The 72,089-nt window shown below is 35.3% G+C and overlaps 1 protein-coding gene across 1 annotated transcript; it reads right to left on the bottom strand.

Annotated features, from left to right (window-relative positions):
- Nucleotides 1–38,965: 38,965 nt before the first annotated feature.
- Nucleotides 38,966–39,568, bottom strand: LOC139842072 (uncharacterized). The gene is made up of 2 exons (XM_071832249.1): nucleotides 39,347–39,568; nucleotides 38,966–39,244 (listed from the first exon to the last, which is right to left on the bottom strand). The coding sequence occupies exons 1-2, from the start codon at nucleotides 39,566–39,568 to the stop codon at nucleotides 38,966–38,968; spliced, it is 501 nt and encodes a 166-aa protein (XP_071688350.1).
- Nucleotides 39,569–72,089: the final 32,521 nt, after the last annotated feature.

Raw genomic sequence — 72,089 nt, 5'->3', positions numbered from 1 at the left:
GTCGAAAGAACGACGTCTTGATGACCATTTTGAAAAACATACTTCCACTTTGAGTTTAACCATGATTTTTGGATATAGTTTCATGTTGATAAGAAAAATCATTTTTCCAGAAGAACAACTTTTAAATCAAAGTTTATAATAGTTTTTAATTATCAAACCCAAAACAGCCCGCGGTGTTACTACGACGGCGTATGTCCGGTTTTACGGTGTTTTTTGTGTTTCCAGGTTTTAAATCATTAAGTTAGCATATTATATAGATATAGAACATGTGTTTAGTTGATTTTAAAAGTCAAGTTAGAAGGATTAACTTTTGTTTGCTAATAAGTTTAGAATTAACTAAACTATGTTCTAGTGATTTCAAGTTTAAACCTTCGAATAAGGTAGTTTTATATATATGAATCGAATAATGTTATGAACATCATTACTATCTCAGGTTTTGTGGATAAACCTATTGAAAATGAGAAAAATAAATCTAGCTTCAAAGGATCCTTGGATGGCTTGAAAGTTCTTGAAGCAGAATCATGACACGAAAATAAAGTTCAAGTAAGATTTCCACTCGAAATAAGATTGTTATAGTTATAGAAATTGAATCAAAGTTTGAATATGAGTATTACCTTGTATTAGAAAGATATCTTACTGTAAATAAGAAAGATTTCTTGAGGTTGGATGATCATTTTACAAGATTGGAAGTAAGCTAGCAAACTTGGAAGTATTCTTGATTTTATGAAACTAGAACTTATAGAATTTATGAAGAACACTTATAACTTGAAGATAGAACTTGAGAGAGATCAATTAGATGAAGAAAATTTAAGAATTAAAGTGTTTGTAGGTGTTTTTAGTCGTTGGTATATGGATTAGATATAAAGGATGTGTAATTTTGTTTACATGTAAATAAGTCATGAATGATTACTAATATATTTGTAATTTTATGAGATATTTCATGCTAGTTGCCAAATGATGGTTCCCACATGTGTTAGGTGACTCACATGGGCTACTAAGAGCTGATCATTGGAGTGTATATACCAATAGTACATACATCTAAAAGCTGTGTATTGTACGAGTACGAATACGGGTGCATACGAGTAGAATTGTTGATGAAACTGAACGAGGATGTAATTGTAAGAATTTTTGTTAAGTAGAAGTATTTTGATAAGTGTCTTGAAGTCTTTCAAAAGTGTATGAATACATATTAAAACACTACATGTATATACATTTTACCTGAGTCGTTAAGTCATCGTTAGTCGTTACATGTAAATGTTGTTTTGAAACCTTTAGGTTAACGATCTTGTTAAATGTTGTTAACCCATTGTTTATTATATCTAAAGAGATGTTAAATTATTACATTATCATGATATTATGATATATTAATATATCTTAGTATGATATATATACAGTTAAATGTTGTTACAACGATAATCGTTACATATATGTCTCGTTTCGAAATCATTAAGTTAGTAGTCTTGTTTTTACATATGTAGTTCATTGTTAATACACTTAATGACATGTTTACTTATCATTTATCATGATTAAACATAGTGTATCAATATCTTAATATGATTCATATGTATTTAGTAAGACGTTGTTATAACGATAATCGTTATATATATCGTTTCGAGTTTCTTAATTCAATAAACTCAATTTTATGTATATAACTCATTGTTAAAATACCTAATGAGATACTTAATTATCATAATATCATGTTAACTATATATATAATCATATATATGTCATCATATAGTTTTTACAAGTTTTAACGTTCGTGAATCACCGGTCAACGTGGGTGGTCAATTGTCTATATGAAACCTATTTAAATTAATCAAGTCTTAACAAGTTTGATTGCTTAACATGTTGGAAACACTTAATCATGTAAATAACAATATCATTTAATATATATAAACATGGAAAAGTTCGGGTCACTACAGTACCTACCCGTTAAATAAATTTCGTCCCGAAATTTTAAGCAGTTGGAGGTGTTGACGTATCTTCTGGAAATAAGTGCGGGTATTTCTTCTTCATCTGATCTTCTCATTCCCAAGTGAACTCAGGTCCTCTACGAGCATTCCATCAAACTTTAACAATTGATATCTTGTTTTGCTTAAGTCTTTTAACCTCACGATCCATTATTTCGATGGGTTCTTCGACGAATTGAAGTTTTTAGTTGATTTGTATTTTGTCTAATGGAATAGTGAGATCTTTTTTAGCAAAACATTTCTTCAAATTTGAGACGTGGAAAGTGTTATGTATAGCCGCGAGTTGTTGTGGTAATTCAAGTCGGTAAGCTACTGGTCCGACACGATCAATAATCTTGAATGGTCCTATATACCTTGGATTTAATTTCCCTCGTTTACCAAATTGAACAACGCCTTTCCAAGGTGCAACCTTAAGCATGACCATCTCTCCAATTTCAAATTCTATATCTTTTCTTTTAATGTCGGCGTAGCTCTTTTGTCGACTTTGGACGATTTTCAACCGTTGATGAATTTGGATGATCTTCTCGGTAGTTTCTTGTATTATCTCCGGACCCGTAATCTCCCTATCCCCCACTTTACTCCAACAAATCGGAGACCTGCACTTTCTACCATAAAGTGCTTCAAACGACGCCATCTCAATGCTTTAATGGTAACTGTTGTTGTAGGAAAATTCTACTAACGGTAGATGTCGATCCCTACTGTTTCCAAAATCAATAACACATACTCGTAGCATGTCTTCAAGCGTTTGTATCATCCTTTCCCTCTGCCCATCAGTTTGTAGATGATAGGCAGTATTCATGTCTAGACGAGTTCCTAATGCTTGCTGTAATGTCTGCCAGAATCTTGAAATAAATTCGCCATCCCTATTAGAGATAATAGAGATTCGTATTCCATGTACGGAGACGACTTCCTTCAAATACAGTCGTGCTAACTTCTCCATCTTGTCATCTTCTCTTATTGGCAGGAAGTGTGCTGATTTGGTGAGACGATCAACTATTACTCAAATAGTATCAAAACCACTTGCAGTCCTTGGCAATTTAGTGATGAAATCCATGGTAATGTTTTTCCATTTCCATTCCGGAATTTCGGGTTGTTGAAGTAGACCTGATGGTTTCTGATGCTCAGCTTTGACCTTAGAACACGTCAAACATTCTCCTACGTATTTAGCAACATCGGCTTTCATACCCGGCCACCAAAAATGTTTCTTGAAATCCTTGTACATCTTCCCCGTTCCAAGATATATTGAGTTTCTGGTTTTATGAGCTTCTCTAAGTACCATTTCTCTCATATCTCCAAATTTTGGTACCCAAATCCTTTCAGCCCTATACCGGGTTCCGTCTTCCCGAATATTAAGATGCTTCTCTGATCCTTTGGGTATTTCATCCTTTAAATTTTCCTCTTTTAAAACTCCTTGTTGCGCCTCCTTTATTTGAGTAGTAATGTTAGTGTGAATCATTATATTCATAGCTTTTACTCGAATGGGTTCTCTGTCCTTTCTGCTCAAGGTTTCGGCTACCACATTTGCTGTAACGACCCTGGATTTTTCCAACGTTTAATTATTTATATTTATTATTAATACTTGTGATTTAATAAATGTATTTTTATGCATTTACTTGTTACCGTACATGACTTTACATGGCCCGAATCGTCTTTGTGACACACGTACATTACATGAATAATATTTTCAAATATTATTTACATTCATGATTAATTTTTATTAATCATTTTTAATTAACCAAGGTTACTAGTTAATTACTTGGGCTTATTTATTTAATTTATTACATACTTGGTCTCTTATTAATGGACTTATGATTAGTGGACTTGGAAGCCCACCCTACATCCTTAATGGACTAGTTAGCTCATATTTATGCAAGTATTACATTAGGTTACAACTAGATAAATTAGCTTAGCAAAGAATCTAGTTACTTGCATATTTCCCACACCATTTTGCTTTATTTCCATTCCAAGCTATCACCACCTCCCCATGTTTGAAAGTTGCTTTGATCCCTTCCTCTTTTGCACCCTCTTGGCCGTGGACTTTAGATGGAGTGGGAGGATGGTTTTGTTTCAAATTTTGAGTTACTTATTCACTCATACTTCCTCACTTTTACACACACAAACTTACTTGCATTTTCTCTCAACTTTTTTCTCTCTTTTTCTTTCAACTTGTAAGTAACATGAACTACTTTTCTTCTTCTTTTTCCTTCCTAAAAACCGCCACCTAAACCATCATCATCATCATCTTTTGTTTGATTTATCACTTGTTCTTTGTTGTTGTTTAATTACTTGTCTTTGTTAGTTGTTTATTTACTAGTTATAAGAATCAAACTTTCTAGTTTAATTCTTCATATCATCTTGTTATTTCAAGAACAAACAAGGACCTATACTTTCTAGTTTATGGTTCTACAAATAATGTTTAAAGATTTAGAGTTCATGAGTTGTAAAATCATTACTTGTATTCATGTTTGTAAACTTAAGGTTTACTTTCTTAAAGATCAAAGCCTTGGCTTGAATCTTTAAAGTATGAACAACCATAAACTTGTTACTTGTAGATTTAACTTATTTCTTCATTTTATGTACTTTAAAGTTGAAATGTTGTAATTTGGTCAAGTATTACTAGTTAATCTTAATCTCATATTTCTTGAAACTAAAAGTTAACTTTATAAGTTCAAGAACATGGAAGTATAACTTTCTAGTTATAACTTCATATACTTGTGTTAGATCTAAGTTTCTATAGCTTATGGTCTTCTAATTTTGTTGCAAACAAGAGCTTACAAGCTTACATACACTTTACTAGTTGAAATTCTAAGTTTCATAACTTATGGTTTCATTAAAGTAAAGATTCAAGTGTTATGACTTAGGATTTAACTTAGTAACTTTAGATCCAGACTTTTGGGTCTTGGATCTTCAAGATCTAACTAAGAACTATGTTCTACAACTTAAAGATCTTGATTATTTAGTTTACTTTCAAGTTTGTAGTTTAATATTACTTTTAGAGTTCATGTATGTGTCGGATCTAAGATCTTGATGTAACTTTGGTTCATCAAACTACTTGCAACACTTAATTGAGTTGTGCTACTTATATTAGACTTACACTTGTGTTATGATGGTTAAAACTTGGTAAAGATGATGTAAACACATCAACGAGTTGTACACTTGAAGCTATATGCATCAAGGATGAGAACCATGATGAACATCAAGCACCAAGAACCCACCGGAACACACTGTTTACTATTTTCTGGAACTAATCAGAATACCTGGGCTACTGTAAAGTTGATTTTCAGTTATCTTTGTTCGAGTAGATAATTTTTCGTTCAAGACTCGTCTTAATCCGAGTTACGGTTTAGGATCTATGGCCCTCCGAACGTCACTATATCCTTTTAACGTTGTGTTGAAAATTCTGACCTACTCGTACTTAAACCGTCGCCACGGTCAAACAAAGACGATTTTGATTCTAGAATTTTTACAGCAACTAAAGGACTCGTATACGGAGCCATGGCCACTGGTCTCACCTCATTTTAGTAGGTATAGAGGCCAGGGTGACTGACCGAAGTCAGCCTTTGTTTTAAACTCTTTTCTAGAATGAAACTTACTTTATACTTTTTGTTTGATGATGAATGATGATGATACTTAAGACCAAATTTACATACATTTAAACCTATTGGGACGATTTACTGATTTAGTAACTTTTGACTTAGGTTGAGGACTTTTCGGACCTACATACTTGCTTACCTTCCCGAACCAACTTTACTACTACTTTACCACTGTGAGTTAATGCATCCCTTTTTACTTTTACTATTTTGGAAACTGAGAATACATGCGCATTTTACGTTTTACATACTAGGCACGAGTACTTAAACTTTATATATGTGTGGGTTATACAACGGCATAAACTTTCCCCTTAGCTCGGTAACGTTTAGTCATTGGTCTTTGAACCGTTGAACGCGAATCTTAGATATGGATCCATAGGGTTTGACATCCCCACTCGGGCTAGTAGCGCTAGCATTTAACGGGTGTTTAATACTTCGTAAACATAGGCACTCGCCAAGTGTACTTTTAGGGGGTGATAAACGTTAAGTTAGTTACCAAGTGCCCACGGTTAAACATATACTTTTCATACTATTTTGAAACGCTGTTGAAGCACTGAAATCTCGTGGCCTACCTTACATACTGTTATACTTAAACTATAGCTCACCAACCTTTGTGTTGACATTTTTAAGCATGTTTTTCTCAGGTACTTAAGGTTTCTTGCTTCCGCTATTGTACTAGTCATGCCTTGTAGTCACCCGCTGCGCTTGTTAGAGTTGTCACCGCATGAAACGTTTTATTTGCGTTCAAACTATGTTACCTTTTGAAAAAATGATTTCTAACGACCATTGGGTCACGTACTATTACTAATTGCTTCTATTCATTGAAGCATACTTTTGTTGTAAGATTTTCGATGTTGGTTAAGACATCACCTTTATTCATGAATGCAAACTTCTTTTGAAATCGCATATAGTATATGACCTTGTAATGATCCTGTTGTTGATGATTCGTACACGATGGTTTTGTATGGGGCATCACATTTGCCTTCCCCGAGTGATAACGAATCTCAAAGTCGTAATCATTCAACAATTCAATCCATCTGCGCTGCCTCATGTTCAGTTGTTTCTGATTAAATATGTGTTGAAGACTTTTGTGGTCGGTATATATAATACTTTTGACCCCATATAAGTAGTGCCTCCAAGTCTTTAATGTAAAAATAACCGCGCCTAATTCCAAATCATGCGTCGTATAATTCTGCTCGTGAATCTTCAATTGTCTAGACGCATAAGCAATTACTTTCGTTCGTTGCATTAATACACAACCGAGACCTTGCTTTGAGGTGTCACAATATATCACAAAATCATCATTCCCTTCAGGTAATGACAATATAGGTGCTGTAGTTAACTTTTTCTTCAACAATTGAAACGCTTTTTCTTGTTCATCCTTCCATTCAAATTTCCTCCCTTTATGCGTTAATGCAGTCAAGGGTTTTGCTATTTTGGAAAAATCTTGGATGAATCTCCTGTAAAAACCAGCTAGCCCTAAAAATTGGCGAATGTGTTTCGGAGTTTTCGGAGTTTCCCACTTTTCAACGGTTCCAATCTTTGCTGGATCCACCTGAATACCTTCTTTGTTCACTATATGACCGAGGAATTGAACTTCTTCCAACCAAAATGCACACTTTGAAAACTTAGCGTACAGTTTTTCTTTTCTCAGCAACTCTAGCACTTTTCTCAAATGTTCTTTGTGCTCTTGATCATTCTTCGAGTAAATAAGTATGTCATCGATGAAAAAAATGATAAACTTGTCAAGATATGGCCCACACACTCGGTTCATGAGGTCCATGGACACAGCTGGTGCGTTAGTCAATCCAAACGGCATAACCATAAACTCGTAATGACCGTAACGCGTCCTAAAAGCAGTCTTCGGAATGTCATCCTCTTTCACCCGCATTTGGTGATATCCAGAACGTAAATCAATCTTCGAATAAACTGACGAGCCTTGTAGTTGATCAAATAAGTCGTCGATTCTCGGTAATGGGTAACGGTTCTTGATGGTAAGTTTGTTCAACTCTCGGTAGTCGATACACAACCTGAATGTACCATCTTTCTACTTGAAAAACAGAACAGGAGCTCCCCATGGTGATGTACTTAGTCGAATGAAACCACGCTCTAAAAGTTCCTGTAACTGACTTTGTAATTCTTTCATTTCGCTGGGTGCGAGTCTGTATGGAGCACGAGCTATTGGTGCAGCTCCTAGTATAAGGTCTATTTGAAATTCAACGAATCGATGTGGGGGTAATCCCGGTAATTCTTTCGGAAATACATCGGAAAATTCTTTTACGACGGGAACATCACTGATGTTCTTTTCTTCAGGTTTAACTTCCTCGATGTGTGCTAGAATGACGTAACAACCTTTTCTTATTAGTTTGTGTGCCTTCAAACTACTAATAATATTTAACTTCGCGTTGTTCTTTTCTCCGTACACCATTAAAGGTTTTCCTTTTTCACGCATAATGCGAATCGCATTTTTGTAACAAACGACCTCTGCTCTTAACTTCTTCAACCAGTCCATGCCAATTATTACATCAAAACTCCCTAACTCGACTGGTATTAAATCAATCTTAAACGTTTCATCACCCAGTTTAATTTCTCTATTCCGACATATATTATCTGCTGAAATTAATTTACCATTTGCTAATTCGAGTAAAAATTTATTATCCAAAGGCGTCAATGGGCAACTTAATTTAGCACAAAATTCTCTACTCATATAGCTTCTATCCACACCCGAATCAAATAAAACATAAGCAGATTTATCGTTAATAAGAAACGTACCCGTAACAAGCTCCGGGTCTTCTTGTGCTTCTGCCGCATTAATATTGAAAACTCTTCCACGGCCCTGCCCATTAGTAATCCCCTGATTCGGGCAATATCTAATAATGTGGCCTGGTTTTCCACATTTATAACAAACAGTGTTGGTATTACTTGCTCCGACACTATTCATTCCGGCATTACTTATTCTGACACTATTTGTTCCTTTAGTTCTGTTAAACTTTGGTCCGTAGACCTCACACTTTGTTGCGCTATGACCATTTCTTTTACACCTATTTTAAAATGTCGTGCAAAACCCCTGATGATTTTCTTCACACCTATGACATGGCTGTTTTTGGTTTTTGTTGCCGTTGTTATTGAGGTTGTTGTTGGGATTGTCATTATTGTTGAAACGGTTGTTGTAGTTGTTGTTGTTGTTGGGATATTTGTTGTAGTTATTGTTAGGATTGTAGTTATTGTTGCGATTGTTGTTGCGGTTGTTGGGATAGTTGTTGCGATTGTGGTTGTAATTGTTATTGTTGTTGTACTGGTGACTCTTGTCACCGCTTTCCTCCCACTTCCTCTTGAGTTGTTTTGTGTTGGCTTCTTCGGGCGCCTGCTCTTTAATTCTTCCCTCAATCTAATTTGTGAGTTTATGAGCCATTCGACTTGCCTTTTGTATGGAAGCGGGCTCGTGTGAACTCACATCTTCTTGAATCCTTACTGGTAACCCTTTTACAAACGCGTCGATCTTCTCTTCTTCATCTTCGAACGCTCCCGGACATAATAGGCACAACTCTGTGAATCGTCGTTCATACGTGGTAATGTCGAAAGCTCTACCTTGTGCTTATTGACTTCGTTTCTAGGACGGTACTGCTCGTTCATCAATTGCTTGAATGCCGACCACGGTAGTGCGTAAGCAGCATTTTGTCCTACCTGTTCAAGATAGGTGTTCCACCACGTTAACGCAGTACCTGTGAAGGTATGCGTAGCGTACTTAACTTTGTCTTCTTCAGTACACTTACTTATGCCAAACACCGATTCGACTTTCTCGGTCCACCGTTTCAATCCAATTGGTCCTTCGGTTCCATCAAATTCCAAAGGTTTGCAGGCAGTGAATTCTTTGTAGGAGCATCCTACACGATTTCTTGCGCCGTTAGCTGCATTGCTAGATTCAGAGTTATTTTTGGTATGTAGCGTAGCCTGTACTGCGGCTATGTTTGCAGCAAGAAAGGTACGAAATTCCTCTTCGCTCATATTCATGGTGTGTCGAGTAGTCGGTACCATTTCCTTCAAAATAGCCAACTGAATCGAGTTAATCATACAGAATATTAAGAGTAGTCAATAGTATTTCGTAGCATAATATGAACTCATTTATAAAAGCTTTTTCTTCATATTAGCGTTTTATAAGTTTAAATTCGGGTACTACATACCCGTTAAGTTCATACTTAGTAGTTAATATACAATTCAACTACTACAATTCCATATGAAAAACTGATTATAATAATATATCACATATAAATATTCTTCAAACTTACAACATCACTATATTACATATAACATGAAATATAGTACACTTTAATACAGGACAATTTTAAAGATAAATCTAGTTAATACGCAAGTTGTTCAGCAAAAGAAATAAAGACACGTAATTCATAAGTCCAGAAACAAGTCATGCATTCTGGTTTTACTAAGACGACTTCCCATCCTTGGTCTTGTGGAAAATAACCGTTATGACCATTGGCTAGGCAGCATGTTGTAATGTCGTCAAAAGGACGAGGGTTTCGTAATGTCCAAAGCCCCGTAATAATCTAAAAACCTTGTTTCTCACCCCAACTACTGAATCCGTCACTTGTGGGAAGGTTTTATTTAAAAGCTGCAATCCGATGTTCTTTTTCTCACTTTGGTAAGAAACAAACATCACTAACCCGTAAGCATAACATGCTTCTTTATGTTGCATATTAGAAGCTCTTTCTAATTCACGAAATCCTATGTTGGGATATGTTGAGTCAAAATAGATTCTTAACCCGTAGCGTAAAATTGCATTTGGGTTCCCCGCATTTAACGCTTTAAAGAAAACACGGTGTAACTTACGGTCTCCCCAATGTGATATACCCCACCTATCAAAGGAAAGCCTTTTATAAACTAAGGCATTTTTAGAAAGTCTTTCAAATGTTTGACAAGTTAATTTTGCCATAATTAATTGTGCTGATGAATTCTGATCGACTCTAGACAAGATTTCCTCAATCATATCCTCTGGTAGATCTTCTAAAATATTCGGTTATCTACCCTTAACATACATTTTGTTTTTATACTGTAAAATAGACAAGGATTAGATTCGTAAAAGATAATTAACAAACAATACAAGCAATTTTAACATAGAACATAAAAGTACAAGCACACTACAATACATATAATACACAACATGATTACAACCCTCTAATCTGAATCACTGGTTTCTTCTTCTTCGGACTTGGTTCGTTTTCCTAATTTTCTAGGAATATATGGTGTTCCTCTAATACGAGTCGTCATTTTCCACAATGGTTTAGAAAAACCTGGTGGTTTAGAGGTTCCCGGGTCATTGTTACATTTTAGGAAATACGGATGTTGCCGATACATATAAAGTTCATCGGGGTTGGAATCGGGTTTCTCTATTTTTATACCTTTTCCCTTATTATTTTCTTTCACTTTATTAAATTAAGTCGAGGTAATTTCTATTACATCATCAGAATCCTCATCGGGATCCGATTCATTGGAAAATTGATAATCTTCCCAATATTTTGCTTCCTCGGCGGAAACACCATTGACCATTATTAACTTTGGTCCGTTGGTTGAGGATTTTCTTTTATTTAATCGATTTACTATAGGTATCAATATTTCTTCCTCCGAAACCTCTTCTTCTTCCGGTTCCTCCTCTTCCGGTTCCTATTCTTCCAGTTCCTCCTCTTCCGGTTCCTCCTCTTCCGGTTCCTCTTCTTCCGGTTTCTCTTCGGGAATTTGTTAATCTTCCCAAAATATATTCGACTCTTCATTATTATTACGTGAATAGATGGGATTTGTACTAGTGGTAGACATCTATCACACAATATCAAACATATTAAGAGGTTAATATATCACATAATATTTACATGTTAATAATATATAGTTTCCAACAAAAGTGTTAAGCAATCATTTTTAAAGAAAACACGGTCGAAGTCCAGACTCACTAATGTATCCTAACAAACTTGATAAGACACACTAATGTAAATTTCTGGATCTCTAAGACCAATGCTCGGATACCAACTGAAATGTCCCGTTCATATTGATTATAAACGTTCCATATTAATTGATTTCGTTGCGAGGTTTTGACCTCTATATGAGAAGTTTTTCAAAGACTGCATTCATTTTTAAAACAACCATAACCTTTATTTTATCTATAAAGGTTTAAAAAGCATTACGTAGTTTATCAAATAATGATAATCTAAAATATACCGTTTACACACGACAATTACATAATGGTTTACAATAAGAATATATTACATCAAAAATAAGTTTCTTGAATGCAGTTTTTACATAATATCATACAAGCATGGACTCCAAATCTTGTTCTTATTTTAGTATGCAACAGTGGAAGCTCTTAATAATCACCTGAGAATAAACATGCTTAAAACGTCAACAAAAATGTTGGTGAGTTATAGGTTTAACCTATATATTATCAAATCATAATAATAGACCACAAGATTTCATATTTCAATATACATCCCATACATAGAGATAAAAATCATTCATATGGTGAACACCTGGTAACCGACATTCACAAGAAGCATATAAGAATATCTCCTATCATTCCGGAAAATCCTTCGGACATGATAAAAACGAATTCGAAGTACTAAAGCATCCGGTACTTTGGATGGGGTTCGTTAGGCCCAATAGATCTATCTTTAGGATTCGCATCAATTAGTAGATCGGTTTACTAATTCTTAGGCTACCAAGCAAAAGGGGCATATTCGGCTTCGATCATTCACCCATATAATGTAGTTTCATTTACTTGTGTCTATTTCATAAAACATTTATAAAACTGCATGTATTCTCATCCCAAAATATTAGATTTAAAAAAGTGAGACTATAACTCACTTTCACAAATTTTTACTTCGTCGGGAGTAAGACTTGGCCACTGGTCGATTCACGAACCTATAACAAATATATACATATATATATCAAAGTATGTTCAAAATATATTTACAACATTTTTAATACATTTTGATGTTTTAAGTTTATTAAGTCAGCTGTCCTCGTTAGTAACCTACAACTAGTTGTCCATAGTTAGATGTACAGAAATAAATTGATATATATTATCTTGAATCAATCCACGACTCAGTGTATACACGTCTCAGGCTAGATCACAAATCAAAGTATATATATTTTTGAAATCAACCTCAACCCTGTATAGCTAACTCAAACATTACTGCATATAGAGTGTTTATGGTTGTTCCAAATAATATATATACATGGGTCGATATGATATGTCAAAACATTTGCATACGTGTCTATGGTATCCCAAGATTACATAATATATTATAATACATGTATAATACAATATAAGTTAGCTAGGATATGATTTGTATAGAATTTTTACAATATTTCCCGTAGCTACAACAATCAAAAAATATCCAATCTTGTTTTACCCATAACTTCTTCGTTTTAAATCCGTTTTGAGTGAATCAAATTGCTATGTTTTCATATTGAACTCTATTTTAAGAATCTAAACAGAAAAAGTATAGGTTTATAGTCAGAAATATAAGTTACAAGTCATTTTTTTAAGAGGTAGTCATTTCAGTCGAAAGAACGACGTCTTGATGACCATTTTGAAAAACATACTTCCACTTTGAGTTTAACCATGATTTTTGGATATAGTTTCAGGTTCATAAGAAAAATCATTTTCTCAGAAGAACAACTTTTAAATCAAAGTTTATCATAGTTTTTAATTATCAAACCCAAAATAGCCCGCGGTGTTACTACGACGGCGTATGTCCGGTTTTACGGTGTTTTTCGTGTTTCCAGGTTTTAAATCATTAAGTTAGCATATCATATAGATATAGAACATGTGTTAGTTGATTTTAAAAGTCAAGTTAGAATGATTAACTTTTGTTTGCGAACAAGTTTAGAATTAACTAAACTATGTTCTAGTGATTTCAAGTTTAAACCTTCGAATAAGGTAGTTTTATATATATGAATCGAATGATATTATGAACATTATTACTACCTCAAGTTTTGTGGATAAACCTACTAGAAATGATAAAAATAGATCTAGCTTCAAACGATCCTTGGATGGCTTGAAAATTCTTGAAGCAGAATCATGACACGAAAACAAGTTCAAGTAAGATTTCCACTCGAAATAAGATTGTTATAGTTATAGAAATTGAATCAAAGTTTGAATATGAGTATTACCTTGTATTAAAAAGATATATTACTGTAAATAAGAAAGATTTCTTGAGGTTGGATGATCACTTTACAAGATTGAAAGTAAGCTAGCAAACTTGGAAGTATTCTTGATTTTATGAAACTAGAACTTATAGAATTTATGAAGAACACTTAGAACTTGAAGATAGAACTTGAGAGAGATCAATTAGATGAATAAAATTGAAGAATGAAAGTGTTTTTAGGTGTTTTTGGTCGTTGGTATATGGATTAGATATAAAGGATGTGTAATTTTGTTTATATGTAAATAAGTCATGAATGATTACTAATATTTTTGTAATTTTATGAGATATTTCATGCTAGTTGCTAAATGATGGTTCCCACATGTGTTAGGTGACTCACATGGGCTAATAAGATCTGATCATTGGAGTGTATACACCAATAGTACATACATCTAAAAGCTGTGTATTGTACGAGTACGAATACGGGTGCATACGAGTAGAATTGTTGATGAAACTGAACGAGGATGTAATTGTAAGCATTTTTGTTAAGTAGAAGTATTTTGATAAGTGTCTTGAAGTCTTTAAAAAGTGTATGAATACATATTAAAACACTACATGTATATACATTTTAACTGAGTCGTTAAGTCATCGTTAGTCGTTACATGTAAATGTTGTTTTGAAACCTTTAGGTTAACGATCTTGTTAAATGTTGTTAACCCATTGTTTATTATATCTAAATAGATGTTAAATTATTACATTATCATTATATTATGATATATTAATATATCTTAGTATGATATATATACAGTTAAATGTTGTTACAACGATAATCGTTACATATATGTCTCGTTTCGAAATCGTTAAGTTAGTAGTCTTGTTTTTACATATGTAGTTCATTGTTAATACACTTAATGACATGTTTAATTATCATTTATCATGATTAAACATAGTGTATCAATATCTTAATATGATTCATATGTATTTAGTAAGACGTTATAACGATAATCATTATATATATCGTTTCGAGTTTCTTAATTCAATAAACTCAATTTTATGTATATAACTCATTGTTAAAATACCTAATGAGATACTTACTTATCATAATATCATGTTAACTATATATATAATCATATATATGTCATCATATAGTTTTTACAAGTTTTAACGTTCGTGAATCACCGGTCAACTTGGGTGGTCAATTGTCTATATGAAACCTATTTAAATTAATCAAGTCTTAACAAGTTTGATTGCTTAACATGTTGGAAACACTTAATCATGTAAATAACAATTTCATTTAATATATATAAACATGGAAAAGTTCGGGTCACTACAGATGGTGGGTAGATTCGGGTGCAACTTGCCATGCTCGCAAGGATCGTGAATGGTTCAAAACTTTTGTACCGGATAAGGATGTTTTGCACATGGGCAACGAATCTATTACTAGTGTTGTTGGTTATTGAAATGTTGTATTGGAGTTTAGCTCCGGAAAATCTATTGCTCTTTATAATGTATTGTATGTACCTAACTTGCGTAAGAATCTTATATCTAGTCCCATGTTGAATAAATGTGGGTATAAACAAGTGTTTGAAAGTGACAAATATATATTGTCTAAGTGTGGTGTGTTTGTTGATTTTGGGTATTATAACAATGGAATGTTCATGCTTAATCTCAAAAATGTTCCTAGGGCCATTAATTCTACTTGCATGATTAGTTCTGGTACTTGTGATTCTGGTTTATGGCATGCTCGTTTAGGTCATGTACATTACAAACGAATGTATGAAATGTCTAAGGATGACTTAATACCAAGTTTTGATAAACATTTATATAAATGTAAAACTTGTATACTAACAAAGATCACTAGACAACCTTTTAGAGAAATAAACCGGAAGTCATCATTATTAGAACTAATTCATAGTGATCTATGTGATCTTTATGCTACTCCTTCAATGGGTAACAAAAAGTACATGATTACTTTTATAGATGATTCGTCTAGGTATTGCTATGTGTATCTTTTGCATTCTAAAGATGAAGCTTTAGACAAATTTAAAATCTATAAAACTGAAGTAGAATTGCAACTTGATTGTTCAATTAAAACATTGCGTACCGATCGAGGTGACGAGTACTATGACCCGGAATATTTTCAATCGATAGGAGTTATTCACCAAACCACGGCTCCCTATACGTCACAACAAAATGGTATAGCCGAAAGGAAGAATAGGACACTTAAAGAGATGGTTAACTCTATGTTGTCTTATTCCGGTTTGAGTGAGGGATTCTGGGGAGAAGCCATGTTAACGACTTGTTACATCTTGAATAGGGTTCCCAATAAGAATGGGAAGAAGACTCCATATGAACTTTGGTTTAACAAACGTCCAAACTTGCATTACTTGCGATTTTGGGGATGTAGGGCGGTCGTGAGACTTCCGGAACCCAAAAGGAAAACGTTGGGTGAAAAGGGTATTGATTGCATTTTTATTGGATATGCCGAGCATTCCAAGGCGTATAGATTCTTTGTCAATGAGCCAAATGATGCCATTTCGGTTAATACCGTGATTGAATCTAGAGATGCAATATTTGATGAATCTAGGTTCTCATCAATACCTAAACCAAAGGATATGGCACCTATTGCAAGTACCTCCCAAGGTGCTCAATTGGAAGAAATTCCAAATGAGACTCATGAGCCGCGAAGAGGGAGTAGGAAAAGAACTCCTAAATCATATGGTGAGGATTTTCAACTATTCTTAGTTGAAGGAACTAGAGATAGTGTCATATCTCAACTTCATTATTGCTATAATATTGAAGAGGATCCGAGGACATATGATGAGGCTATGAGGTCTCGTGACGTTGCCTTTTGGAAAGAAGCAATTCGCGACGAGATAGACTCTATCATGGAAAACAATACATGGGTTCTAGTTGATTTTCCTCCCGGTTGTAAACCTTTGGGCAACAAGTGGATTTTCAAAAGAAAGATGAAAGTTGATGGATCGGTTGACAAGTTTAAAGCACGTTTGGTCATACAAGGCTTTAGGCAAAAGGAGGGTATTGATTACTTTGATACTTATGCTCCGGTTGCGCGTATCACCACCATTAGATTGTTGATTTCGCTTGCGTCGATTCACAATCTTGTTATTCACCAAATGGATGTAAAAACCGCTTTTCTTAACGGTGATTTGGAGGAGGAGGTGTACATGAAACAACCGGAAGGATTTGTCATGCCGGGACAAGAGACAAAGGTGTGCAAGTTGATTAAGTCTTTGTATGGACTTAAACAAGCACCAAAGCAATGGCATCAAAAGTTTGATGATGTCATTTTGTCTCATGGCTTTATGATCAACCAATCGGATAAGTGTGTGTATAGCAAATTTGATCACAAGGGGAATGGTGTGATTATTTGCTTGTATGTGGATGACATGTTGATATTTGGTACTAACCAAGATCAAGTCGATAAAACCAAACAATTTTTATCATCTAAGTTTTCGATGAAGGATATGGGGGTTGCGAATGTGATTCTTGGGATAAGGATCATCCGTGGTGACAATGGTATCACGATAACTCAATCTCATTATATTGAGAAGATCCTCAAGAAGTTCAATCTTGAGGATACCTCCCCGGTAAGTACTCCCATTGATCCTACTCTTAAGCTCTTACCCAATACGGGTTCGGCTGTGTATCAACTTAAATACTCGAGAGCTATAGGGTGTCTAATGTATGGAATGACTTGCACTAGACCAGATATTGCCTATGCGGTGGGTAAATTGAGTAGATTTACTAGTAACCCGGGTTCTCACCATTGGCAAGCTATGAATAGAGTATTTAAGTATTTGAAGCGAACCAAGGACTTTGGAATAACATATACAGGCTTTCCTTCTATTCTAGAAGGTTATTCGGATGCAAGTTGGATAACCAATATGGAAGATCATTCTTCTACTACTGGTTGGATATTCCTACTTGGTGGAGGGGCAATTTCATGGGCTTCCAAGAAGCAAACATGTATTACAAATTCGACAATGGAGTCGGAATTTGTTGCATTGGTTGTGGCGGGTAATGAAGCCGAGTGGTTAAGAAATTTGGTATATAAAATTCCTTTGTGGCCAAAGCCCATTCCTCCTATTGGTATGCATTGTGATAGTGCTTCAACGGTGGCTAAGGCTTATAGTCACATGTATAATGGTAAGTCTAGACACTTGGGTGTTAGACATTCCATGGTACGTGAATTAATCACAAATGGAGTGATCTCCATTGATTTTGTTAGATCGGAACAAAATCTAGCGGATCACTTGACCAAGGGACTAGCCTGAGACTCGGTGCACAAGTCAGCTATTGGTGTGGGATTGAAGTCCATCTAAATCTTTCAAAGTGGGATACCCAATTCCCTTCTAGTACAACACTAGGAGCTGAATTCAATGAGGAAAGCCTATTTTGAGAAGATTGGAACACGTGTTTTCATATAACCCCAAAGGTATGTGTTCGGACCTACAAGATAAAGTAAGGTTGAAGTTAATAACTTCTTAATAGTTCTCTTGAAAAATTGTATTGTAGGAGCAAGATTGAAGAGAGCTACCTAAGTGGACATGAAGTTGAGCCGCTTCAAGAAAGCTTTGGACTTAGTTTTCTATATGTTCATGATTGGATTGGGATACATGGCTCCTAATAGTGTCAAGTTTGTATTGTTAGAGATTATGGAACTAGTGTGTATATTATCGATAGGTTTTCAAATGAATTGATGGGTTCAAACTATTAGAGCACCCTGATTTTCGAATTCTTGCACGTGTAATATACTATGTGTAAATTCAATCCATGTGACATTTACATTTATGCATTAGTTTCTAATTGTTGGTATTTTAATAATCAAGGATCATACTAAAATGGGGGGGGGGGGGATTTGTTGGTGATTTTAGCATGATCCAACATACATTTTAGGGATTGAATTACTATGTTGAAAGTGTTTTTCGAACCATTGATACGTTACACGAATTCAGAGAGTGTGGAGTACACGTTCGTAAAACGTGAGGTGGTTTGAGGTTTACTTTGGTCTTGGTGATAATGTATGGAACTTGAGGAATGCGAATTAGACTGGAAGAATGTAAAAACGAGACTTGGAAAGGCCATACGTGTGAAAAACACAAAATGGAATTTTATGGTGCTGGACAAGCTTAGCCCGCGGCGCGGCCCTGCCACCCGAGGCGCGGCTTAAAGCACGAATTTCAGATCGAGGCTTTTTGAACTTTTCAAGTATTTTCCTTTGTTCACCCGCGGCGCGGCTCTTGGGCCCGCGGCGCGGCTCTTGGGCCCGCGGCGCGGCTTAACACTGGGCACGCTGAAAAGGTGCCTTTTCAACCCAAAAGACACATTCGAATCCCAAACGTTTTGGGGTTGTTCCAGGGCATTTTTAACTGCGTTTTTCATGTTTTTAGACCATTTTAAGTCTAAATACATGAATGTAAATTTTCAAGTCACTAATGGGTATGAATCAAAGGTTGTGATTTTTCAAGAAACCTTTTTGACCCATTATAAATACATCCTTTGTGTATTTGTAAAAGGTTCCAGATTTTTAATCTTTTACACACACTTTCAACTTAAACAATTAGAAGATAAATCTCTGTAATTATTTTGATTGTTTTCTTTTAGCCAAGACAACAATCTAGTCTTTGTCTTATCCCAATCGAAACTTCGTGTAACCCGTGGCTAATTGGGTCGAAATATTCGATTAGGAAAGTGTACACACGATTCAAAGATCAATCCGGAGTCGGTTCCGCTTCAGGTACGAAGATTACTTACAATCCAAGTTTATAACATATTGAAGAGAAAGTGATCACGGTCACATAATCAAGTGACGAGTTGAATGAAAGGTTGGATCAATTATAAGGAGGAGACAGGCTCACTTCTTTTGAATTAGATGATTAAAAAAAAGCAAGAGTAAAATGCGACGTGAAAGGAGATAAAAATCAAATATTTTTCATAGCGTGTTGAAGCATAAACGCTCTCAACAAGCCATCCAAAGAATCATGGTTGAAGGATCTTGGATTTCTGACCCAAATGGTGATCAAAAATAAGTTTTATAAAACAAAATTTGTTCATGTCCATTTAAAAATTTATACTGCTTCTTTATTGACCACATGTTTTTTCTCTTTTAGAATTCCAAAGGATCTATGGAGGCTTTCTCGGGTTTATATGGATTATGATTTGCCTGTTTTTTCATCATGACCGAATGTTTGTAGTTAAATGATGGATGGAATTCGTCTCGGGTTTATAGGTTTCAAAATGTAGTAGTTCATAGCAAGACTTCTTTGAAAAAATGTACTTTATTTGATTTAATTAAAAATGTATACTCTTCATGGTTTAAACATAAAAGAAACATAGTTTACAATTGGAATATATTGCGTTTAAGGCCTTTATAACCCTTTTCTAGTGTCTTGCTAGCGAGTATTTTTTTTTTAACAAAATTTTCTTCGTTAAAAAAAAAATATGTATTTTTTCACTTTGATTAGATCAATAAATCATAGGAGGAGAGAAAAGTAGTACTCCGTAAATGCCATATATCAATCATCTATATGATTAGGAGGAAATGTAGTATGATTAGTTGAGAAGGACAAATAAAACGTGTATATATATATATATAGAGCGAATCCAGTGAGAATTTTTTTAGTGTGGACTTCTAGGAACTGTAAAAACACTCTAAATACACTGAAATTCGAGTAAAAAATGTGCACGGGCGAGCAAAAAAAAGGAAATTCGAGCAAAAATCAAAAACATGGACGAACAAAAAAATTCATAGTCTAGCAAAAAAAAATATATATTTTTGTTCGAATTTCAAAATGTAGAACACATTTTTGTTCAGCATTTTTGTTCGACTACCCGTGTGTTCTACATTTTTTTGTTCGACTATAAAAAACGTAGAACACAATATTGTTCGCCCTCCTTTTTTTGTTCGAATATCACTTTTTTTGTTCGCCCTTGTCCATTTTTTGCTCGAATTGCTCATTTTTTGTTCGCCCGTGTCCCATTTTTGCTCGAATTTCCTTTTTTTTACTCGAATTTCCCTTTTTTGCTCGAATTTCAGTGTATTTTTGTGTTCTCAGGGTTCTCACAAAAAAAAAATTCTCATTTGATCCATCTACTATATATATATATATATGTGTGTGTGTGTGTGTGTGTATATATATATATATATATATATATATATATATATATATATATATATATATATAGTCATATAAAGCTCTAAAATGATGATGTCATCATTAAGCTACTTACCCTTTTAATTTTCATAATGATGATGTCATAATTCTATATTTATTTAATTAAAAAAATGAAAAATCTTTTATAAAAGAAATACTAATCTTTTCTAAATTGTAAAATTTTCTACAGAACACCCAAATTTTAAAGCATATTATATAACTTTTTATATAATAATTGTATTTTAATTTTCTAAAAAAATTTAAAAGGCATTTATTATTACTAATAATTATTATTATTATTAAAAATATAAATACTCAACTTTGAGCGAACTTTATTATTATTATTTACTTTTAATATAATAATTTTAATTATAATTATTATAATATTAATATTCAAATATGAATTTTTTTTACGAAATTAATTATATTACATATGTATGAGAAAATACATGTCACCATATATTTGTAAAAACAACGACAAGTGTTTTAGTCAAATGAGTCATTAAAATAAATGACTTTAGCATTTACATTCACTTATTATCTAAAACATGTTATTAAATTGTTTTATTTAAACAAACCCGTAATTTCACGGGTCATTTCACTAGTGTGTGTGTGTGTGTGTGTATATATATATATAGGATCAAGGGGGAAGTAATCAATCTCGGGAAGCGGAAGGAAGCAAATTTTTTTTTTTGTTTTTTGAAAAAACTTTGTTCACGAACATTATAGATTGGATGAAAATATGAACATTTAATAAAGACACCTTGTGATAAATGTTTTTATTTTGGCGAAAAAACGCTCGAAGAATTAATATATAATAATTATCGTGTTTTTCAAGCGTATTTTGAGGTTTTAGATATTAGGGGTTAGAAAATTTAGGGTTTAGGGTTTAGATTTAGGATTTAGATTGAGTTTTTAACACGAACGGTTTAGATTTTAGGGTTTAGGGTTTAGGGCTTAGAGTTTTGGGTTTTGGGTTTAGGGACTAAACTCAAAACACTAAATCCTAAACCCTAAACTCTAAATCGGGCTAAATTTTGACAAAAAGTACTTCACAAAACATGAAGAAAAAAAAACATTAACATTTCTTCACGATCAATATTATCTTGAATGTTATTTTTATCGATCGTTTTCCCACCTAAATAATAACATTCATCACGAAGTGTCTTTTTTAAATGTTCATATTTTCATGTGATCTTGATGCATGAAAAAAGAATTCCAAAAAAACGAAATTTTTTTTTTGCCTCTCCCCGTTTTCACCCGATTGGTTACTTCCCCATTGATCCTGTATATATATATATATATATATATATATATATATATATATATATATATATATATATATATATATATATATATATATATATATATATATATATATATATATATTAGAAACCCTATAATTTTAATAATCTTGATATTAATAATTTGTTCGGTCCAAACTTGGGACCAGTACAAAGTTGGACCTCAATCGATAAAATCATTAAATAATAAATTTTTTGAAATTTCAATGCAAATATATTGGTTCGAGCGAAACTATAAATTAATAATTACTAATTTTTTACTAAAAAAACTTCAATATACATTGAACTTGACAAGTTCATTAATGTGTGAATTTACATACATGAGAATTTTGAAGGTCCTTATTTATGTTTTATTCAAACAGGTAAAGTGAACGGACGTGGTAATTTCGAATGTCGATTTATTAATTTGAGATTTGTTCACAAATATAAACCAGATTTTTTAAATTAATAAATTATTAATTTATCGATATAATAATATCTCGCTAAATTCTTAAAATATCCTAGTCCCAACATTAATAATTTATAAATAAACAAATTTCTAAACATAAAAATAATTTAAAATAAAAAAGAAAAATTTTAAACATCTTTGATGATGTCATTATTTTATATTAATTTAATTAAAAAAATAATACAAAATCTTTTATAAAAGAAAATACTAATCTCTCCTAAATTCTACAATCTTCTACAGAACACCAAAAGAACACATATTATTACTAATAATTATTATTAAAAATATAAACACTCAAGTTTGAGCAAACTTTATAAATATCATTATTATTCATTTTTATTATAGTAATTATGATTATTATATGATTAATATTTAAATATGGATTCTCTTTACGAGATTAATTACGTTACATATGTATGCGACGACAAGTTTCTTAGTCGAACGGGTCATTAAAATAAATAACTTTAGCATTTACATTCACTTAATACTTAATAAACCCGTGATTCCACGGATCGTTTCACTAGTATATATAGTATGTGTTCTTAACGCATTGTTGAATATTTTTAGCATTTACAAACCCGTGATTCCATGGATCGTTTCACTAGTATATATAGTATTATATTGCTATCAAGTTCAGGTAAAAGGAGTGAGATGATGTTTTTCGGGTTCGAATTATTTAGTAATGATGAATATTTTTATTTAAAGTATGTGTTCTAAACAGATATATTTTATCAAAGTATGTGTTCTTAACGTATTGTTGATGATTGTACTGTCAACATCGTCGCGAATTGGGTTTCCTCTTAACATATGTGTGAGTGATAAATAAGAGTATTCAATGTCGATATCTTTGTTAAAAAAAAGCATGAATAACTTTTTATCTAATCATTTTAAAATGTGTAGTTAGTAATATTAAAAATTTAATGGTAAAAGTATTAGAATGTCAGTCATAATTTTACTTCTCCTAGATACAAATAATATTCTTTATATTATTCGTGTAAAATGTCAACAGGCATTAACATTAACAATTTGGCTGTACATGTACGTATTATTATGATGCTTTTCTTAGCGTCTAAGCTTTTACTAAGCAATGCAACCGCTGTAAACCCGAGTATTGGTTCATCAAATAACAATAATCGAATTAAATTAAAATTATTCTATTTATTAAATTTATTCAAAACAAATATTTAAAAAATAAAAATTTGCATAAGTACTAAATAGGATGACATAAGCCTATTTCTTTCGATAGTTTACTTATAAGGTTTTAAGACACTCAATAGTCATATACTTTCATTTTTATTTCAAGTGTAGACCATATACTTACAAAAATACTATTGTAGACTATGTACTTTGAAAAAGTGTGTTAATGTAAATCAACTTAACTTGTTAACCTGATAAATAAGGTATTTGTTATACATGCTAACGTTGTTAATTTTTTCCGTTAAAACAGTCATGTGCAAAGCATGTGAGGGCATTTTTGTGTCATCTTCTTCCTCATCTTCATTTCATCTTTATCTTCTCCATTACAAACGCATAAGTATTCTTCATCTTCTCAATAAATGTTTGAATAGACAATTGGCCCAGGATTAGAAGAGCCTTCAATCACCATAGAAGAAGGTTAACTAGCGTTGACCTGATGAACCTTCATATTCAAAGAACGAGTATGTTCATTAGAAACATAAATTGATGCATAGTGGAGCTTCACGTCATCATTACGAACTTTTTGAGGCTCAACAACACGATTAACATGAACAATTCTATTAGAAGACGATTGAACCGTAATATCTTCATTCACAACATCCTTTCTAGGCAGAACAATCGATTTTTCAGAATCAGATATAGATCTGATTAACGGATTTGCTGATCTCAAAAATTCAGAATCAGATACATCCCTATTAGCCAATCGAGCATTAAACTCACTGCAATCAGTCACGAAAACTGATTTAACACTATTATCAGTGTTGCTATCACTAGAAAACGAAGTAACAGAATTAGCAGAACAACGAACATTTTTAGAGGATTTTTCATTTTTTTTTTTTCATTTTTTTTCCATTTTTTTAGGTTAAGTTGTTTAGACTTAACGAACCTTTTTAACATTTGTTAGCTTCAGGGACTGTAAGTGTAATGTTTTAAATTTAAAAAAAATGACATATAATCAGTTTAACCGATCTAGCAGGTAACCAGACAACTTTTGTTTGCATTAGCACACTTTTTCAAAGTACATAGCCTACACTAGTATTTTACTGAGTATATAGCCTGCATTGGAAAAAAATGAAAGTATATAACTATTGAATAGCTTAAACCCTACTTAAAATTATAATTAGGATATGATGAGTTTTCTTACCGAACCTTTTCTGATCCCGCTGGAGGGGGAGAACCCATATTATACCAACATTTGTTTTGGTTTTTCGGTCATTCAGAGATGTATGTTCTCATTCTGCCTGGATCGGGTATCATGAGTCATATTGTTTCTACTTTTATGGAAAAAACTGGTCTTAGGCTCTGGAGCCCATTACCACTACCTCAAACTAGAGAAATGTTGCATTAACGATACAAAAAGTTTGTTTTCAAGACAAAACATAAATTTATGGTTAACTTGCCTCTAAATGACTCTCAGTGATAGGACGTACAATTGTAGAGACAACAAGTAGGTTTTCCTATAAGCAGCCACCCAAAGCTTTCAATTCAATACGCAAGTTAACCATTCTAAATGATTAACATCTATTTAAGAAATGTTTAACAATAGCTCTTAGAGTTATGTTTAAAATTTTAAGACATGCATTATTTACTTATACGTTATCAATACTATTCTAAATAATTATATTACTAACCTTCATATATGATCAAGCCAAAATTGACTTGAGTGCAGAGCATATTGGGAAATAACTAACCTTCGAAAGATGTTCTTCCGTTAATCGTGATGGGAATGAAGGTTGGTGTGGTGGTTGACTTTTGCTGAGCCTCTAAGGTGAGCTAAGAAGAGTGATTACGGTGGTAAATGTGCGATTAGCCCCCAAGAGACTGATTATGGCCAGTATTTATAGGCGTAAGATGACGGTTATTGAAGATAACCACCATCAATCTACTAATCCATGACTACCAATCCTGGAATCCTCTAATCATGCCAACTACCTACTCCACGTTCTTCTAAATTCTCGGACAAGCGAATTGCTGAATAGACCAAGTCTCCAGCGTTATGACCGGTACGCTACGGGTGGCGTAGCATAGTATCAACTTGGTTTAAAGTTGACTCTTACAGTACTGTTAGCCGAGCTAATAGCTAAAGCAGCTTTCAGGCTAGGAGATGCGCCATGCGTCGCACGTGACGGTTATGGCGGGACGTACGTCATTAAGTCCCCCCAGTTTGGTTGGAATCAAATTACCTTTAATTGTAACCAAACTAAAATGAATAAAATATCGTAAATAATCATCATTACTGACACGCCGTAAACGTCAAATCATGATTCCCCACACGTCACTTCAAGGGATGATGTCAGCAATCGTCATTTTTACAGCTGTAAAAAACGAAACGCCGCGAATCCAACGGCTACGGTTCGACTTCCCAAGGACACGTGTTCGATTAGGATCAAAGCCCAGTGTTCTGGCCCACAGTAAGTTTTTCCTATAAATATAGCGTTTTTACCTCTTCATTTTTCACACCTTCTCCCCGCCTCCTAATTATTAAATAATTTCTTTTCTACTCTCTTACTACGCGTGTCGCTTATTTTAGAAGGTAATTTCTCGTAAAAATGTCTAAGGTAAATGTAGCTATCGAAAATACGACCGTTACGACAGAACAGATGGAAAAGTTTATAGATGAATATCCGGTACTCAGAGACGTACCAACGATGGTTGCGATTCCCGGGCAATGCGCCGATGAGCCGCCGCAATATCGATTTACTTTATATTGGAAGGCGGTTGCCCTAGGCAACCTACGTTTCCCGTTAACCCTTTTCGTAGTTTCTATATTGGAACATTATCATGTTGGTGTGTCACAATTACATCCACACGCATGTCAGCGTGTTATAATTTTTGAAATGTTCTTCAAAGGACAGGATAGACCGGCGAGTTTGAACGTGTTTTGAGCGACGTTCAAGCTTACGGCGTCAGGGAAGGGTTGGTACACTTTTGAGAAAAAGTGTAATTTTACTTCCAAAAAGTCTCCGTCCCTCCATGATTGGAGGGGCATGTTTTTCTATGTTCATACCGACCTGCTGGGTGAAGGGTGTGCCCACCTCGCGCAATGGCATTATGTACATCCATCCAAAGTCTTGAAGACCCATACCTTGACCAAGGGGAGCAAGAATTGTTTTACTTGGGCAAAGACCCCACGCTTGAAATGTGTTCTTATGGAGACGTCATGTTGAAACTCTGTAAAGTTCAGCATCATTGGCCATCGAATGATAGGGTGCCATTGATTTTATGTGACAGAAGGGGTAGGCTCTTCGTGCCGTAGCGTCTTTGATTTTGTAAGTTCTTTTCTTCAACTTTCTAACATTGAACAATTGTTTGCAGAGATGGAATTTAACAGGGTTCTCTGCCGCCCCACTCTTGAGGGACTATCATACAAGAGATTCCCCAAGGCAAATCTTCCTGACGGTCATCCTTTGAAGGATGGAGAGGCAGCCGTCGGCTCCTCTACCAATGTTGCCAGTGACGCAGCAATAACTCAACAGACAAACTTATCAACTCCTTTTACCAATCCGGACCCCATTTCCATTGCTGCTCCCGAGGCTCCACCGGAGCAGCAGCAGCGAAAATGCCACCGCTCTCCCCCCAAAGAGACCGTCCCGGCTGGCGGTCGCAATAAGAATAAAACGGCCCGTGAAGTTGCCGAGGGCAACTTAAAAGTTTTTGAAGAGTTGCCCAGTAAAGGTGGGTATTTCGAAAATCCTGATAACAACCCTGCTACGTCACCAGAATCTCAATGGGAGAAACTAATCAAGTTTGTTATTTCTCCAAGGTTACGCTTGGGTTCCCCGTTATCCAGCTTCAAGATTCCTCTGACGTCCATGAAAAGACGTCGGAAAAAGATAAACAAGCGCTTTTTGGTTCCGGCGGCGCGTCCGGTTAACATTCTACTTCCTCATAAAAATGCCTGATAGCGCTGCCCGTCGTGCTAGGGTTCAGCATATTTACGAGGGGTTGGCGTTGACCCGCAACGAGATACAGCGGACCATTGATTTGGACCAACGCGCCCATCGCGCGGAAAGCACCGGTAAAGAGCTGACCGTTGAGATTGTGAAAGTGAGGGAGGAGCTGGAGCACGTCAGACTAACTGTTGCTGAGGCTGAGGGTCAAAAGCAGTGGGCCATTAGAGAGGCACAAAAGGCTATCAAGGAAATGGCCGTGCGTGTCAAGAAAGAACAAGCTACCCTTAGAGATCTGGAAGTAGTGCAGAAAGAGCTTGCGGAGGAAAAAGCCAGTAAAGAGCTTATCATCGCGTAGAACCAAGAGCTGTCCGCTGCCAACATGAAGGCAATAGACGATTTTCAAGAGCTTTGCTCCCTCATCCCCACCATTTTTTCAAAGGCTTTGAAAGCGTCGGAAGTCAAGCAACCGTTCCAGAACTTAATTGACGCCACGAAAAAGGTGGAGCGTTTGTGCTTATGGAGAATGTTGAAGTGCCTGAACCGATTCCAGTGGCGCTTCAGGATATGGTGGATGAGTACGCCTACGATCTTCATAATGCAATGGTTAATGCTTGTGCAATGATTAAAGTGCCCTTTGTTGAGCAGATTGGGTCAACGCCGGACCTTAATTTGCAGAAGGTGAAGAAGAAGATCCTTTAGCTTGTTGTAGGGACTTGTATTTTTATTTGAATAGTTAGCGACATTGTAATTTCTTTTGGTATGTAATAGACGTTGTAATTAATAAAATTTCATTTCTTTACATTATACATGCCTTATTTTATTACAAGCTTTTTGTGTGTTCATAACTTGTTCAAAGGTATCAACATGCATATGTGGATGTACGCCCCGTTATCATGGTAGCATAACGTTTCTCAAGGTAACACTTGATGATTGTCATGACATTACATTCATCTACTTCATGCTGGGATTATTGCGACGGATACAAAATCCGGAGGCATCCCGTTCCGATGCCAAGACGTACCTCCAATACTCCTAGCGTCGCCAATGCAATTCAAAGATTAGATGATATCTTTGTTCATGGAATAAGTAACATGTGAATGGACTTACATTTATAACGCCGAAGCGTAGCCCTAATAGTTACACAAAACATTAAATATTAAAATGGGAAAATGCGTTGAATTGAAAATTAAACCAAGAAGTTTAATGCGCGACGCGCTTACATTTGTGGTGATCAATCACAAACTTACGTGAAATGAAAGTTTCCTAATAACAGGGAATGGAAAATTCTGAAATATTTAGACATAAAACTTCTTCAGATTGGTTGCGTGCCAAGTACGTGGCAAAAACTTGCGATCATGCGTCTTCAAGTTGTACGCTCCGTTGCCAAGAGCTTCTACAACCACATACGGACCTTCCCAATTAGGTCTCAATTTTCCAGTATCCTCAACCCGGCTGACATTGTTATTATGCCACACATAATCTCCGGGACGAAAAGCACGTTCCCTTACACGTTGGTTATAGTACTTGACGATGTTAGACGCTTCCCTGATAGCGGTGATTTCACGCCTCTCTTCCAACAGGTCCAAATTTTCCTTCAAGCTAATAACATTGGAGTCATCATTGAATTCTATAACGCGTTGGGTTGGAACGGCGATGTAAGACTCGAATAATTATTGTACAGTGGTGTAAATAGGGTACTTGAAGTGTGGGAAATATTGTGCAGTTAAACAGAGGTCAGAGCCTGTCCAGACCAGGGTGCGCTCAGCGCACACTTAAGGGTGCGCGTGGCGCACTACTACTGTAGCCGAATTCTGTTTCTTTTAATTGATATTTTGGAAGGGCTTTTTGGTAAATTCACTTAGGGCCGAGTTAAGGGCCACAAGATCAGTGGATGGAGTGTCATAACTCCACTTTCAACCACCTTCATCTTTCTACTTCAAGTTTAGAGAGAGAAACCCATTTGAGAGAGAGAAAGCTCAAATCAAGGAGGAAGAACTTGATTTCGGGCCAAACCTCGTGTGTTAAAGTTGTTCATTTAATCGCTAGCTACATTGTGATTGTGGTGGTAAGCTCTAACTTTGATTTCCTTATTTTAATTTGTTTAAGGGTTATGGTTTGGGTTAGTGATGAACATAAAACCCATATTTGGTGATTTTGGGTGTTCTTGGGTAAGATTGGGTTATGAGGACCCAAGGATGACTAACCTAGAGTTTTGGAAATGTTAAATGGACTTATGAGTCATGATTGGTTAGTTAATTACTAGCACACCTAGTTATTAAGCAAATGGGTGTTATTGGGGTTAGTGGATGACCCGAAATGGGTGTGTGACTTTAAAATGGTTAAATGGGTAATAATTGACCTAGTTGGGAAAGAGGGGTATGAAATACCCTAATTGTGTATTTAGTTAGTGTTGTTGGACCTTAGTCTCTAGCTTTTAGTGATATGTGATGGTCTTGACCTTAAATGGACGGTTTTGGTGAAAATGGGTATTTAGTGCATTAAGTCATTAAATGCACATGAGTAAGTTGTTGGCGTTTAGTCCAACTAGTTTGTGTGTTGACCGAGTACTTATTGTATTAGGTACTTTGCCTTGAAGCTCGCAGAAGTATAGAACCGTCACCGAATTGTTAAGGTGAGTGGAATAATTATGCGTGTACGTATATAATGTATTTATTTGTGTAGCGTGGAATGTGGAATTATTATGGTGTTCAAGACACCACATTCTATGTAACGAGTGGAATTGTCACGGTGTTCAAGACACCACTCATTTGATTTGATTGACATGTGGAATAGTCGCGGTGTTTAAGACAACACATTGTCATGGGAGTGGAATTGTCGCGGTGTTCAAGACACCACTCATTTGGTTGATTGGCATGTGGAATTGTCGGGGTGTTCAAGACACCACATTGTCATGGGGGTGAAATTGTCACGGTGTTCAAGACATCACCCGAGGGATTAGTGATTACGCGTCGTATGTACACTAATGGATGTTAGGAACTCCGATGGTCTCTAACGAGTACCGTTCCCTTGTACGATTGGTTAACCATGGTTGTGTGAATTTTGTACTAGCATATTTAATTATGAACTATATGCTTTGGTGTCGCTAGCTTATTATGAATTGCGGATATTGGTTTATGCATAATGTTTGCATAGTTGTCGAATTGCTAGCTTGTATGCGGTATTGTGTAAGTGATTGCAAGTAAGTAGGTTATATATGTATATGTATAATTATTGCATTCACTAAGCTTTAGCTTACCCTCTCGTTATTTACCTTTTTATAGGCTCTGGCGCGGACAAGGGTAAGGGCGTTCGTTTGGATTAGTGATCTCGCTTTGTTTTGATAGAGGACGCTTTTGGCATATAGCTTTTGGAGTTTGACCGAGATTTGGGTAGTTTAACCTCCAAACACCATGCTCAAAGTGTCGTTTGGAATTTAAACTAGTGTGGTCGAAACTCATATTTTGTACGAAACTCGTATTACGGCATATGTGGGCCCAGTTTCGTAAAACTTATTTTATTATTGAATCGTGTGAGTTTTAACTATTATAACATGTTGTGAAAAGCGTTTCGTCTAAATATGTCGGGAAGTGGGAGATCTTTAATTGAAATTTGACAAAACTGGACAGAAGCTGATGAGGCTCGTGCGCGCCGCGCACCTGTGCTGATATAAAAAAAATAATTCGCGTATTCGGTTGGATATTGGGTTGGGTTGTTACAAGTGGTATCAGAGCATGGTCTAAGGGATTTAGGCAACTTGATATAGGTGCCTAGACTTAGACTTGTATTGTGTATACGCTTTATGCGGGACTTGTAGGAGACTGGTAGGACCGGGAATTTGTTTGTGCCTAGGTTTAGGTGAACTAACTATATGCTAATTGTTTTGTGTTGTGTTTGCAATCATCAAGCGAGATAGACGTTGTACTAGCAAGTTAATGCGACGTGCTCGCGTAACAATGATTAGCTACCATTGTTACGGGTTCAAATCGTATCAAACAAGTGATGTACGACGATTGTTGAGCAAGATGGGGCAGTGAGGTGTATATTTATATTTATGTCTTGTCCTCTTGTTTCATTGTTAAATCTATTTCCATTTTATAGTATGAAGACAAGAAACGGACCCGAAAACCATGACGGAGGTACGAGTAAGGATGCCGAGTTCACGGCCAAGGTTGAGTCCATCTTTAAACGCCAAAAACCGGAGTTTCTCGAAGACATCAAGAAGATGTTTCTAGATTCAATTGATGAGCAAGTAGTCAATATGGTTAAGGAACAAGTTAAGCTTGCTCTACAAGAAGACAATGTGGGAAGGCGGGACTTCTTTTATAAGAATTTCAAGGATTCTCAACCTTCCACTTTTGATGGCGAAAGGGATCCGCTAAAAAGCAATCATTGGATCTCCGATATGGAGGGACTTTTTGAACTTGTGAATGCCCTCTCGAAAAGAAGACGAGGTTTGGTTGTAGCATGTTACGGGGTGATGCCAAGTTGTGGTGGGACGCAAAAATCCAACTTTATGGTGAAGAACAATGCATGGATTTCACTTGGGATGAGTTCAAGGCGGTGTTTTTCAATGAGTACCGAACTTCGGCCGATCTTACTAGACTTAAGGACGAGTTGCGTGCCTTGAGGCAAGGGTCAATGGATTTGAACACTCTCAAATCCGTTTTCTTGTCAAAGACCCAATTTTTCCCTGACTATGTCGGGAATGATAAAATGTTGAAGGAAGACTTCTATCGAATCTTGAACGACAAATATCAAGATAAGATTAGTGTAATCATGGTGAAAAGCTTTGTGAGTTGTTTGATATGGCCAAAGGTTTTGAGTCGCTCGCTTTGAGAAAGAGTGGCTTCACTTTTGGCAAAAGGAAGTTCGAAGCTACTAGTCATTCGAACAAGAAGAGTAAAGGTGCGACCGAGAGTGTCAGTAGTGTGAAGAAAGATGCTTCCGGAGCTTTTCCTTATTCTTGTCACAATTGTGGACGAAGGGGGCATATGGCCCGTGATTGTACCAAACCATCTACTACAACCAAACTCACTTGTTATAAATGTGTTAAAGAAGGACACCAAAGGCCGGAGTGTCCCGAGTTGCGGGATGATCATGTTAAGAAGTTGGAGAAGGCGGCGGGTACGGCTTGGGGACGAAATTACTTAATGACCCATGATGAGGCTAAGCAATCAAACGAAGTTGTCTCAAGTACTTTCATGGTTAACTCTAATCCGGCAAGGATCCTATTTGATAGCGGTGCTAATTTATCATTTGTTTCTCCATGTTTTGTGTCTAAGCTTGATAAACCGCTAGCTAAGTTAAGTCATCCGGTAGAATTCGAAATAACGGATGGTAAGACGGTGCTAGGGGTTGATGTGTGTAATGATTGTGATATTGTGTTTGGTTCTGAAACGTTTAAAATTGATCTTATCCCAATGACCTTGGGTGAATTTGATATTGTCGTTGGTATCGATTGGCTCGATCGTTATAGAGCCGATATTGCATGCCATGAAAAATCTATTCGTGTGAAGACTCCAAGTGGGGGAGAGTTAATTATTCATGACGAGAGACGGAGAAGACTTGTTCCATTATGCACTTATGCACGGGCACGTTATTTTCTTGTTAGTGGTGGCATTGCTTTCCTTGCCCATGTAGTTGATACTCGCGAAGAGCCACCATCCATTCGTGAAATTCCAGTGGTTAGTGAATTTGAAGACATTTTTCCGGATGAATTGCCGGGTGTTCTGGCGAAAAGAGAAGTGGAATTTCGCATTGAGTTGGTTCCGGGGGCTACTCCCATTGCTAAAACTCCTTATCGTTTAGCACCAACGGAAATGCAAGAGTTTTTAAATCAAACCCAAGAATTACTTGAAAAGGGTTTTATTCAACCGAGTGCTTCTCCATGGGGTGCTCCGGTTTTATTCGTGAAGAAGAAGGATGGTAGTATGCGGATGTGCATTGATTATTGTGAGTTGAACAAGGTGAAAATCAAGAATCGTTATCCATTGCCTCAGATTGACGATTTGTTTGATCAACTCGAAGGCGCGACTTACTTTTCTAAAATCGACTTACGGTCCGGCTATCACCAAATGCGGGTCCGTGAGGAAGATATTGAGAAAACGGCCTTTCAAACGCGTTATGGGCATTTTGAGTTTGTAGTTATGCCTTTTGGTCTTACGAATGCACCGGCGGCATTCATGGATCTTATGAACCGAGTGTGCCAACCTATGTTGGACAAGTCGGTGATTGTGTTTATTGACGACATACTCGTTTATTCGAAGAGTATGAAGGAACATGAACATCATTTGCGTGGTGTGTTGAAGACGTTGCGGAGGGAGAAGTTGTATGCAAAATTCTCCAAATGTGAATTTTGGCTAAGGGAAGTTCAATTCCTTGGCCATATTGTGAACAAAGATGGTATTCAAGTAGATCCGGGGAAGATTGAGACGGTAAAGAGTTGGAGACGACCGACTACGCCTACGGAAATCCGAAGCTTTATCGGATTGTCCGGTTATTATCGTCGGTTTATCCAAGACTTTTCTAAAATCGCTTTTCCATTGACAAAGTTAACGAGAAAGAACGCGAGATTTAGTTGGAAAAACGAGCAAGAAATTACTTTCCAATTGTTAAAAGAGAAGTTATGTCAAGCTCCGGTTTTAGTGTTGCCGGAAGGTGTAGAAAACATGACGGTTTATTGTGATGCTTCTTTAAATGGGATCGGTTGTGTTCTAATGCAACGAGGTAAAGTCATCGCGTATGCCTCTCGACAATTAAAGGAACATGAAACGAGATATCCGACTCATGATCTTGAGTTGGCGGCGATTGTTCATGCGTTGAAAATTTGGTGCCATTACTTGTATGGTGTCAAGTGTATGATTTATTCGGATCACAAGAGCTTAAAACATCTTTTTGATCAACGAGATTTGAATTATCATCAACGTAGATGGATGGATGTGGTGAAAGACTATGATTGTGAAATACTTTATCATCCGGGTAAGGCGAATGTGGTCGCGGATGCGTTAAGTCAGAAGAGTCAACATCCGGCAATACGAGTAGGGTCGTTAAGCATGATTATTACTAACGATTTTCTTGAAAAGCTCGGTGAGATTCAAATTGAAGCTTTTGTTAACAATAAGCATGAGGAACAAATCGTAGGGCAAACAGAGTCTATTACTTTAGGTCCGCATGATTTGTTGTCCTTTCAAGGACGAGTGTGGGTGCCTAGAATGAGAGATTTCCAATGAGTGCTACTTGATGAAGCACATAAGTTAAAGTATTCCATTCATCCGGGCGCGACGAAAATGTATCTTGATTTGAAGAAAGAGTATTGGTGGTCGGGCATGAAACGTGATGTCGTAAAGTATGTTGAATAATGTGTCACGTGTTTGCAAGTTAAGGCCGAGCACCAAAAGCCGTATGGTAAGTTACAACCGTTGGAAGTCCCGAAATGGAAATGGGAGCACATTACCATGGATTTCATCACAAAGTTACCAAAGACGGTGAGAACCCAATTTGATACGATTTGGGTGATAGTGGATCGATTGACAAAAAGTGCCTTGTTTCTTCCCATTCGGGAAACGATATTGTCGAAGACCTTGGCTAAATTATTTATCAAGGAGGTGATATCGAGGCATGGGGTTCCTATATCTATTATTTTGGATCGAGACACTCGTTTCACATCTCGGTTTTGGAATAAGTTTCATGAAGATATAGGTACACAATTGAGAATGAGCACGGCGTACCATCTTCAAATGGACGGTCAAACCGAACATACGAATCAAACATTAGAGGATATTTTACGGGCGTGTATTATTGATTTCGGTGGTAGTTGGGATGAGCATTTGCCCTTGGTGGAATTCTCGTACAATAATAGTTATCATATAGTATCGGGATGCCACCTTATGAGATGCTTTATGGGCGGAGGTGTCGAACTCCGATTTGTTGTGGTGAAGTGGGCCAAAGAGAAATCGGGAGTACCGATTTGGTTTTAGAGACAAATAGCAAGATTGAGATGATTCGGACTCATTTGAAAGCGGCTCAAGATAGACAAAAGTCGTATGCCGACAAACGTAAGTGATTGATTGAGTTCCAAGAAGGTAACATGGTGATGCTTAAGGTTTTTCCATGGAGGGGTATTATTCTGTTTCGAAAACGGGGAAAGTTAGCTCCTCTGTTTATTGGGCCTTTAAGATTTTAGCTCGTGTTGGTGAAGTTGTGTATCGCTTGGAATTACCCGAAGAGCTTGCGGGGATCCATAATACATTTCATGTTTCCCATCTCTGTAAGTGTCTTGCGGATGATTCTTCATGGATGCCATTAGACAAAATTGAACTAAACAACAAGTTAGAGTATGTTGAGTAGCTGATTGCGATACTCGACGAAAAGGTGAAAATGTTGAGGAATAAAGAAGTGAGAACTTATAAAGTTCAAGGGTGTCATAGTAAAGGTTCTGAGTTTACTTGGGAGCCCGAAGAGTTTGTGTTGGTTTATCTTCCCTCTTGTCATGCGGCTTGGATCACGAGGACGCCCTCCGATTCAAGTAGGGGAGAGTTGTAAGACCCGAATAATTATTGCACATTGGTGTAAATAGGGTACTTGAAGTGTGAAAAATATTGTGCAGTTAAACAGAGGTCAGAGCCTGTCCAGACCAGGGTGCGCTCAGCGCACAGTTAAGGGTGCGCGTGGCGCACTACTACTGTAGCCGGATTCTGTTTCTTTTAATTGATATTTTGGAAGGGCTTTTTGGTAAATTCACTTAGGGCCGAGTTAAGGGCCACAAGATCCGTTGATGGAGTGTCATAACTCCACTTTCAACCACCTTCATCTTTCTACTTCAAGTTTAGAGAGAGAAACCCATTTGAGAGAGAGAAAGCTCAAATCAAGGAGGAAGAAGTCAATTTCGGGCCAAACCGCGTGTTTTAAAGTTGTTCATCTAATCACTAACTACATTGTGATTGTGGTGGTAAGCTCTAACTTTGATTTCCTTATTTTAATTTGTTTAAGGGCTAGGGTTTGGGTTAGTGATGAACATAAAACCCATATTTGGTGATTTTGGGTGTTCTTGGGTAAGATTGGGTCATGAGGACCCAAGGATGACTAACCTAGGGTTTTGGAAATGTTAAATGGACTTATGAGTCATAATTGGTTATTTAATTACTAGCACACCTAGTTATTAAGCAAATGGGTGTTAATGGAGTTAGTGGATGACTCGAAATGGGTGTGTGACTTTAAAATGGTTAAATGGGTAATAATTGACCTAGTTGGGAAAGAGGGGTATGAAATACCCTAATTGTGTATTTAGTTAGTGTTGTTGGACCTTAGTCACTAGCTTTTAGTGATATGTGATGGTCTTGACCTTAAATGGACGGTTTTGGTGAAAATGGGGTATTTAGTGCATTAAGTCATTAAATGCACATGAGTAAGTTGTTGGCGTTTAGTCCAACTAGTTTGTGTGTTGATCGAGTACTTATTGTATTAGGTACTTTGCCTTGAAGCTCGCAGAAGTATAGAACCGTCACCGAATTGTTAAGGTGAGTGGAATAATTATGCGTGTACGTATATAATGTATTTATTTGTGTAGCGTGGAATGTGGAATTATCGCGGTGTTCAAGACACCACATTCTATGTAACGAGTGGAATTGTCGCGGTGTTCAAGACACCACTCATTTGATTTGATTGACATGTGGAATAGTCGCGGTGTTTAAGACAACACATTGTCATGAGAGTGGAATTGTCACGGTGTTCAAGATACCACTCATTTGGTCGATTGGCATGTGGAATTATCGGGGTGTTCAAGACACCACATTGTCATGGGGGTGAAATTGTCGCGGTGTTCAAGACATCACCCGAGGGATTAGTGATTACGCGTCGTATGTACACTAATGGATGTTATGAACTCCGATGGTCTCTAGCGAGTACCGTTCCCTTGTACGATTGGTTAACCATGGTTGTGTGAATTTTGTATTAGCATATTTAATTGTAAACTATATGCTTTTGGTGTCGCTAGCTTATTATGAATTGCGGATATTGGTTTATGCATAATGTTTGCATAGTTGTCGAATTGTTAGCTTGTATGCGGTATTGTGTAAGTGATTGCAAGTAAGTAGGTTATATATGTATATGTATAATTATTGCATTCACTAAGCTTTAGCTTACCCTCTCGTTCTTTACCTTTTTATAGGCTCTGGCGTGGACAAGGGTAAGGGCGTTCGTTTGGATTAGTGATCTCACTTTGTTTTGATAGAGGACGCTTTTGGCATATAGCTTTTGGAGTTTGACCGAGATTTGGGTAGTTTAACCCCCAAACACCATGCTCATAGTGTCGTTTGAAATTTAAACTAGTGTGGTCGAAACTCATATTTTGTACGAAACTCGTATTACGGCATATGTGGGCCCGGTTTCGTAAAACTTATTTTATTATTGAATCGTGTGAGTTTTAACTATTATAACATGTTGTGAAAAGCGTTTCGTCTAAATATGTCGGGAAGTGGGAGATCTTTAATTGAAATTTGACAAAACCGGACAGAAGCTGATGAGGCTCGTGCGCGCCGCGCACCCTAGGGTGCTGCGCGCCGCACACCTGTGCTGATTTAAAAAAGAAAAATATTTCGCGTATTCGGTTGGATATTGGGTTGGGTTGTTACAGGCGATTTCTGCTGGTAATCCTGCTTCAGAACCATAAACAAGGCTGAAAGGCGTTTCTCTGTTACTGCCTTTGGGTGTGGTTCGGAATGCCCACAAGACTTGTGGAAGCTCATCAGCCCAACCTTTCCTATCCGTGTCCAACCTTGCCCTAATCCCCACAACAATTTCTCTGTTGGTAACTTCAAATTGCCCATTTGCTTGTGGGTGGGTAACGGAACTAAAAGTCTGTTTGATTTTCAAATCGTTGCACCATGAGCGAAACGGGTCATGAGCAAACTGTTTTCCGTTGTCACTTACAATTTCGTGTGATACCCCGAAACGGCACACTATCTCCTCCCAAACAAAGTTCACAAGTTGCTTTTCGGTTATGCTTTTCAAAGGTTTGGCTTCAACCCACTTGGTAAAGAAGTCAATTGCCATGACCAAGTGTTTTCCGTATGGGAAAGGTCCTACCAAATCAATTGCCCATTTGTAGAAGGGCCAAGCTGACGTGACGGGGATTAGCTCATGTGACGGCATATGAATCTGTGGAGCATGACGTTGGCAAGAAGCGCAAGCTTTAATGATTTCTTTTGTATTGCGGTACATCGATGGCCAAAAATACCCCAATCACATTTTCTTCCCTTCAACGGTCCTAAACCCTGCGTGCATGCCACAAGTCCCCTCATGTACTTCCCTTACAATTATTTTCGCCTCATTCGGACTGACGCATTTTAGTAGCTGTGCGGTAAAGGATTTCTTGACCAGAATACCATCCCTTAGTGTGTACGAGGGTGCTTTCATACGAATCTTTCTTGCCGCTGCCCCATTAATTGGCAGCATCCCGTGCTTGAGATACGTAGTGATTGGACTCATCCATGTCTCAACCTCCTCATTGGGGGCCACTTCCTGTAAGACGTTACATTACAAGGGAATTAGTACATGCCAGTGTACGTTGTGTTTTAAATTGATTATGCGTATAGATTATTTGTTATCGAAGCGTGTCGATACCTGTACCACGTCAGTGGATTTTTGACTTAGGACCTCCACCCAAACGTCCTTGGTGAAGTGACTGAATACGCTCGTTGCGAGTTTGCTGAGTGCGTCGACCTTTTTATTCATGGACCGAGGTACTTGCGTGATTGAGAAAAGTTCAAATTTGTTGGCCATCTCTTCTGCCAATTTCAGATATTTTTGCATGGCCGGATCCCTAGCTTCAAACATCCCGTTCATTTGATTTGATACGAGCTAAGAATCAACCGAGACTTTCAGGGCCTTTATCCCCATCTTTTCAGCCATCCTTAACCCAGACAACAGCGCCTCGTATTCGGCTTCATTGTTGGAGGCGGGGAACTCGAAATGCAATGAGTAAGTGTGTTGCTCCCCTTCAGGACTAATCAAAATTAGGCCTGTGCCTGCCCCGTCAGAACTTGACGCTCTGTCCGTAAATAGTTCCCATGTAATGGTATTGAGTACTTCTTTAACAGCCGGCCCTGGTGGCGCGGAGCATATAAATTCGACCATAAAATCTGCCATGATCTGGGCCTTGATCGCGGTACGCGGGGCGTAATTAATTTCATGTTCGCCTAGTTCAACTGCCCACTTGGCTAACCTTCCAGAAACATCTGGCTTGCTTAACACATGTATGAAAAATTTGTTAGAAAAATTCCTCCACAATGCTCTGGCCTCAATCGTCGTACCGTACGTGTTTGATAGGCGAATCGGTTAGCACCAGCATCGGGTGCGCCTGAAAGTACCGTCTCAAACGCCTCGCGGTATGGACTAATGCAAAAATAAGTTTCTCAATCAGATTGTAATTAACTTCGCAGTGTTGCAACACTTTGCTAACATAATAAACCAGCACCTGCGTGCCGCCTCGCTCCGCGATGAGTACCGAGCTGATCGCTTCGGTCCACGCCGCCAGATAAATTGTCAAAGTTTCTCCTGAAAGCTCAATACGTTAATGTCAAAAGATTCATTTTTACGAAAGGACTTGTAAAAAATAACATGAAACGACTACTTTACCCGGTACCGGGGTGGTTAGTGTCGGCACCGTCCTAATTAGAGCCTTCATCTCCTGAAAGGCTTGTTCCGCTTCGGGTGTCCAATCAAAGTTCCGACCGACACTTTCTTTCAGCACTTTGAAGAAGGGTAATGATCTTTCCGCTACTTTTGACAAGAACCTAGACAGCGCCGCAAGCTTTCCGTTTAACCTTTGTACTTCTTTTTTCGTTCTCGGCGGGGCCATTTCGTCGATTGCTTGGATTTTCTTAGGGTTTGCCCTGATGCCGCGTGTCATGACAACGTGTCCCAAGAATTTCCTTTCTTCGAATACAAAACTACACTTCTCTGGATTTAGCTTCATGTTAATTTTTCGTAACGAGTCGAACATTTTCTGATTATCCTTCAGGAGATCCGCTTCGGTATGACTTTTGATTACGATTACATCAACGTATGCTTCAACGTTTCGACCAATATGTTCTTTGAACACGGCGTTTATTACCCTTTGATACGTCGCGCCTGCATTCTTCAACCCAAAAGGCATCTTTTTGTAACAGAAAATACCCTGATCAGTGTGGAACGCAGTTTTGTCTTCGTCGCGTTCCGCCATTTGGATCCGGTGATACCCCTTATAAGCATCGAGGAAGTACTTGAAACGGAAGCCGGCCAATGATTCTACCTTCCAGTCAATTTCCGGCAACGGATAATTATCCTTGGGACAAGCTTTGTTGATATCTTTGAAATCCACACACATCCTCCACGATCCGTTCGCCTTTTTGACCAGTACCGGATTAGCGACCCACGTCTGGTACTTGACATCCCTTAATATGTCAGCTTGTACCAGTTTCTCCACTACGTTTTTGAGGAAAACGCTGCGTTCCGGCGCCATGTCTCGTTTCTTTTGCCGTACCGGAGTCAAACTGGGATTAGCGTTTAAACGGTGTTCTACAACGCTACGCAGCACCTCTGTCATGTCTGACTCCTGTCATGCAAACATGTCTGCGTTGTTTGCCAAAAGTTCACATAAACTGCTCTTCGTTTTGTTAGACAATGTGTTCCCAATCTATACAACTTTTTCAGGAAAAAAGTGGTTGATGATAACGTTTCCCCCTGCTCAATCGATGCTGCCTGCTACTGAGGTTGTTCAACTTGATCTACAATCGGTACCCGGTCTGAGAAAACGGTTGTGACACCCAGCGGGGTCGGGAATTTCATCATTCCATGCACGGTGGACACTAACGCGCCAAATTCACAAAGCGCTTCCCGTCCCATGATGATGTTGTATTTTGATTGACTTCTGACAACCACGAAATTCAGAGCCACCAGTCGACGCTTTTCATTTTTCTCCACCGTAACGTCAATATCCACCTGACCAAGAGGCAAAGTAGTTTCACCTGTGAATCCAGCAACGGGATGAAGTGGCGGCTTCAACCTATCCCGTATGTCTTGGGGCAGTTGCAAGAAACAGTGCCCGTACAAAACATCAACTGCGCTGCCCGTGTCAACATAAATCCTGGAAACCTTGCAGCGTCCCACCGTTGCAGTTATCCTAATGGGCAGGTCAGTAGGGCAGGCCCGCCAGAAAGCAGGGAACGTGATAGGGGCGCATGCCCATTCTTCCAACACTTCTGCTTTTTGAATGTGGCCAGAATGCCACATCTGTATCAATTGAATATGCTTCTCAGGAGCCTTTTCCTTTCCCCGTTGCCAGGCGAATTTATTTCGTTCCGGGAGTTTTGACACGCGGCGGTTTTAGATGGTCAAATTCTCCAAGTTTTATTCGTTCAATTATCACTTTCTTAAGTTCCCTGCAGTCGTCCACGCCGTGACCTTTATCTTCATGAAAAATGCACCATTTACTTTCATCGACAGCGAAGCGCGGCTGCATCGGTTTTTGAGGCGGAAAATGCTTGCTTACCTCCTCCGTTGCCAAAATTTCCTTTGGCGTTTTGGACAATGATTTTATCAGACTTTCCTCTTCAGGTGACTACCTCTTGGAGCTGTACTGTTCATACGGGCGGTAGTTGTTACGTCTTTCGGCTGGAACGTCCGTAGCTTCCACTTCCACCACTGCCGTTTCCCTTGTACTTGTTGCCCATCTTGCTCTTACCATTACCTTTGTCATCTTTATCACTTCGGCATGTCGATCTGTGATCCCCAATAGCGGCGTCAGCGAACTCCTCTGACCGTACATAATCTGTCACCATCTTTACTGCATCCACATACGTTTTTGGTAACTTACGCCGCATTGTTTTTACTAAAGATAAATGTCGAATCTGACAGATCCCCATAATGTACGCAGAAATCTGCTGCGACTCTAGCAAATCGGGAATTTTTTGGCACTCCGCCGTGAAGCGGGTGGTGAAATTCATCAGAGATTCACGCGGCCTCATTTTGATGCTGTGTGCATCCAAATGAGTGAGTTCAGTACGCTTAAAGTTCTAGAAACGTTGTACGAACTTGGTTATAAGGTCTGCAAAGCTCGTGATGCTTAAGGCGGGTAACTTGGAGAACCACTCCCTAGCGACAGACTGGAGCTGTCCCGGGAACATGTGGCATGCCGTGGGATTATCCCAATGCCGTGTCTTGACAGCGTGTTCAAATTGTTGCAAAAAGTCTTCTGGATCCGTGCTGCCGTCATACATCCCTAGCGTGACGGGGGTGGTGAGGATTGTGGGCAGCGGATGAGTAGTTATTTCTCGAGTAAACTTTTCCGACGTCGCGAAAACCTCAAACAGACGTTTCACTTTGTCTCCTCCCATCATGGCGTACTAGTTGTTTAGCATGTTGTCCGCCACACCGGGCTGTTCGACTTGGGCACTCATCGATTCTGGCGCGACCAGAATCAAGTTCTCAATCAAGTCCTTACGGCCTCCCTGATTTTGCCAGAACTCTTACCGGTTACAGACGCTGAGCGTGTAGAGCTGTGGGGCGGAGCTTTGGACATGCTGGTTGGTTTCTCGCTGCATTTGGTCATGAGCTAGGGCAAGACAAATCCTGCCTTCGCCAAGAAGCGTATGGCCTCCTCACCGTTGATGGGCTTGAGCTGACTTACAAATCCTTCTGGAGTTTCCGTCTCCTCTAATCATGCCCACTACCTACTCCACGTTCTTCTAAATTCTCGGACAAGCGAATTGCCGAATAGACCAAGTCTCAAGCGTTATGACCGGTACGCTACGGGTGGCGTACCGTAGTATCAACTTGGTTTAAAGTCAACTCTTACAGTACTGTTAGCCGAGCTAATAGCTAAAGCAGCTGTCAGGCTAGGAGATACGTCGTGCGTCGCACGTGAAGGTCATGGCGGGACGTACGTCATAATATACATCATTAATGCTTAACATATCGTTATTAGAAATCCTTTATTTTATTAAGGATTGAAGCTTGAAGATAATGTCCGCTTGAAATAAAAGAGAGACAAAACCTTAATAGAATTGCGTCATTTATCTTAATATTATTTAGACAAAACTAGTTATCGAACTCTCGCTTTGCGCCGGGAGTTCAATTTTCAATGTATTTTATTGTGTTTAGTTTTTAAAATTAGTTCGTGGCTAACGATCATGTCGTTGAAGCACAACCCGAGTCGAACTAAAAGGTATAACCCGCCAAAGATTTAAATGTTATTTTACATCTCCGCGTTTCGCCATTGAATTGTTGACTTTTAAAAATTTAACGCAACATCAACGTGTATGAAAAATACCTCAAATATTTATCGTTTTTTAAAAAACGTCCGTTTTTCCTATAGTTAGTGACATTGTGTTCCTAAAATTATTTCGAGTTTAACGATGTTGTCGGAAAAATTTAACTGGTTGCGAGCGAGAAGATATAACCCGTTGAATATTTAGGTGGAGTTTAGTTAAGATTTTTTATAAAAATAGTTATTTGACACTTTACTCTCATGCTTGAGGGTCGTTTTTAAAAAAAAAAAAAGTTAGGGGGCTTTATTTGGAAAAATGAAGGAAAAAGTAAAAAAAAAAAAGGTGAAAGGATGAAAATGCCGCTGGTTACTATTCACCATTTTTGTCCAATAGTTAATATAGTAATTTTTGTCTAATAGTTTTTTTTTCGGCGAAATTGTTAATATATATATAAAAAGATCGTAAAGATCCGGTGGAACGTACAAATGATAATGATTGAAATTGAAATAGCTCGCTCTTATCGTCCTACACACAAGACGAGCACAATGATTGAAAGATAATGAGCATAATGAAAATAAAATGACACAACAAAAACCACCTAACCTAAATCTAAATATATCATAAAACCGATCCCGTATTCAACCCCACAAACACTACAAATCAACAACCGCACACAAATATGAACCTTGGGCACTCCAGCAGCACCAAACCCGAGGCCTATTTTCTGTGGTCAACTAAGTCAACACACGTCGGCAACAACACAGAGTCCTCCCGAGCAGACTCGGCTATTGGAAAAGTATGAACAAACAAAAGTAACGACGACAAATCAGTACCAAATGCGCAGTCAAACCAATAGAAGCCAAGTCATTTCACCGAGTTTTCTGAGAACATTAAACCAAGAGGATCCAAGCCGTAAACCGCCGGTAACCACCGGAAACCGCCGAAAACCGCCTGAAATCGCCGGAGACAGCCGGAATCAATAAAAACCCCAAATCGAAGACGAAAACTTACCGAAAGTGGAGGTAGAGTTCCACCAAAACTCGCCGCCTACCAACACCGACAGAGAGCATCCGGTAACTATGAGAGGAAAAAGCTGATAACGGCTGCAACCAACCCCAACTCCGACGAACGAAACCCTAAAACCAGCTGCCCAAATCCAAACCGAAACCCATATCCCGGAATAAAACATCACAGAATCGTCGCCTGGAGATCGATGATGAACGGGGAAATGAGAATGAGCAGTTCGTCACCGGAAAAGAAGGAGAACGGTGGCGAAAATGACCTTATTGTACAAAAAACGATAAAAGCCGAACCACCGGCGAGATGCCGGAGGCCGGAGAAGAGAGGAGCACAGGAGCTTACAAAACGTCAGGGATGGTTCAGAAGAAGAAAAATGTCAAGGAGAGTTGTGCAGCTGCAGATTTAGATCTAGGGTTTTCAAAAGTTAAGATGTAGTGAGAAGGAGGAGAAAAGTTAGAGAGAGAGTTTGTTGGGTAGAGTTATATCTAACTCGTTTTCTTCTTTTTGTCTAATAGTTAATATAGTAATTACAAGGACATTCTCTATAGTTTGTACTATATTACATGTTCAACCCATTTTTTTGACAAGTTCAGTCGCTATAGTTTCCAACTATTACAAGAACAATCCTTAAAGAAATTCGTGATATCATGTTACATGCGTTACACATGAGATTACTTTTGTCTTTTGATCTTCTTCTTAAACTACTTCATACTTTATTATTTAGGTAATTCTTCTCTACTAAATTTCAAACCCTAATATTTTCATCTGTCACAAATCAAAATTCCAAAACAAAAATCTATCATTATCATTCTTTTAGTTCTCACATGCTATTACCCATCTTCTATTAGGCAAAGTAATCCTCGCAATCTGATTGGTCCACGTGGCATCTTCCCTTACATAAAACTACTGTTCACGCTGTTGTTGTTGTTTGTTTTTTTTTAATTTGCCGGTTGAGACACACAAGTCAGGAAAAGTACGCGACCAACTACTTGTTATCCTCTCCTCTTCCTCTGTTCGTCCGTCACCTCCCACCTTGACCTGCTACCTTCTCCCACACCTTTAGCCTCACCCTGCTCCTTCCTCCCTTACCCTCTTGCTTTATAGCTTTTTGATTTCCCATTAATTAACTCTTCATACTTGCTCCAGACCAATTCCTTTCCTTGCTTACAGAAAATCTATCGGCTACAGAAATTACAGGTTCGTTGTTCTGTTGTTAATCTATTTAATTTATGTTGTTTGCGTGCTATTGTTGGCTGTGGTTTTCACATCGTTCTTACGTTGTTCAGGCTGTTCACCATTCCCAGCCCTGTTAATTTTTTGCCTTTTCATTGTTTGGTAATTTTCGTTATGAGGAGTTCTCGAAAAAGGAAAAAAAACTCACCCAATTCGAATGTGGTTGGTGGTGTTGTGTTAGAAAGTGTTGGACCTTCCGACCTACAAGTTGTTTCCGATAAACAATCTAAGAAAAGGGCTTCTCTACGCAAGGCACATGCCAGTGCTTCGGCTTCTTCTCATGGTATGATATTTTTTTTTATTCTAATTTGTTGTCACTGAATTTTTTTTTTACAAGTTTAAACAGATATCTGTTTGTGCAGTTTCTGTTAGCTTTTCCCTTCATGCTCAGTTGACACCCATATATACTATCTCTGCACCTTTTGATGTGTCAGGTAAATCGAGTTTCTAATTATATGTATGCTGTTTTAGTGTAAGTTGCATTATCTTTGGCTTATGTTGTCTTTTGTTTCTATGCTGTTCTACTGTAACTTTCACTATCTGTGGATTATGTTGTCTTTCGTTTCTTTTTGCTTTTCATATATGTATGTTGTCTTTCATATATGAATGTTGTCTTTTATATGTGTATGGTTGTTGAGTGCAAGAGCCACTACAATTGGAATCTTTAGACATTTACTAGCCTGAAAATTCCCTATGCCTCATGTTTTGTGTTATTTGTTTGCTGTTTTTGTGCTTCATTTAATTGTGTCAAATTTGGTTTTTTTCTTTTGTAAACTACCGATTTGAGGCTGCAATGTGTATTTGTTTTATTTGTTGTGGTTGTTGAGTGCAAGAGGCACTAGAATTCGAATCTTTAGATATTTACTAGCGTGAAAATTCCATGTGCTCTGATTGAATTACCTGCACTTGGCCAGTTCTAGAAAACAGTTTTATTTTAATGGCGGTCATAGTTGTTGACTTTGCGAGTTATTAATTTTGTCACCTCTGTTTTTTTTTCTTTTGTAAACTACCAATTTGAGACTGCAATGTGTATTTGTTTTTTTGTTGTGGTTGTTGAGTGCAAGAGGCACTAGAATTGGAATCTTTGGATATTTACTAGCATGGAAATTCCATGTACTCTTAGTGGATTACCTGTACTTGGTCAGTTTTAGAAAAACAGTTATTTTTAATGGTGGTTATCGTTGTTGAGTGTGCGAGTTATTTGCCTGTTTTCATGTGTGTTTATATATTATTATATATGCTCTTTGACAATTGCCTTGTATTCGTGCAGGCGTATCTCCTTTATATCGTGATTCAGGGGACTGCACGTCCGTTTGTATGCAGTGCGGGGCTTTGTTCTGGCGCGCTGAACATGTTAAGTCATATTTCAGAGACAAACATCTTCATTATCACCACTGCTGTGAAAATGGCCGCGTCTATTTACCACGCTATGAGGATCCTCTGTGACGACCCGAAAATTTTAGACTAAATTTAAACTTAATCTTTATATGATTTTGATACGATAAGCAAAGCCTATAAAGTTGAGTCTCAAAATTTTTGAACTGTTTTCATATATTCAATTGACCTTTAACTGTTCCCAACGATTCACGAACAACTATTTGTAAATGGATTCATATATGTTTGAATATATAGATAGATATAAATAATAATTTGAAGTATAATTTAGGATATTATATGTTGTTAAAATTAACTATGTAAAGTAAAAAAAATAACAAATAAAATATGATATCATTATTAAAATAAATAAATATATAAATGTAAAGTATATTAAAAATAAATATTTAATGATTGTAATACCCGTCTGATGTTCCGATTGATATTAAGAAAGTTAAATTCAAACATATGTAATTTTAAAATAAACGGTGATACGAAAATGAGTTCTATAAATTTTAGGCATATTAAAAATGTATTTAGGAACTATTTGTTAAGTTTTAACACTTTTCATATTTTACCCATAATTGAGAGGGACATTTGATGTAATATTTATTTAATTAATTAATGATCGAATTTTATACCATAATGACCAAAATAAATAAATATAGTCAATTTAAAATTTTGAAATTTTTCCGAAGACTTTTATCCATCACGGATTAACAACGGGGCACGAAATCCAATCCGTACAATTCATGTCAACGGATAATTAAGGCGGCTACACTGTTTTGTGATTCATGTTTTTATTATTATATTAATATATCTATTATTGTATGTGCATGTATCACATTGAATGAATATATCTATATAATAATATATATTATATGTACTAAATTCACCCGTGATTTTGATGACTCCTTATTAATAATGTTATTGTCCTAATCACCTATCAATATCTCTTTATATAAACATTACATTGCATATACATATAGAATGCAAGAAAGTTAGAAACCCATCATTCCTCTTCTTCTCCTACTTGTTTCCTGTCAACCGAGACTAATCATCGGGAACCACCATAACCGCCACCCACACCATTTCAACCGCCACCTGCAACTGCTTTCCTTGCTGCTGCCATTTCAACTACACATAAAATCACCACAATCACGCTACTGTAGCTTCTGTGTTGCTTCTATTGCTCCTATACATGTCATTCTGTATACTACTCCAACAACAAACAACCCTCGCCACTCTTGTAAACCACCTCTCCTTAAACTCATTAAACCACCACGGCCATCATCACCAACACCTGCCATCGCCAACAGTCACCATTCTCCGCACATCCATCTTGCCACCACCATTGTTGTCTCAACCAAAAACCTAGTTCAAACACCACCAAGTACACACCACGAGATTACCTTACTTGATTACCACCTTTCTATATAATATACATATACATGTTCAATTGGACACCACCATCGAAAACCTCCCAAAAACCCATCAACTACTACTAAGGACTCTATATTCTGTTCGATTACAAACCCAAAACGCAATCATCTTCCATGGTTTAGTGCTACTGTTTGCATATTCTGTGTCTCCCTTTCATTATTCTCGAACAGCCACAATCCCAAAACCCCCACTTGCAACACATCTTATGTTTATCTATTTATTTTTTTTATTTGTTCACTTCTACTGCAGTCTTTATTTCTATTATATGAAACTATGAACGAGGAAAATAATGAAGATGATATGTATTACAGCCCAACAATCTAGTTCAATCATCAAGAAACATTATCTCTATTTTTTCTTCAAACGAATCCATTACATTCACACCATCGACTTTAAATAAAACCCATTTATTTATTTTTTTCTTCTTTCTTTCTTCTTTCCTGTTAAAATCTTCGATCAAGACCCAAACACAACCCATATTGATAACTTATGCTGCTTCGATGTTCTGTTCCTGTTTACGAAAAATCACACCAATATTACTTTATTTGCTGTCGGTTTAAAAAGAAAAAAAGGGTTACAGGCATGCCTAGGATACTGTCTAAGTAAAAGTAATTATATTATTATAGTCTTGAAGGGGGATGGCGACAGGAACCTACTACAGAACCGGGCTCATTCCTTTAAATTATTAAGATGTTTAGAGCTGAATGAAACTGATATCTAACGGGCTAAATTGTGGGTCTGTTGGGCTGATATATTTCTTCTTCTAGTGGGTCGTATAATTGGTTGGATCTTCTGTTGGGCTAACCAAGTTGTTGGGCCATTTAAACCTTCAATGGATTGAGAATTGGGCTCTTCTTTCCTTTCTTATTTGAACTTCAGCTATACGTTTTTCATGGTGTTAAACAAAGGTGGCATACGATGGTGATCATACATGATCACGATGATGAATAATGAGTAATGATAAATGATGATGATGATGATGATGATGATGATGATTAATTAGATGATAAAAGCGTATGAAAATTTAAGGAGGAGGAGGAAAAGAAAACAGATTTAATACGGTTTATATAATTTTAAGGTTAGAATAATTTCATAAGAACGGATATGGTCGATTGGTTAAGGGTGTATGTGGGTGAGCGAGAGGTCGCGGGTTCGAGCCCGGTCTATGGCATTTTTTTTTAGAAAGCTTGTTCTTCAAAGGTTGTACTCTATTTTTATTATTATTATTATTATTATTATTATTATTATTATTATTATTATTATTATTATTATTATTATTATTATTATTATTATTATTATTATTATTATTAGTATTAACATGATTTATTATTATTATTATTATTATTATTATTATTATTATTATTATTATTATTATTATTATTATTATTATTATTAACATTAGTATTAGTATTATCATTAAAGAACATTATTAGTAGTATCATTAAAACCATCATATTTATTATTATTATCAATATTACTATCATTATTATTATTTTCATTAACATGATTTTTATATAATTTTATTTACACTATTTTTATTATCATTATTATTATCATTAATATTATTATTATTATTACTATTACACTATTATTATCACTACAAACAAAAAGGCTATTATTATTGCTATTAATTCACTAAATAAATAGGATATATATAAGAAAAATCTATTACATAACTACATTGATATTTTTTTATAAATAATAATTATTTACTTAAAGTATATAAAAATATATTTATGTATACTAACATTACATAATATTATGTTTTAACTAATAAAATATTATTTATATTGATATAACGTTAATCATATATCAAATAAGCATTATGATATATTATAAGTATTAATAAAATTATATATGAATATTAATCTTAATACATAACTAAATATATATAAAGTTGTTCGATTACCATTATATGTGTTAATATATATACAAATGATATAGGTTCGTGAATTCGAGTTCAACCTCGTATTGTTCAGTATCGTCGTATGAATATTTTTACTACAAAATATTGTATGGTGAGTTTCATTTGCTCCATTTTTAAATGTTTTTGCAATATATATTTTTGGGACTGAGAATACATGCGCTGTTTTATCAATGTTTGACGAAATAGACACAAGTACTTAAAACTACATTGTATGGTTGGATTATTAAACCGAATATCGCCCCTTCATGTTTGGTAACCTAAGAATTAGGGAAATGGCCCCTAATTGATGCGAATCCTAAAGATAGATCTATGGGCCTAACAAACCCCATTCTGGAATTTGGAATGCTTTAGTACTTCGATTTAAATGGTGATTGCGATTGCCAATATTTATGGCATACTTTCTAGTATGCGGGGGATATTCTATATGCATTATGTTAATGTCGGTTACTAGGTGTTCATCATACGAATGATTTTTATACACTTACGAGTGTATGATTATTTATTAAATGAAATCTTGTGGTCTATTAAAATTATGGAAATGATTATTATGATAAACTAATGAACTCACCAACCTTTTGGTTGACACTTGAAAGCATGTTTATTCTCAGGTATTAAAGAAATATTTAGCTGTGCATTTGCTCATTTTAAAGATATTACTTGGAGTCATTCATGGCATATTTCGAAAGACGTTGCATTCAAGTCATTGAGTTCAATAAAGATTATTATTAAATAAATGACAGATTAATTCATTTATAATTTGGATATTATGAAATGGTATGCATGTTTGTCAACTTACGATGAAATGAAGGTTTGTCTTTTCAAAACGAATGTAATGTTTGTAAAATGTATCATATAGAGGTCAAATACCTCACAATGTAATCATATGTTATTGTATTCGTCCTTATGGATTATGACGGATCGCTTCATGTGGTATCAGAGCGGTGGTCTTAGCGAACCAGGTCATGCATTAGTGTGTCTAACTAATAGTTGTTTAGATGCATTAGTGAGTCTGGACTTCAATCGTGTCTGCATGTCAAAAGTTTTGCTTATCATTTCGTGTCGAAAATCATCTACTTATCATCCTTAGGAAATTACCTGCTTATCATTCCTAGTCTAGACACATCTTACTGCATTGATCGCATGAATAGTGTATAGACAAAACTCATATCTCAACGTATCTGCTAATTCATATCTTAGCGTATCTGTTATTGTTACCTTTGCCTGACAGCTTCCGTAGATTCCTCTGTAACTTATGGGATTTTAGTATTATATATGCATATGTAAATTATGTATTGGAGGGTACTAATCTACATCCTATAATCTATTTCTTATCGAAAATCCTTCATCTGCTCGTACGAGATGAATCCCTCAACCAGATCGAGTCCCTCAGATTTCGACAGCTATTCCGATATAGATTTCCACTCGAACTCCGAAAGCAGTGTAACCGGAATGAATCAACCAATTAGCCATCATCAATTCGGGATGAATTGGGAATGAGTTCGTAGTTGACTTAAACAATGGAGACACGAAGAAGGCGACCCTTTCCATCCACCACATTCCCTTCTTGACGAAAAACCTGAAGCACTTACAGGCGAACCTGTTCGAAACACCATTTTCACCCTCATTTCCTGAATATCTCGCCACGATTATATTCTATCTAAAATTCTAAACCTTATTCATCCGCTCATTCCAACCGACAATCATCCCGGAATAATAGAAGAAGTCAACGAATTTCGCGCTCGGGTAGTGACTTTGGAGAATATGGTACAAAATTTACCAGCTTCGGTAACATCACCAGCACCAACATCAATACCAGTACCACCAACAACCCAAGTTCAACATCACATACCTCAACATCTCATTATGTACCTCGAGCATAATCATCAATCTGCGAATCGTTCTACATCATTTATCTTCGTTCGACATGGCGATTATGTAATCTCTAATGTTTTAGAGATTATATATTCTTGTTCTAACGGTAAATCAAATGAGTTTAATATCATATTAATTCATTAAATCCATGATTACATCTGAAGAAAATATATATGTATATATGTTTTCATAAAGGTTGTAATTAAAAATTCTTTTGTACAAACTGTTAATGGTGAAAATATTTTAATGGGTAGGTAATACCCGAGGAATATTTAGATTTCACATTAATAAGTTAAACTGTACATTCTTCGAATCTAATTCAACAGTCATTTACTATCCTACTTATATCCACAGATATACGTATCCGTTCACCACAGAATAACTATTTTCATTCAATTTCATATTTGGATTTTGATCTATCAGAATCCAACAAGTGGCATAATGAAGAAAACATTGGACAAAATAAAATTTGTTAGAAACAAACAAATTAACTATGAGAAATTTTGTTAAGAATCCACGTTAACAAAATCCTAGCTAACTGTTCCTAGTTAACTGTTAATTCCTTATTACATTTTATTATCGTAATTTATTTATCGCAGTTTATTTATCGTAATTTATATTCTCACAATTTTATTTATCGTCATTTAATTTATGTTATTTATTTTACGCACTTTATTTATCGTCATTTAAATACTGTTATTTACGCATTTTAAATATCGGGACATGTATACAATGTTATGACATATCATATCGACGCATCTATATATATTATTTGGAATAACCATAGACACTCTATATGCAGTAATGATCGAGTTAGCTATACAGGGTTGAGGTTGATTCTACAATAATATATATACTTTGAGTTGTGATCGAGTCTGAGACATGTATACAACGGGTCACGATACATATTAATTAATTCGAATATTATATATTAAACTATATATGAATTATTGAATTGCTAACTGTGGACTATTAACTATGGACTACCAACATTGGACAATTAAAATGAATTAAAATATTGATTATAACATATGAAACTAAACATTTCTTCAAGTTTGCCACTTGATTTCATCTTAAACCTCATTTGTATCTTGACGATTACAATCTGCATTTAAACTTTTCATGATTCTTGAAAACATCTTAATCGGGAGAATGGACCAACTGCATCTCATCTACGGAAGAAAAGATTTATGCATATAGTTATGCACCTGATAACACTCGGAACCTGAGTAAATGTTTAAAATGTATCTTTGCTAGATCCTTTGGCATTGTTATTACCGAAAATACCTTTGCAATTTCTTTTCAAATTAGCCAATTTTGTCACAGCTTCAGCAAATCAACTTCGACTTTTCATTCGAATGAACTCTATTATAACTTTGATATATAAGTTCGCCTTTCGTCATTGTTACCGGGGAACCATTTATATTCCACCACATTATCAGCAGATGTACCAGCAACTTCATTGATCTTTGACTTTCCGAAAAATCATTATTTTTATCGAAACCCCATTATCTACTCATCCACATCTTGTAACAAGAATTGCCATACCAATTACCGGGAATCAATAATCACTATTTTGAATCTCGTAGCGTTTATACATCAACAGTTATATGTATACATATAACATTTATCTCTTAGAATTATGATCTTCCATTCTGAAATTCTGAAAAGCACCCAGTCTACGAACCAATACTTCAAAGTTTGATAAAGCTGAATGAAGCAGTAGAAACTGCAGACAATTGTACAAAGTTTGATGATAAAGAACAGTATGTTGGTAAATCTTAGAAAAGTTGGAATACTGAAAAATGAATTTAGCAAACCATGAAGGAGACTCTTAACAAATCACAAGGACTAAACTTGTACATAAAGAATCCTGATGATTCTATTCTGATGAAATCTTTAACGAATACCTTGCTCCTGATTCTACACTTTTACGGACAAATCTTTATCATCATCCATCGAGATTAGAATTATTATATATTATCGTATCTTTCATTATAAATATTCTCGATATATCTGAGGATATTTTCATAAATATTCTTATCTGAAATCATTTATCTCTTCGCGATATCAGTGTTACATCAGAAAAGAAACTATTTTAGTTTCTAAATTCTGAAAAATTCGAATTTAAAATATGAATGTTTCTGAAGTAGTGTTGGAAATTGATGCATGAGTTAGTATAATATAATGACACTTGATCAACGTGATTATATTACAGTAAGTCATGCTGAGTTTCTAATGGGACGTGATGATTCACAAGTCATAATTTCATCATGTGCCATGTTACACGACTCTTACATTCTATCTAATCTATAAATATATCAAGAATATATTTTCTTGATAGTCCTATCTTTTCTCTTGAATTTTGATAATTTAACCAATCAAGATCGTGCTATTACGATCTCTCTCTCAAAACATTAATTATGTTCATTCCAAATCTCGTACCTACGAATTCTGGACCATTATTCGCTTGACTTAAAGTCGAGAAGAGAAAACAAAAGTATGGATCTCCAAAATATAAAGGAAATGAAGAGGATGGATTTATAGTAAAATATCCGACAGAGCAATCGAAACAGGTTATCGCATTTAATCAAAGAAGATCCTAATTTCCTTAATTATCGAAGAATTAAATCTTATTATAAAGATTTCCTCTTAAATCCCTTAAATTTCGGAAATCAATCATGTCTACGTCAAAAGATATAACAAGACTTTATTTCCTCATTTCACTATTTTGCGATAACTTCACTTATACTCTTCGCGTAATCGAATTGTTTTATCCATATTACTCAATAATGATAAAACTCTATTTTATCAACTCATATTCGTCATGAAAACATTTGTATCGTTAGCCATGACGACCTCGATCAAATTTCGGGATGAAATTTCTTTAACGGGTAGGTACTGTGACGACCCGGAAATTTTCGACTAAATTTAAACTTAATCTTTATATGATTTCGATACGATAAGAAAAGCCTGTAAAGTTGAGTCTCAAAATTTTTGAACTGTTTTCATATATTCAATTGACCTTCAACTGTTCCCAACGATTCACGAACAACTATTTGTAAATGGATTCATATATGTTTGAATATATAGATAGATATAAATAATAATTTGAAGTATAATTTAGGATATTATATGTTGTTAAAATTAACTATGTAAAGTATAAAAAAAAATATGATGTCATTATTAAAATAAATAAATATATAAATGTAAAGTATATTAAAAATAAATATTTAATGATTGTAATACCCGTCTGATGTTCCGATTGATATTAAGAAAGTTAAATTCAAACATATGTAATTTTAAAATAAACGGTGAAACGAAAATGAGTTCTATAAATTTTAGACTTATTAAAAATGTATTTAGGAACTATTTGTTAAGTTTTAACACTTTTCATATTTTACCCATAATTGAGAGAGACAGTTGATGTAATATTTTTTTAATTAATTAATGATCGAATTTTATACCATAATGACCAAAATAAATAAATATAGTTAATTAAAAAATTTGGAATTTTTCCGAAGACTTTTATCCATCACGGATTAACAACGGGGCACGAAATCCAATCCGTACAATTCATGTTGACAGATAATTAAGGCGGTTACATTGTTTAGTGATTTATGTTTTTATTATTATATTAATATATCTATTATTGTCTGTGCATGTATCACATTATATAGGTGATATGAAAATGAATATATCTATATAATAATATATATTATATGTACTACATTCACCCGTGATTTTGATGACTCCTTATTAATAATGTTATTGTCCTAATCACCTATTAATATCTCTTTATATAAACATTACATTACATATACATATAGAATGCAAGAAAGTTAGGAACCCATCATTCCTCTTCTTCTCCTACTTGTTTCCTGTCAACCGAGACTAATTATCGGGAACCACCATAACCGCCACCCACACCATTTCAACCGCCACCTACAACTGCTTTCCTTGCTGCTGCCATTTCAACTACACATAAAATCACCACAATCACGCTACTGTAGCTTCTGTGTTGCTTCTGCTGCTCCTATACATGTCATTCTGTATACTACTCCAACAACAAACAACCCTCGCCACTCTTGTAAACCACCTCTCCTTAAACCCATTAAACCACTACGACCATCATCACCAACACCTGCCACCACCAACAGTCGCCATTCTCCGCACATTCATCTTGCCACCACCATTGTTGTCTCAACCAAAAACCTAGTTCAAACACTACCAAGTACACACCACGAGATTACCTTACTCGATTACCACCTTTCTATATAATATACATATACATGTTCAATTGGACACCACCATCGAAAACCTCCCAAAAACCCATCAACTTTTACAAAGGACTCTATATTCTATTCGATTACAAACCCAAAACGCAATCATCTTCCATGGTTTAGTGCTAATGTTTGCATATTTTGTGTCTCCCTTTCATTCTTGTCGAACAGCCACAATCCCAAAACCCCCACTTGCAACACCATCTTATGTTTATCTATTTATTTTTTATTTGTTCGCTTCTACTGCAGTCTTTGTTTCTATTATATGAAACTATGAACGAGGAAAATAATGAAGATGATACATATTACAGCCCAATAATCTAGTTCAATCATCAAGAAACATCATCTCTATTTTTGCTTCAAACGAATCCATTACATTCACACCATCGACTTTAAATAAAACCCATTTATTTTTTTTTCTTCTTTCTTTCTTCTTTCCTGTTAAAACCTTCGATCAAGACCCAAATACAACCCATATTGATAACTTATGCTGCTTCGATGTTCTGTTCCCGTTTACGAAAAATCACACCAATATTACTTTAATTTGCTGTCGGTTTAAAAAGGAAAAAAAAGGTTACAGGCATGCCTAGGATACTGTCTAAGTAAAAGTAATTATATTATTATAGTTTTGAAGGGGGATGGCGACAGGAACCTACCACAGAACCGGGCTCATTCCTTTAAATTATTAAGATGTTTAGAGCTGAATGAAACTGATATCTAACAGGCTAAATTGTGGGTCTGTTGGGCCGATATATTTCTTATTCTAGTGGGCTGTATAATTGGTTGGATCTTTTGTTGGGCTAACCAAGTTGTTGGGCCACTTAAACCTTCAATGGATTGAGAATTGGGCTCTTCTTTCCTTTCTTATTTGAACTTCAGCTATACGTTTTTCATGGTGTTAAACAAAGGTGGCATACGATGGTGATCATACATGATCACGATGATGAATAATGAGTAATGATAAATGATAAATGATAAATGATGATGATGATGATTAATTAGATGATAAAACCGTATGAAAATTTAAGGAGGATGAGGAAAAGAAAACAGATGTAAAACGGTTTATATAATTTTAAGGTTAGAATAATTTCAGAAGAACGGATATGGTCGATTGGTTAAGGGTGTATGTGGGTGAGCGAGAGGTCACGGGTTCGAGCTCGGTCTATGGCATTTTTTTTAGAAAGCTTGTTCTTCAAAGGTTGTACTCTATTATTATTATTATTATTATTATTATTATTATTATTATTATTATTATTATTATTATTATTATTATTATTATTATTATTATTATTATTATTATTATTATTATTATTATTATTATTATTAACATGATTTTTTATTATTATTATTATTATTATTATTAACACTAGTATTAGTATTATCATTAAAGAACATTATTAGTAGTATCATTAAAACTATCATATTTATTATTATTATCAATATTACTATCATTATTATTATTTTCATTAACATGATTTTTATATAATTTTATTTACACTATTTTTATTATCATTATTATTATCATTAATATTATTATTATTACTATTACACTATTATTATCACTACAAACAAAACGGCTATTATTATTGCTATTAATTCACTAAATAAATAGGATATATATAAGAAAAATCTATTACATAACTACATTGATATTTTTTTTATAAATACTAATTATTTACTTAAAGTATATAAAAATATATTTATGTATACTAACATTACATAATATTATGTTTTAACTAATATAATATTATTTATATTGATATAACGTTAATAATATATCAAATAAGCATTATGATATATTATAAGTATTAATAAAATTATATATGAATATTAATCTTAATACATAACTAAATATATATAAAGTTGTTCGATTACCATTATATGTGTTAATATATATACAAATGATATAGGTTCGTGAATCCGAGTTCAACCCCGTATTGTTTAGTATCGTTGTATGAATATTTTTACTACAAAATATTGTATGGTGAGTTTCATTTGCTCCCTTTTTGAATGCTTTTGCAATATATATTTTTGGGACTGAGAATACATGCGCTGTTTTATCAATGTTTGACGAAATAGACACAAGTACTTAAAACTACATTGTATGGTTGGATTATTAAACTGAATATCGCCCCTTCAAGTCTGGTAACCTAAGAATTAGGGAAATGGCCCCTAATTGACGCGAATCCTAAATATAGATCTATGGGCCTAACAAACCCCATTCTGGAATTTGGAATGCTTTAGTACTTCGATTTAAATGGTGATTGCGATTGCCAATATTTATGGCATACTTGCGAGTATGCGGGGGATATTCTATATGCATTATGTTAATGTCGGTTACCAGGTGTTCATCACACGAATGATTTTTATATACTTGCGAGTGTATGATTATTTATTAAATGAAATCTCGTGGTCTATTAAAATTATGGAAATGATTATTATAATAAACTAATGAACTCACCAACTTTTTGGTTGACACTTGAAAGCATATTTATTCTCGGGTATTAAAGAAATCTTCCGCTGTGCATTTGCTCATTTTAAAGATATTACTTGGAGTCATTCATGGCATATTTCGAAAGACGTTGCATTCAAGTCATTGAGTTCAATAAAGATTATTATTAAATAAATGACAGATTAAGTCATTTACAATTTGGATATTATGAAATGGTATGCATATTTGTCAACTTAAGATGAAATGAAAGTTTGTCTTTTCAAAACGAATGCAATGTTTGTAAAATGTATCATATAGAGGTCAAATACCTCGCAATGTAATCATATGTTATTGTATTCGTCCTTATGGATTAGGACGGGTCGCTTCATCCTCCTGCAAAATTTAAGCGTTTGTTAAAAACTCCTGCTTTCGTTGATAATGTTCGTGCCTACAACCAAATGTTCAGCAAGACGTCCTTTGGCGCTCATATCGATGAAACTGTTAACGATGGCCATTCTCCTTACGTTTTCAAGATCTCTGGCCAGATTTATCATTGGCTCGGTAGTTTGTGTCCTGAACAGGGGAACCCCCCCCCCCCAGTTTCTGCAGCTTTACATTTATGATACGGATCACGAAGTTGAAAACTGAATGGGCCATTTTGGGGGACGTGATTCAGGCCGGCTTTCTGAGGTAGTTGTTACTCAGTTGGTGAAGTTGCTGGATTCAAATAATGCACTAGTCAAGTTGTTTCGCACCGCGAGGGATAAGTGTGCTGCCAGTGAGGTACTGATAATGCTAAAAACGAACATATATTTCAAAGCATTATCCCTCAAGAAATACAAGCTTTTAGTTGCAATTATTCTATTTACAAGTGATATTCGTTTGTATAATAAAAAGTGAAGACAAAAGAAAGATTCGACGAATTGAAGACGCAAACGACCAAAAAGCTCAAAAGTACAAAGTACACTCAAAGTGGTTCAAATTATTGATGAGAAACGTCTCAAAATTACAAGAGTACAAGACGCAAAACGCAAAGTACAAGATATTAAATTGTACGCAAGGACGTTCGAAAATCCAGAACCGGGACTAGATTCAACTCTCAACGCTCAACGCAACGGACTAAAAATTACAAGTCAACTATGCACATAAATATAATATAATATATATATATAATTACTTAGAATTATATATATATATATATATATATATATATATATATATATATATATATATATATTATATAAATAAAAGTGTCGGCAAACTATTGAACCTGTGAATGTTAGCTGAGAATTACGGCCATGCGATCGCATGGCTTCGAAGAGGAAAACTCATGCGATCGCATGAGCTCCTGTAGCAGGCCACACTTCTATAAAATGCAGTTTTCTGGCCGAAGCTCAACACATCCTTTTCTCATCTCTCTATCTCACGTATATATATAAATATATATATATATATATATATATATATATATATATATATATATATATATATATATATATATATATATATATATATATATTTTAATTTAAATAATAAGGGTATGTTAGCGAATGTTGTAAGGGTGTAAGTCGAAATTCTGTCCGTATAACGCTACGCTATTATTAATCATTGTAAGTTATGTTCAACCTTTTTAAATTAATGTCTCATAGCTAAGTTATTATTATGCTTATTTAAGCCAAAGTAATCGTGATGTTGGGCTAAAATATTAAGACAGGGTAATTGGGCTTTGTACCATAATTGGGGTTTGGACAAAAGAACAACACTTGTGGAAATTAGAGTATGGGCTATTAATGGGCTTTATATTTGTTTAATTAAATGATAGTTTGTTAATTTAATATAAAGATTTACAATTGGACGTACCTATAAATAACCATACACACTCGATCGGACATGATGGGCGGGATATTTATAAGTACTAATAATCGTTCATTTAACCGGATACAGGAATGGATTAATAGTCAATGGACTTATTAAAATAGGGGTGAATTATATACAAGGACACTTGGTGTAATTATAGTTTAAGTCCCCAATTAGTTGGAATATTTGACTTCGGATATAAGGATAATTTGACGAGGACACTCGCACTTTATATTTATGACTGATGGACTGTTATGGACAAAAACCAGACGGACATATTGAATAATCCAGGACAAAGGACAATTAACCCATGGTAATAAACTAAAATCAACACGTCAAACATCATGATTACGAAAGTTTAAATAAGCATAATTCCTTTATTTCATATTTAATTTCACTTTTAATTATCGCACTTTTATTTACTGTCATTTTATTTAAATGCACTTTTAATTATCGTACTTTTTAATTATCGCAATTTTATTTATCGTCATTTTATTTATCGCATTTTTATTTACTGCAATTTCATTATCGTTATTTACTTTACGCTTTAAATTAAGTTATTTTTTATTTTTAATATTTTACATTAGGTTTTAACTGCGACTAAAGTTTTAAAATCGACAAACCGGTCATTAAACGGTAAACCCCCCCCCCTTTTATAATAATAATACTACTTATATATATTTATATATTTAAAAATATAATATAGCGTTAAACTTGGCTAAGATCCCTGTGGAACGAACCGGACTTACAAAAAACTACACTACTGTACGATTAGGTACACTGCATATAAGTGTTGTGGCAAGGTTTAGTTATATCCACTCTATAAATAAATAAATAACTTGTATAAAATTGTATCGTATTTAATAGTATTTCCTAGTAAAAATATAACTATTTTGTACCCTTTCGCTTTAAAATCAAGTATTTTTGGTGCCGCTGCCGGGGACTGCTGAAACACCGGAAGCGAAACGCTATATATAAAAAAAAAGAAATTTCTTAGTTTACTTTTGTAAAAATACGCTTTTTTAAAAATACGTTTTAAATATTAAAAATACAAAAATATAAAAAGAAAAACAAAAATTATATATTTTTAAGAGATTGTTAAAATATATAAAATTAATAGTTTCTTTATTTTTATTTTAGTTTTAAAATTTAAGTTTTTATTTAGTTTATTTAAATATTTTATAATAGCAGAAAAAAATATTTTAAATAAAGTGTTCGGCCCGGTACTGTAGCAGCCCAGATTCTGGCCCGAAACCCTAGCCCATGCGATCGCATGAACTTATAACTTCGAAGCCATGCGATCGCATGGCTTGATTTGACAGGCCTGATACCTCTGTCGACAGAATTAGGGTTCGATTAATTATATAATTAATATATAATTAATAATAATTAGGGTTTATATTAAATAATAATTAGTTTTATTTAATTAAGTTTGTATTTTTAGTTTTAATTAGATCATTTACTTTAAAAATTAATACTTTTATAAATAATAATATAAAAATAATATTTTTATAAAAATTGTACTTTTTACAACTTTAAGTTTATTTTTATATTTTGTATCTTTTTATTTGTTTTAGCGTAATATTTGTATTTTTTCGTTCGTATTTAGTTTTAAGTCATAGTTTTTGCCATAGTTATTTTTATTTCTAGATTTTTAGGCTTTGCTATAAAATCCCTTAAGTACTTTTTCTATAGACTAAGATTTAAGTGCTTTAGAATTTTGCGACGCCGTTTTATAAATTTTAGTACTTTTTAAGTTATTGCCGTTTTGGATTTAGAATTTCTCTAAGCTTTAATATTTTTAGACGCACCTTTTAATTTTTAGTTTTTAGAATTTTAAGTTTCGACGCGCTACGTTCTTTTTATTATTTTTCGACGCTTATTTTTCGACCTTTTATTTTTCGACGTTTTTCCGACGCGCTATTTTTCTTTCTTATTTTTCGACGCTCTAGTTTTTAGGACTTAGAATTTTTTTTCTATTTCTTCTCTAAAATTTCTTTAAATTTCAACGAAAAATTATTTTAAGCGGTTAAATTGATAGACATCCAAAATTTTCTGCTTCGTAGTAATAGTTGGATTTGTTAGTGGCTGAGTTGTGAGCTTCCGATTTAAAGGGTTCTGGCTCCCTCCTGCATCTATTGGCTATTCGAAACGTGAGCAAAAGAAGAAAAGTCTATTAATTTGATAACTTATATAATTTTTATTTTTTATAACTAATAGGATATTCAGTGAATGCACCGAGCAAAACGTTCACCACCTTTTATACGTTCACCACCTGTAACTCGATCAAGACATCTAGCCAATATTGTTGCCGTTGATTTTTCTTTAGAATCGTCATCTAGTCTACCAAGTACTCCAATTCAAATTTCCGATAATCCATTTTTTGAACCCGACCTCACAATTGAGAATCCGGAGGATATTCAGGGACAATTCAGAGATCCTGAACCATTAATCTTTCCTCCGGAACCACCAATCATTCAAACGGAGATTGTCGAGGAACAACCCATTAAATCAGAATACTCTAGTGATTCAGATTCAACAAATTCAATCATGGAAAATCTGGAACCTCTAAGTATGGAAGACCGAATGAGAGCTAAACGCACAAGCCAAGGTCACGCAATTACTCAACCAGACATTAATGCGCCAGATTATGAAATCAAAGGACAAATCCTACACATGGTGACTAATCAATGCCAATTTAGTGGTGCGCCGAAGGAAGATCCAAATGAACATCTTCGTACCTTTAATAGGATCTGCACTCTATTTAAAATCCGAGAAGTTGAGGATGAATAGATCTATCTCATGTTATTTCCCTGGACATTAAAGGGAGAAGGCAAAGATTGGTTAGAATCATTACCTGAAGGGGCTATTGATACATGGGATGTTTTAGTTGAAAAATTTCTTAAACAATTCTTTCCGGCATCTAAAGCCGTAAGACTTCAAGGAAAAATTGTTACGTTCACACAAAAGCCAAACGAAACTCTATATGAAGCGTGGACTAGATTTGGAAAGTTATTGAGAGGATGTCCGCAACATGGTTTAGACACTTGTCAAATAATACAAATATTCTACCAAGGATGTGACATCACTAAAAGAAAAGACATAGATATAGCAGCTGGTGATTCCATTATGAAGAAAACCGCAACTGACGCTTACAAAATTATTGATAACACTGCTTCCCACTCACATGAGTGGCACCAAGAAAAAGACATCGTTAGATCATCTAAAGCAGCTAGAGCTGATTCTAGCCATGACTTAGATTCCATTTCCGCAAAGATAGATGCTATCGAGAGACGAATGGAAAAGATGATTAAAGATATTCACTCAATACGAATTAGTTGTGAGCAGTGTGGAGGATCACATTTAACAAAAGATTGTCTCAGTATTGAACAAACAATGGAACAAAGAGAGAATGTTTCGTATCTAAACCAAAGGCCTGGAAATAATTATCAGAATAATTATCAACCGCCAAGACCAATCTACAATCAAAATCAGAATTATAACCGAAATGTTCCATACAACAATCAACAAGGTCCTAGCGATCAACAAGTATCTAACAATACTTACAATCAGCAAAGACCTATTTTTCAAAACAAACCACCACAAACCGATGATAAAAAGCCTAATTTAGAAGATATGATGTCGAAGCTAGTTGAATCTCAAACGCAGTTTTTCACATCTCAGAAACAAACCAATGAACAAAATACTCAAGCATTTAGAAATCAACAAGCTTTTATTCAAAATTTAGAACAAGAAGTAAGTAACCTAGCAAGGTTGATAGGTGAAAGAAAACCGGGAAGTCTACCTAGTGATACAAATGCTAACCCCCGGAATGAAACAGCTAAAGCCATTACCACAAAAAGTGGTATTACACTTAAACCACCTGAAATACCTGTAATTTCTGATGACTCTATTCCTACTCCACAAGAACCACAACCTGAACAAGAGAAGGAAAAAGAACCGGTAGTTGAAAAGGTTAATGAAGATAACACAGTTAAGGCAACACCTTATGTTAAACCATACCAACCACCACTTCCTTACCCAAGTAAAATGAGAAAAGAAAGACTTGAAGCCGAGCAATCCAAATTCTTGGATATGTTTAAACAAATAAATGTTAATCTTCCTTTCATTGATGTGATTTCAGGAATGCCTAGATATGCTAAATTTCTGAAAGATCTAATCACAAATAGAAAGAAAATGGAAGAACTCTCGGCTATTATTATGAATGCTAATTGTTCTGCAGTACTGTTGAATAAGATACCAGAAAAACTCTCTGATCAAGGAAGTTTCACAATTCCATGTTTTCTGGGTAGTCTTAGTTCAATAGAAGCATTGGCAGACTTAGGTGCTAGTATAAATTTAATGCCATATTCACTATACGCTAAACTAGACCTTGGAGAATTGAAACCAACAAGAATAAGCATACAACTAGCCGAACGATCAGTAAAATATCCTAGAGGGATAATGGAAAACATGCTAGTTAAAGTTGGTACTTTAGTATTTCCAGTAGATTTTGTTATTCTAGACATGGAAAAAGATTCTCGAGTTCCTCTCATATTAGGAAGACAATTCTTAACACGGCTAAAGCAATAATAGACGTGTTCGGTAAGAAACTGACCCTAAGTATAGAGGACGAGAGTGTTACCTTTTCAGTTGATAGAGCAATGCAACAACCGCAATCTGCAGATGATACATGTTATTATTTTCAAACTATAGATTCACATGCAGAATTGTTAGAAGAATTTCCAGAATTATAAGGAACATGAGAATGTTCTTTAGGAGAAGGAACTGAACCAATTGATGAAACTGAAATGTTAGCTACACTTATGGCTAATGGATATGAACCAATGACGGAAGAAATTCAAATGCTAAAAGAAGAAGACATATATCGATATAAATCATCGATAGAAGAACCACTGACATTAGAGTTAAAGCAACTTTCAAACCATCTGAAATACGCTTATTTACATGGTGAATCTGAATTACCTGTAATAATATCGTCTTCTCTTACTGAAAATGAAAAATCTCAACTCATTTATGTGCTAAAAGCTCATAAACCAGCTATTGCATGGAAAATTCATGATATTAAAGGAATAAGTCCTTCGTATTGCACACATAAAATCCTTATGGAAGAAGGTCATAAAAAGTATGTGCAACGCCAACGAAGACTAAATCCTAATATGCAAGATGTTGTTAAGAAAGAAATTATTAAACTGCTAGATGCAGGTTTAATTTATCCAATCTCTGATAGTCCATGGGTAAGCCCAGTTCAATGCGTACCTAAGAAGGGTGGCATGACTGTCATCACAAATGAGAAAAATGAGCTTATTCCTACTGGGACTGTAACAGGATGGCGTGTTTGTATTGATTATAGAAAATTAAATGACGCCACCAGAAAAGATCACTTTCCCTTACCTTTCATTGATCAAATGTTGGAAAGATTAACCGGAAATAGTTACTATTGTTTTCTTGATGGTTTTTCCGGATACTTTCAAATTCCAATAGCACCCGAGGATCAAGAGAAAACCACATTCACGTGCCCTTATGGTACTTTTGATTACAAATGCATGCCATTTGGACTTTGCAACGCCCCTGCAACCTTTCAAAGGTGCATGATGGAGATTTTTCACGACATGATAGAAGAATGCATGGAAGTTTTCATGGATGACTTTTCAGTCTTCGGTGATACATTTGAATCATGCCTAGTTAATCTTGAACGAATGCTTATTAGATGCGAACAATCAAATCTAGTACTTAATTGGGAGAAATGCCATTTCATGGTTAAAGAAGGCATCGTTCTTGGTCATAAAATTTCAAAAGAAGGAATTGAAGTGGATAGAGCTAAAGTAGATGTAATTGCTAAACTTCCACATCCCACCAATGTTAGAGGAGTTAGGAGTTTTCTATGGCATGCATGTTTTTACCGATATTTCATAAAATATTTTTCTAAAATTGTCACTCCTATGAATAAACTCCTAGAAAAGAATGCTCCATTCATCTTTTCAGATGAATGCATCAAATCTTTTAATATTCTTAAAGAAAAACTCACTAATGCACCGATCATGATAACTCCAAATTGGAATCTACCGTTTGAACTTATGTGCGATGCAAGTGATTTTGCAATGGGAGCCGTTTTAGGACAAAGGATTGAAAAATGATTTCAATCTATTTATTATGCTAGTAAGATTTTACAAGGAGCACAAACGAATTATATAACTACTGAAAAAGAACCCCTTGCTATTGTCTTTGCTTTGGACAAATTTCATTCATATCTCGTTCTAGCAAAAACGGTGGTCTATACCGATCATTCTGCTCTTAGATACATATTTTCAAAACAAGATGCTAAACCACGATTAATCCGTTGGATGTTACTCTTACAAGAGTTCGATATTGAAATCCGAGATAAAAATGGAGCAGAAAATCTCGCCGCTGATCATCTTTCTCATCTTGAAAATCCTGAATTAGAAGTTCTAAATGAATCGGCCATACAAGACAACTTTCCTGATGAATATCTTTTGAAGATCGATTATAGTGAAATTCCATGGTTTGCAGACTATGCAAACTACTTAGTATGTGGATACCTTGAAAAAGGGTTGTCGTTCCAAAAACGAAAGAAATTCTTTAGTGATATAAAACACTCTTTCTGCGAAGATCCACATTTGTTTAAAAGTTGTCCCGATGGAATAATACGTCGATGTGTATTCGGAGATGAAGCTAGTCAAATCTTAAACCATTGTCACACAGGACCAACAGGAGGGCATTATGGGCATCAACTTACAGCAAGAAAAGTTTACGATGCTGGATTCTATTGGCCTACAATTTTCAAAGACGCACACCTTCTTTGCAAATCCTGCGATACTTGTCAAAGGGCCGAAAAAATAAGTCAACATGATGAAATACCACAAAATGTCATTCAAGTATGTGAAGTATTTGACATTTGGGGTATTGACTTTATGGGTCCATTTTCAAAATCTCATAATAATCTCTACATTCTCGTTGCCATTGATTATATATCTAAATGGGCGGAAGCACAAGCTCTCCCAACTAACGATGCACGCGTTGTAGTCAACTTTTTAAAACGTCTTTTTGCTAGGTTTGGAACACCGAAAGCTTTAATAAGTGATCGGGGTACTCATTTTTGTAATAATCAACTTGAGAAAGTTCTTAAAAGATATGGAGTAACTCATAAAATCTCAACCGCTTATCATCCACAAACAAGTGGACAAGTTGAAAATACCAACCGAGCTTTAAAACGTATTCTAGAGAAAACCGTAGGATCAAATCCGAAGGAATGGTCCATAAAATTGAAGGATGCACTCTGAGCTTTTAGAACAGCCTACAAAACTCCAATTGGAACCACACCTTTTAGACTCGTTTACGAAAAAGCATGTCATCTTCCAGTAGAAATTGAACACAAAGCATTTTGGGCTTTGAAGACATGTAATCTTGATTTACATGAAGCTGGACGTCAACAGTTAAGTCAATTAAACGAATTAGAAGAATTAAGACATGAAGCATATGAAAATTCGTTAATCTATAAGGAAAGAACGAAGAAATGGCATGATAAAAGAATCAGAAGTTCAAAAGAATTTAAAGAAGGAGACAGAGTTCTTCTTTTCAATTCACGATTCAAGCTATTTCCTAGAAAATTGAAATCAAGATGGTCTGGACCATTCATAGTCAAAAGAGTTTTCCCGTACGGAACAGTGGAATTAATAAATTCAAATGGGGTTGAATTTAAGGTTAATGGTCACAGAGTTAAACATTACATAGATAATCCAATGGAAGTTGAAGATGAAGTTAATCACAATTTCGACACCACAGCTAACTAAGTGTGGGAAGGTTCGAATCTTTTTAGGGTAATATATATTTCTGTTAGAGTTAGATATTCTGTTTTCGTGTAGTTCTCGAGAATGGAATCCGAATGGTCTTTCCCTAGCAGACCCTAAAGAACTAGTCTTCTCCCCCCATTCTGAATTTTTATTTTTTTAGGTTTTACGAGATGAAGAATTCCTTTGATCTGAACCATGGTCTATTGCTACACGCTTTGATTACTAAACGTAATAATGACACACTTCCGAGTGAACTGGTATCATTCATAAGAGGAAAAATGGACGGAGTAAGAAAAGAACTCAGAAAAGATCATCATAAGATACATTTTGGTAAAGGAAAATCAAAATTCGCAACAAAAAGAAGAGCACGACACCTTGAAAGATGTTATAAATGCGGAAAATGGTCACACGAAGGTAAATGTTCAAATAATCAAACATATTCAAACATCGAATTTGTTATTCTATGCAGAGAAGGACCGTTCATATGTTTAGAAGAAAAGATATTGAAGAATCGAGGTTATGCTTACGTAGCTATGGAGAACCAAATCACACGACTCTCTTATGAGTCGGCTAAAGCAGGTCTCTGAGAATTCTTTCTCACAGGTAAGTATGTATAGTTTTTATTTTTATTTTTATTGCTTTTAACCTTTTGATAATAAACGCTGAATCGTTCGCTATAAAGTATTAAATTGGTATTCAATAAAATTAGGTATGCGTAACCGAAATTATTGATATCATACAAAAATTTATTACATCACTGCGAAATTTACCGTTTATTCTTAAGGTATAAATATCTTTAATCAATCAACCTAAAATATTTCAGAAATTCGTCAGGAGTAAAACTAGGTCGTTGAACCGAAATTACTTTACCGAAAAGAGGGGCGTATATTTTTGATAATATTTGATTGATTAAAGTGGGATAAAAGACCAAAAAGATTTTTAATTTTATTTTTACCATGTTTTTAAAATTAATATATAAATATTAAATTAATATTGTAAATCTTTTTAAATCAATATATTTAAGTTTGTAAATATTTGAAAAAAAATTAATAATTTTAATATAAGTTTGTATGTATAAAAACAAAAATATAATATAAATTTGGTGTGAATTTTTAATTTTTAATTATATTCATTTTAAATTTTAGTTTGGTGTGAATTTAAAAACAAAATTTACTTTATTTCGTTAAGTTAAAAATTTGATATTTAAAATTCGTCGTGAATTGAAAACTAGGTCGTTGAACCGAAATTGCTTTACCCAAGGGAGGGACGAGAACTTTTATTATCATTATTTCTAATCTTATTGAATTAAAGTATGCCAAAAACATTTAAAAAACTCCAAAATCTTTGCTTTTAAAACAACGCTTTGAATTGACAAATTTTAAAATTTTGTTGAGGGGCGGACTGGGACAACGATCCGAAACGCCCTCACTCCTAAAAAGAAACAAAATTTTAAATAAAATTAATTATTTATTTTAAAAAGTATAAGGTTTTTATTAAAAAAGAAAAAAAGAAAAAAAGGAACAGACCCCATGCGATCGCATGGGGTTCCTTCACAAAAACCATGCGATCGCATGGGGACCGAAATCAGGTCAGGAACAAAAAGGCCACGAGCTGTTCTGTCTTCACCACTCCAAACACACACACACATACGCGAATACACTCTAAAAACACCCCAAATTTCACCATTTTTTCACCAAATTCAACCAAATTTCGTCCTACAATCCGTTACAATCATACCTAGGTTCGGATTTTTCAACAAGAAGGTAAAAATTACACCCCTAAACTCTTAAATTTCTTAATTTTTGTGATATTTACCAATATTTTACCTAATTTGATTTTGTTAATTTCTAGTGTAATTAGTGTTAAATTGTTAGTATTTTATGTACGTATAACCTAGATTGATGCTATTTAACATAATTTGAAGCCAAAAACTTCAAAAATTTTAGAAATCTAGGGTTTGTGTTCTTGAACAATTTGGGGCTTTTTGATATAAACAGGTTATGGCCGATTTTTTTTCATGAATTATTGCTAAATTAAGTAGTGTAACATATTTAGGTAGCTAAATGATCCAAAATTTGATCCTAAACATGATTTTTGAGAATTAAAGTGGACTTTTTAGGTATAAAATTCATGAACTTGATTAAATTGATGTAAATGCCATTTGAAACTTGTTTAATTGCTAGTAATGGTTGTTTTAACATGTTATTTGAGTTGAATGCTTATGAACTTTGTAAACATTTTCATATATGCTTATTTGAAAAAGTGTAGAATTGTTAAAATTGTGAAAATGTGTATAAGTTTAATTTTGATTAAACATGTTATTGTAATTGTTTCAAGTTGTTATTTTGCTAACACTAATGCATATTTGGATGCACAAATTTTGTGTTTAATGTGTTTTGCAGAGATTTACCAATACTGATGGTGTATCTTCATCATCTAGGCAACCTGCTCCAGAACCTGAACCAGAAATGTAATATGAACCGGAGAAACAACAGGAACAACAACAACAACCTGATCAACACGTACCTTATTATGATCCGCAACAAGAATATGTTGATGCATACATAGTATTTTCGATGTATCCGATAGTAGCACACCCAACGATTCATGAAGAACAGTTGCATCCCAATTTGAGGTTTGATCGAAGTTGGAGAGATTACCTATCATATCAAAGTAACAAATTCAAACTGGTACCGAAAAATGTAGAAGTACCGAGGGTAATCGATTGGGAGCCTTTGGAAAGGGTCCAACTTGCTAACTCAGTTAGACAGCATCTGATCCAAAGGTATGGCAGCTCTTCTTTTCTCGATTGGGAATGTTTATTCACCATTCGTAAGCCTGTATAT

This window comes from Rutidosis leptorrhynchoides, chromosome 4, assembly GCF_046630445.1.
Source record: "Rutidosis leptorrhynchoides isolate AG116_Rl617_1_P2 chromosome 4, CSIRO_AGI_Rlap_v1, whole genome shotgun sequence".
Lineage (NCBI taxonomy): Eukaryota > Viridiplantae > Streptophyta > Magnoliopsida > Asterales > Asteraceae > Rutidosis > Rutidosis leptorrhynchoides.
The sequence above is the reverse complement of the archived record's forward strand: the minus strand, read 5'-3'. Positions and strand labels throughout refer to the sequence as shown.

Bases quoted from the DNA above. Each gene is read 5' to 3' on its own strand.
- LOC139842072 (XM_071832249.1), bottom strand. From the start codon at position 39,568: ATGAACGGGATGTTTGAAGCTAGGGATCCGGCCATGCAAAAATATCTG. The intron at 39,245-39,346 runs GTATCGACACGC...AACGTCTTACAG, and splicing joins AATCCACTGACGTGGTACAG to GAAGTGGCCCCCAATGAGGA.